This window comes from Danaus plexippus, chromosome 23 (genome assembly GCF_018135715.1).
Source record: "Danaus plexippus chromosome 23, MEX_DaPlex, whole genome shotgun sequence".
Taxonomy (NCBI): Eukaryota; Metazoa; Arthropoda; class Insecta; order Lepidoptera; family Nymphalidae; genus Danaus; species Danaus plexippus.
Window position 1 is genome coordinate 4,307,415 of NC_083551.1, and position 71,859 is coordinate 4,379,273.

The 71,859-nt window shown below is 30.6% G+C and overlaps 3 protein-coding genes and 1 long non-coding RNA gene across 6 annotated transcripts; 2 read left to right on the forward strand and 2 right to left on the reverse strand.

The window, feature by feature from the left end:
• Positions 1–4,043: 4,043 nt before the first annotated feature.
• On the reverse strand, positions 4,044–22,278 carry LOC116774692 (inositol polyphosphate-5-phosphatase A). Of its 2 annotated transcripts, XM_032667416.2 has the most exons (13): positions 21,983–22,278; positions 19,173–19,403; positions 14,802–14,969; positions 14,350–14,475; positions 13,952–14,080; positions 13,099–13,254; positions 12,642–12,766; positions 12,258–12,347; positions 11,616–11,688; positions 11,141–11,265; positions 10,308–10,482; positions 10,027–10,063; positions 4,044–7,574 (listed from the first exon to the last, which is right to left on the reverse strand). In XM_032667416.2, the coding sequence occupies exons 1-13, from the start codon at positions 22,061–22,063 to the stop codon at positions 7,441–7,443; spliced, it is 1,650 nt and encodes a 549-aa protein (XP_032523307.2). In that variant the 5' UTR covers positions 22,064–22,278; the 3' UTR covers positions 4,044–7,440. The 2 variants fall into 2 exon arrangements, with proteins under 2 accessions (XP_032523307.2, XP_032523305.2); XM_032667414.2 differs by lacking the exon at positions 4,044–7,574 and having other exon boundaries at positions 8,158–10,063.
• On the forward strand, positions 17,239–18,728 carry LOC133319478 (uncharacterized). The gene is made up of 3 exons (XR_009753073.1): positions 17,239–17,339; positions 17,442–17,571; positions 17,711–18,728. It is a non-coding gene; the product is annotated as an uncharacterized LOC133319478 (long non-coding RNA).
• A 570-nt stretch (positions 22,279–22,848) lies between the features above and the next one.
• On the forward strand, positions 22,849–29,124 carry LOC116774750 (alpha-sarcoglycan). 2 transcript variants are annotated; one of them, XM_032667495.2, is made up of 10 exons: positions 22,849–22,986; positions 23,096–23,219; positions 23,779–23,921; positions 24,522–24,670; positions 24,932–25,063; positions 25,908–26,082; positions 26,537–26,775; positions 27,201–27,269; positions 27,629–27,730; positions 27,893–29,124. In XM_032667495.2, exons 1-10 carry the CDS (start codon positions 22,975–22,977, stop codon positions 28,242–28,244), a joined length of 1,497 nt encoding a protein of 498 aa, XP_032523386.2. In that variant the 5' UTR covers positions 22,849–22,974; the 3' UTR covers positions 28,245–29,124. The 2 variants fall into 2 exon arrangements, with proteins under 2 accessions (XP_032523386.2, XP_032523387.2); XM_032667496.2 differs by lacking the exon at positions 27,201–27,269.
• A 30-nt stretch (positions 29,125–29,154) lies between these two features.
• LOC116774655 (beta-alanyl-bioamine nonribosomal peptide synthetase ebony) lies at positions 29,155–58,713 on the reverse strand. The gene is made up of 17 exons (XM_032667361.2): positions 58,590–58,713; positions 41,035–41,159; positions 40,540–40,687; positions 40,047–40,180; positions 39,592–39,768; positions 35,502–35,728; positions 35,121–35,397; positions 34,459–34,617; positions 33,866–34,024; positions 33,260–33,399; positions 32,776–32,866; positions 32,256–32,468; positions 31,725–31,866; positions 31,247–31,389; positions 30,785–30,931; positions 30,410–30,567; positions 29,155–29,978 (listed from the first exon to the last, which is right to left on the reverse strand). Exons 2-17 carry the CDS (start codon positions 41,150–41,152, stop codon positions 29,838–29,840), a joined length of 2,574 nt encoding a protein of 857 aa, XP_032523252.2. The 5' UTR covers positions 41,153–41,159; positions 58,590–58,713; the 3' UTR covers positions 29,155–29,837.
• Positions 58,714–71,859: the final 13,146 nt, after the last annotated feature.

Genomic DNA, 71,859 nt, shown 5'->3' on the forward strand with positions numbered 1-71,859 from the left:
ATTTACTGTGTTTATAATTACGATATAATGCTTGTTAAAACAATACTCATTTACATTTATTCTTGCTCATTCAATACTTTATCTCGCGACAAATTTTTCATATATCATAAATAATGCAATTCGTATTTGTTCTTCACAGATTTAAATTTAATGTATCAAATATATATAAAAAAAATAATCAATCTAACAGACCTCACTTAAATATAATGATTTCAACGATCACATCAAATTGATCACATCAAAAAATCAAATCATGTAACTGACCACAGCTATAAAATAGGAAATCCACCGTACGTAGTGCTCTTTGATTTTGGACTATTATAATTTAAATAGGTATTCTGTCTATCTAGCACAATCATTCCACATCTACAAAGCTTGAGATAAATATGAAAAAGAATTATAAAAATAATGTAAAAAGAATTGCTTAAATCCAAAAATTCTGTCGAGAAGGGAGGAAGTATTCAATAGTGTGAGCAGAGGCGAAGTTAATTTGTATTTCGTTTTTATAATTCCACAATTTTATATACGTCAAATAAGGACATTCCGTGAGAAGATCCACATTTTTCGATTGCTAGAAGTAGATTTCAAATTGGAATAGATTAGAAGAATAAATAAGAACAAATCTATATTAACTTAAAGGATTTTTTTTATATTTTAAAAAAAACTGTTTTCTTCTGCTTATAAATGGCTTCTGCTTTGAGGTCTTATTAGATATTCATTATGTTATGATAAATTACAATGATCGAAACAATTCTTAATAGAGATCTTGTTTAACGTAGTTTTTGGGAACCAACAGAATGATATTTTGAGTTTTATGTATTCACAGATTTAAAGGAATAGCAAGAAGTATACTAATAAACTAAATAAAAATTGATGGAAGAATGCAGATAATTAAGTTTGTCGATTTGGGTCGAGCCCCAATGTTTAGAATCATAACTGTCAAAAATAAAATATATCCGGAAAAACTTTTCTTAAGTTTAGTTACTCTCAAAGATTTTGTTATGTTTACGCCAACTATGATATTAGAAATAAATTAATTGTGTATTCAATTTACTAATGATGATGATGATTTATGATAATTACAAAAGTAATTTGTTAGACTTCAAAAATTTTATCAGTATTTACGTAACTGATTTCTAAACGTATTGAATAAGTCATTTTGAACTTTTAAAAATATTTCTTGAAGTTTGAACAAACCTAGGAGTTAGTGATACTGTTCTTTCGTTTATTATATTTCTGTCTTTTATGTAGTTTATAAATGATAAGGACAATTTTATTTACACTAAACTCATCTAGTTTAATTTAAGAACTTAATGTGGTGCTAAGTGAATATATGAAGCAGTATTAATAATGTCTGTTATCACATCACAACCACTGCCAAACAGTGATGATAATCTTCAACCTGAAGCATCACCTGAACAGATGACTGATGAAGAAGAAGAAGAGAGGAAAAAACAACGTCAGCGGGAAGATTGCTGTATGGACGCACTAGACTGCGAAGATTCGGACATATTTTTCCTCTGCCACTGTATAGCTTGGTGTTTTCGTGGTATCGGTAACTGCACGGAATCCAGTTTCGACGATTGTGGGGACTGTATCAGTAATTGTTGTGAATCCAGCAACGATACCACAGATGCTGATAGCTGTACAGATTGCATGGACTGTTGCAGCAACTAATTTTTCCAGGCTCTTTTTAAGAAGTGATATTTTTAATACAATAATCATGGAAATCATGGTGCTATGATAAATACAATTGTTTTATATATAAATAATAATTTTATAAAATAAGTTCTCAAGTCAAAACTGTATATTATATTACTTCTGACTAAGTATTTTTAGTCATAATTATAACAAATGACTCTTAGACCATAATGTACTAAATGATATTTATTAAGACTAATAACTTTTTATTGAAATCAAAACACCTCTTTTTAATGTTAAATATAAATGACACTGCCATAAACATTTTATTTTAATTAATATTTTTTGGAGACCATATTTAAACAGGTTGTTAAAATAACTTTGTTTGTATATTTTATAGTTTAAAGAATGTGCCATTCAAATTTATAGTTATAAAATCAAATTTTGTCTATATATATATATATGAAAATATATATATAAAAATATGGAATATTGATAACAATGTTTACTTTTATATCTGATTGTTCAAATAAAATTTTAAAATGTAACTCTCAGTTTTATTAATAAATAGGAATGTTTATTTTCCTCATGCTCGGTACATTAATAGACATATTATACAATGCATAATTTGCAGCACAAGCATAGCTGGGGTATGACAGTAGTACATCAGTGGTGTTAAGTACCAAATGTTGTTTCTGAGCCATCGGTGGGAAAAGGAAATTGTATACAACACCGTTCACCTCGCTCCATCAAGGGAATCGGAGATAGCTTTTGTCATATATACAGTCTAAAGTCTATTGCTGACTTACAGACACCTCTTTAGAAAATAGTTACTTAATCGTGACTTGAATATAGATTACGTTTATCTGATTTTTATTTCATTCTTCGCTGCTAACATATATGTTTTATTTACTTTTAAGTTATTTTCATATACCAGAATTAATATTTAATTGATTCGATTCCAAATAACATTTTAGTGATTTTAAATTATCTTCTCTTACTAAGGAATATATTTTTAATCTGTAAATAAAAAAAATAATTTTGCTTTTAAGAGTCTGCGCTCTGTAGTATTTATGTTTTGTCACAGTTAACATAATAAACAGAAAAAAAATTGTTTTACAGTTATGGACTTAAATTTGATAAATAAAAATATGAATCCTTTAAACTGCGTGTTACGTACGCGCTACATATTATAAAATAAATGAACATCGCCGGGGCAACATCGTTTTATGGGTAAAATATCATATAACGAGTGACGCCGCTGACTCCGCGGAACGAACGCCAAGCCGTGTGAACCAGAAGATTCCTGATACCACACAAGCTATGGAATGGGATTGCTATTCTAACATCGGGGCAATCATGTAGTCTTAGGTATAGGTTATAAGTTTTAATACGTAATTTTTATTATAATATACACATAAGTAAGTTTCGTAGTTTTCTTGGAAACTCCGGTTGCCGCCTTATATTATTTGCGGGTAAATAGAGAATTCATAGTGCTGTTTGTTTAATTATTATTTGTCATCAGAAATTTCAGCCCTGATCACCACACTACAGAATTAAAGATGTTCTTGATTAGATGAATACTTCGTCTACTTATATAATAAACTAACTGTTGCCCGCAGCTCCATCCGCGTGTTGGTCGCTTTTCGCCTAACCATATATATATATAATTTAAAATAATAACATACAGAAAAGAGGTGATAACAAATGATAGACAACCAACAAACAAATGACACGATCACATCCAACAAACGACAATGAACTCTCGAACCGCATGGTAATCATTACACAACGAAGAATCTTAACACCGCGATCTAGGTCGATGACGTATTTTATCAACGCCATCTATTGAGCACAGTGTTCAACACTTCAAGCGCGCCCGCGCGCACTGCGTTTTTTGTTATTTTTGTTACCTCTCACAAGTTTTAATATTAAGATTAACATATATTAGAACATATTTTTTTAGTAACTAATATAAATAATTAGCTATTAACTAATATATAGTATACTCGTATAACTAATCAATATTAAGTTGTAGTGTTTAAAAGTTTTGAAGCAGTGCTTGAAGTAAATTTTCAATTGACCATAACTTCTTTTTCCCTTAACCGATTTTGACGAAACAAAGTTTTGACAATGCTCCTAATTATATGTAATCCAACTGTGAAAACCGCGTTCAAATCCGTTGAGTAGTTTTGAAGTTATAACGTACCAGACAGACAGACAGACAGACAAAAATTCCAAAAATTGTTTGATTTGGTTTCTATGACTCTTCTTTAATTGCCTCCTAACAGTTTTTTGGAAAAATATTTAATGTACAGACAATAGATTTTTACTGTCTCCTTATATGTATAAATATTCTCTTGTTGAGTTACCAAAATTTAACAAGCAATTAAACAAAACAATATTTTCAACATTTTATTTATAACTAGACATCAATAACAATTTTCATCGAATAAAATAACATGCAGTGAGAATCATTTCACAATATGAGATACTTAAATGCAATTTTCTTGGTGTTGTACCACGAAAATCTGATACACAGATTCCTTGAAGCGGTAACTAATATTGGAATTAGGACTGTCGTGAAGCAAATCTTACTAACTTATACCGTTTAGGGTTTAGGATACGATGTCGAAGTATTTTATTGGAACTTATCTTTTATTGTTTGTCGATGGAATATAGCCACGGCATATTTTATGTATGAGGTACTTATTTAAGTGTAACCTTAAGTACTGACGATTTAATTGTCTTGATTCATAGAACATCTTAGAAAATATTGTTTAGAACTGCGATCATTTAGTAACGGGTTTATTACTGTATGCATGTGTTTTCTAAGTTTTGGATTGTCACAATAAACTGAGCGTTCACATTTTTACGTTCATAAATATTTGTACATTATTGTATGAATGTAGGTTATTGAAAGATTATCAGGAACAAGACAAACAAGATAATACAAACTCGTGTTAAGTATATTGCAGTACTGCGTTTTTTGCACGCTGGAATCTGAATATTTTTTTTTGTATACTCGTATGTAGGTAGGTGTTAAAAAATTTGTGGTTCAGTGTCATGGATCTGTCATTATCATATATTTTAATCTATAGCTATAGAGTTGATGACATAAGTTATATAAACATGTAATAAATATTAATAAAACTAACATAAGTTATTCCATACTTAAATATCTATAAGGTATTATTAAATTACAAAATGTATAGATAAATTTCTCTAAACATTATTACATCTGTGTTTAAGCTATGAACGTGAATATTTCTGTGAAAGATATCGTTTATAAGGCGGTTCTGGGCAAATAATATTTAAATCTTATATATTAAGTACACAGTTTTTCTACGGCATTTCAATATTTAGTATTGTTTAATCAACAGGAACTTTCTTTGTAATAAGAACCGATTTTCAAGTAAGGTATTTATCAAACTGTCACGAGTTTTATGATCCTTAGATTTGAATACTTTTTTTTTGGTTTATGGCTTCTTAGTTAAGTTATTTAATTTCGAGACTAACTTCCAATAAAAATGAGAATGATTCGTATAAAACTAGTTATGTTTTCTACTTAACATGAAAGTCAGCTGTTTTTTGGCTGAACGAATTCCAACTGTAATCAATAACATTAAAAAAAAATTTAAAGTTTTTTTTTATAAAATTCAAAACTGCTAGGAATCTCTTTACTATTGTTTTCTGCATAGTATTCAAAATCATAAAAACGTCGACATTGCTAAAATATGTCACAATTTCAGTGCGAATGAAGCCATAGATAAAAAAAATATTGTCTTAATATATCTAGATATGAGATTAGATTTAGATTTTTCCTTTAAAATACGTGTTTATTATGGTTCATCGAGTATTATATTAAAATGTCATTTTCACTAAATTCATATAACGTTGCTTATCAAACTAAGAGTATTTAATGTATATTACGTGAGAATAGCATTTAATCCTAGGATTTTATTTAAATAATAATATTCATAAATAGTCAATAAAATTATTCGGTGGATGGATTCTATATACTATTGGTATTAGTTAACTATTTTGATATATTTATACAGTTATGCATAGTAAAAAATATATGTTGGTAAATGTTTTCATATAAATAACAATGTATTTACGGATGTAACAAAGGCATTGTATGTATTTTTGATTATGAACTTAATCTTTACAGTAAATTCATGTTTAGAAACAACGCCTAACGCAAAATTGACAATGTTACCTGAAAATATATTGTTATTTAATGTCTTACTCATTTCTAAACATATTTTTTTTATTAATAAAGCTAGAGTAACATTATTAATATACAATATTATAAGTGCTTAATATTCATGACAATTACACGAGAACTCATCAATTTTTTTATAAAATATCTGGCACGTTAAAAGACGATACGATACAAAGAAAAAATATAGAAGTAATTACCGTGTTCTTTAAATTTTAGCAAATACTTTTAAGAATTTTATTATTCAAATATTTAAGTATAACTTAAATTTTTTTTTTATGTAATCCTGTTTTTTTATCTGGTAACATTACCGCAAATATTTAATTATTCGATTTCACGTGCATATTTTATTAGAACTATAATGTACTAGGGAGATATATTATTTAAAGATTTAAGTAAAATTTTAGACTAGAGAGAGATACGCAAGACTAGAAAGTTTAAATGATATGGACACTTTCGACTATCATCTAAAAAATATTATTTAAAAAAGTACTATTTAATAGCGGTCAAAGGACTTTCATGAACGATCTTAAGTACACTATATATATTTTATAATCATATTAAAAACAAAGAATATTAATTTTAAATAATATTAAACTAATTTAACTACATTCACTAGAAGTATTGGATATCAATTTTTTTTTTTTAATTTAAGTAATGTTTGAATTTAAAATCTATGATTTATATAATAAGAGTTTTAATAATCATTTATGAATTAATCTAAAAAGGAGATTTAATCTACGTAGCTAAATTTTATTTATAGAAAATTCTCTTTTAAGATGTTCATGTAATTTTAAGTTCACGCATATAATAATGAATATGATAAAGACGAGGCTAAAAAATTTTTGGCGGGAAAACATTTTAAGTATACATTTTTCATACATATATATTCTTAAAGATTTTTTTACATCTCGTTTGAAAACCGTAATTTAACGTCAAGTTAAATATAAACTTATGCTTATATTTTATAAAAAAGAATAAAAAAATCTTTATATATTAAATCCGTTTACTGGAATTATAATACTTTTATATGTATTATTATACTTTTTTTATCCTGAATACGAGGATGAAATGCTACCTTAATTCGAGGATTTATTTATCTTTAGTTTATATATAGACGATGCAAGCCCATTGATTATTTTAATTACATAAACTGTAATACGTTATTCATAGAATTTGTATATTTTGACGTATGTCACAATAAAGTGACGTAATATGTCAATGTCATGTAATAAAAAAATTATTATTTAAATTAATTGCCTTCGGACTCGCCTAAAGGTAAAGTAAGGTAATCCTTATGTACAATATGTTGAAAAATTATGATTTGTTGAATTATTAGCACTTAGAGCGAGACATCAAAATTAATTCTAATATTTTGAACAGCAAATACTTTTTTCTTATAAGCAGTTCTTTTGATGTAGACACTGTCTAATTAAACGATTCCTTTTAAAAAATTGTCACTCATGTAAATTTTTATGATTTGTATTTTGGCGCCAATCAATGAAAACTTTTATAATTAGCTTTTTAATAATGAACCTTATTTAAGGCTGCCAACAGACTAATGTCATAATCCTTTATATATCCGTTTCCTTAAATATATTATACGCGTCGAACTGTATGTAACGAGAGCTGGTTTCCATTTCCTGATCCGACTCGTCCAGAGCGTGTCGCGGAGAAGTCTCCGAGTGATACTCGTGACGGAAGTTACCTGGACGGAGAGAATACACCAGGAGAGATTTAGGGCTGTCACAGAATATAACATCAATAACATTAAACATTTTTACAACATTTAATTCACATCAAGAATCGAGATTATGTTATATAAGAAACATGACAATTGAGAATTAAACAAAATATTTTCGCAGTAAATATAATAGTTAATGTAATTGCGTCAAATTAAAAATCATACTTACAAGCAAGCGTCAGGAAACAGCGGTCTGGAAGAGATACATCTACAACGAAGCGTTTACTACATTCAACTATTTGTGCTCACAGTTAGAATAACTTTTATTTCTTTTAACTTACACACACAGACACAAATACTCACACATCCACATACTAAGGAGCTCACAAGCAAATACACACACATGAACATAAAACAACAAGAACATGCACTCACAGACATTCAAATAATTCTGTGTTACCACTATATATCGCTTAATTTTTGTAAACAAATCTTTTCTTATTTTTTTATACTGGCAATTCCGCAGATACGAAATCTGCTCAGCGTAATCAGTAATCGAGAAATTAATAAGTAAATTTTACCAACATTACTGAAAATAAAATGAATATAAAAATCCAGTAAGGAATGTTTATTTCTGTAGCACCGGCGAGGTTTTGTACATATTTTTAATACAAGCTTTATACGGACTTCGATACATGATATATCAAATAATCGAAAATACAATTTCAAATAATTTAAGTACTGAAATAATAAACCAATCATTGTTTTTTTTTAAATGCAAACCAGTCTTAATATAAACGATAGTTTCCAATTGACAATTTCTGTTAAAATAATGGTAACATTGTGGTATTTACAAACAAAAATATATCTTATGCATTAAAGAATTGAGTATATATTTGGTTAAAAAGCACGCGTCACAATAAATACTCGAACGTTAAAAAAGTGTTTTAACTTTAGTATATTCAAAGGTCCACTTGAGCAGATCTAGACTAGATTATTAAGACCATTTGGTATCAATCACTTTAAGATAAAAGTTATAAGAGCTTAAAATTATATTATGTACGTCAATTGCATTTACAAGGGAGCGTGTTTGGCGCGTGGATGTTAAAGGAGGTCGTTAGCTAAGGCTATTGCATATTTGATTTATACTATCAACTGTCAGATTCAATACTTGGCTGTATGATGATGGGTCTTTGTCAATAAAATAAAAAAAAACGCCAATATCAGACACCCCCTTTGCCATTAAGTTCTCAGGCGTCGTTATGACTAGTTACAATAAGTCATATTGTATTATTTACATTAAAAAAAAATTAAAACTTACATCTAAACTAATATTGCAACATTAAAATGCATGCGTTACAATTAATACTATTTAAAACACTCATGCGTAGACACTACGAGTAAGCTTCAAAACGGTTCAACCACAGAGGTTGATTATTCCATATATACGGCTAAAGTTAATATTAGAAATACTAAACGTGGCATGAGCCACAAGGTCAACATATTCGTTCGAAATTCAAATTTTGACTGTTACTTTGCCGACGTCACAAAGCAAACCAAGTTTTGACAGCAACAATTATTCTAAATGCAAATGACACTCATTTTAAAATGTCATAAAGCAACTTAAGTCGTGACAGCATCAGTGCTATTCCAAATTCAAAATTTGGCGTTTATTAAGCGACACCGTCATGAAACAACTGTTTCGTCACAAATATTCCAAAATTAAATTTCGACAGCCACTTCTATAGGAACGGATCGAACGTCGCCGTAACAATTCTAATTTTAAATTCTAGCCAGGGGATACGTCAGTGACGTCATGAGGTGCAACATTTCAAGCCACTACAGTTGACTTTGCGCGCCTTACGCCTACAGAACCCGTAGCACTTCAGCGCCAGACAGCACAATCCCTTGCCGCCGTCCGACTTACACGACTCATTGCTGTTCCGCCTCTGTATCTCCGGCGTGCTATCGTTGCTTTGTTTCTCCTTATCGCTCAGGAGCCGGTCTAAGCGGGACTTCAGCTGCGTCGGGGAGACGCTCCTGTCGTGACTGTATTTCGGTTTGTCGACAGCGTCTATGACGTCACGGTCGTCCGAACCGTTGGACACGTCAGCGGTGGGCGTGTGAGAGTCCACGCTCTCCGGGGTGTACGGACCCAGACATCGGCTCGGACTCAATAACGAACTATCGATGTCGTTGACAAAGATGCCGTTGTAAATGGAGTCAGCGCAGGTTATCTTAACGTTCGGTATACGAAATATTTTGTCATTGAGCGAGCCGGTTCTGGTGCGTCTAAGTCTCTGTTCGTCGGACAGCGTCTCCGGGTGGCTGCTCGAGTGATCGTAACTCTGTATAGTTTTTTTAGCATATAGATCGGGGTCTGTAGGTAGGCGGGGCAGTTTTTGGGGTTTTTTGGTGTAATTGAGTGCGCACACGCATAAGGCACAAGGCAGGTGGTCACAACACTGTACGATACCTCGGTCACACTGCAGCATCACGCGGAGGTATATCGGCTGTGGATAGAAATAGATTCTTTGACAGTCGGAAAAATATTAATATAAACGGCTCTAAGCATTTACACAGCGCTATAGATACGTGACTAACTATTCGAAGTTTGTGTACTTCAGATTTTTTATACATAAATAATATTCGCATGCAGTGTCCGTAGAAATAGATTCGTATAAAAATATTAATGAAATAAAATATAACGTAGTAGAAAATGGTAGAAATTTATCAATTTTAGTAGAATTTTTTTACCTTATGGTCACCCATGCAAGTGGTGTCTCCTATGACTCCGTATTCGCTCCGTCTTCGCGCCGGTGCGTCGACTAATCTTCTCAACTCGGCTGAAGTTTCACCACTTTTGGGCGAGCCCTCCGATTGATTCCTCACCAATTTACGACGACCTGGTGACGCTTCAGAGTCGGATACCCTGTTATGATAACAAATATATATATAAACTATATTATTAATGTAATTATTAGTTGTAAATAGAAATTTTGGGACATTCATGGTAGAAAACATTAATGCTGTGAAACATTTAAGTGGGGGAATGTGCTGGTATTGTCACTATTGGTACGTAGACACAACAACTATATATATATATTTTAAATACACTTGTGATCACTTCCACAACAGTTACATCTCACTTACTGCTTCCGTTTACCGAAATACGCGACTTTAACCCTGCAACAGTTTTTAATTCAGACACATATGCCAATCATTATTAATACTTTGATTTTATTTTTAAGGAATAACATTATAAATAACTAATATGAAATAACAACAAGTCAGGTCTAGTAAAAATGTGTGAGTTAACTTAATCATTACAGTTATCCAAATCAAATATGGAATTAAGAAAAACTATAACTACCTTCAATTTCCTTCGAATAACACATGACAAAATTATAATAATTAATGTCTTATTAAAGTGGAAGAAGTTTTTCTGGCTGTCTCTTTCCCTTTTTCGACCATATATCTATCTCTTTCACGCTTAGAAACTTAACTTTGTCCCCTCTTTCTTTTGATCAATATATTCATCACTCTCACACATGCATATAGTCACGTCTAGCTGTCTCTTTCCCTCTCACCTGGCGCTGATCGCCTGTTGTATGCCAGTGGGGTCTGCGATGCTCCTCCTGGCTCCGGTCATATGAGGCACCACCAGTCCATCCAACTCTGACGAGCTCGGCTTCTTCTCTAGTATCTTCGGAGACTATGGGAAATTATTTTAATGTTAATTCACTATTAATTTAAGTTTTAGTTTGACAGAAAAATTATCAGCAATACAAAGAATATAAATTTAGTTACAAACTTCTTATTAGTCAATACACCGGTTTTTGCTATGAGTTAAAAAAAAATCATCAGAGTATTGCTTAATGTGTTACATAAAAAATAAAACCTTTATAACAATGATATAGAATTGTATTAAATTTAGCTAATAAATAATAATAATAATTGCAGTAATTAAATAACTTATTTATTAATAAGCCCTAACTATATGTCAGTAAGCAAAAACTATTCCTGGAGGGTCAAAAGAGGATAATTTCCGATTATAATCCCTACCTGGGATCCAGATCGTCCCGGGCTACTATCAGATGAAGACACTCTTCCACTATCAGAATCAGCTACCGACTTCCTAAAAAATATTACACTTCAATAAATTCAACAAGCTTTTAAGAAGACAATTAAATATATCATGTCCATGACAGAATACACAAAAAAAAAAACATTAATTAAAAAAAAATATAAGAAATAAATATATGCTCAATGAGAACTACTATCTTATAAACAACCTCTTTAAAAAAAACTCATTACAGCATAACCTGTATCTGTATAATACAATTCGATTGCAACTATTTCTGTCATTCATGGTGTTTTATAACAGAAATACTTTAACGGAAATGTTATAAGTATCAGTTAAATATATGAAATTTTTATAAATGAAAATTGATTTAATTAAGACTATTTGTAACAGGGTCATCTTTAGACGAAACCTCTCATCATTCCATGGATTCACCGTGCGGGTGTCGGGTCCATCGTTGCAGGGAGAGGAGCTTCAACAGTGCCTGGGACTTGCGACCCAGGTGTAGGTTTAAGGTGCCCTGTCTAACGCGTTAAACGCTCACCTCCACCGTTCAAGCTCCTCTCTCTAGCTAACCAAATTTCTACATATCTACATATAGTCTCTGAATATTCAATAAACACCTGGAAGTGTGCAGGTGTTTGTCTCTATCGTGCTGCACCAGAACTCTGGCGGACGGAGACAGCAGTACACGATCACACCACGAAGGACATCTGGTATATAACAAATATTATATATATATACTACAGCCATTATATTTTAGACTAGCGAAAAAAACAATATATATATATATATATATAGATTAACTTTTATTCACTATAGAGATGTAGTAGAACGTCCAACCAAACAAAATAATTTTCGTAAACACTATCATTACTCATGTTATAAAATGTTGTGTTCCTTTGTAATAAAAATTATACGTATATATAATTTTCTAACTATGTAATATTTCTTAAAAACTATATAGTAAAGTATGGAAACTTATATAATAACATTAAATTTATTACCTCGTTTTCATGTAATGCGTTGGCAAATGTATATCTTCCTCGAAGGGATAGCTCGGCGGGAATTTTACGGGGAACTCGAACAGATGGGGACGTAGCGCTTCCAACTCGCGATCGTATTTCTGTAACTGAAAAACAAATTTACGTATTGAGCTGTATTTTAAAATACTATATCATTAAATAATACATTTATTCAACGATAGATGGCGCTGATCATAAATAATAATATATATTCGAAATAACTAGTAATTGAATTTTATCAAACAGTGTAAAATAATCATGTATATTAGGATACGAGATTATGGCTCATTGTTTTTTAATATAACAGAGACATCCGAGTAAAATACAAATTCTATTAAAATGTCTTCAACGTATAGCCTCATCGAGATTAAAGGCAAAAATTATTCTTTAAGCCCTAGCTAGTTATGTATTCGTTTAGTTTCTCGAAGCCCTGACTCACCCAGGGCTCCCTGAACACCTTCTGATGGTCTACATGAGCGAACTCCTTCTTCCCAACGGTAAGCACCACGCGATCTTCCTTCAGGTACTGCAGCTTGGACGACTCCACGTTGTTAGAATTCTGGAGACGGCAGGCGTGCAAATCTTCCGTTACTTTCTGGATATAGAGAAGAATATTAATAAATAAACCGCTTATATATGTCATCATCATCATCATTATCAACAGCCTATCGGAGCCCACTACCAAGCAAAGACCTCTTCTCACATGGAGAAGGTTAGAGTATTAATCACCACGCTCGCTCAAGACGGGTTGGCGATTTCAAGCTTATAAATTGAAATTATAAGACCAGGCTTCCTTCACCGTCCGTCAGTGGTGTCTGAATACTCTTAGAAGGTACATATGACTCGGAAAAGATCACTTTGGTGCTTGCCAAGTTTCGAACCCGCGCCCTCACGTATGAGAGGCGGGCCTATAACCTCCAGGCCACCACGACTTACGTTATATATGTAATAAAACTAAAATTTTCATTTATGAAGATGAAATGCTATATGAATTTTCATCTCGCCCGCCCGTGATTTGCTGTGAAGGGACCGAAACGTCGGGATCATGTAGATATAAAATAACAAAAAATTAACAGTATCCGAATTATTTAGTTTCATATAAACGCGTACACACGAAAATCCTGGCAAACACGAGCTTATGTAATACGTAATTAAATATTATATAAAAATCAAAAGAGGATTTATTATTCAATAGTCACAAATAAGTTTAGTATGTATTAAATTAGCAAGATAAACAAAGAAGAGCGAAAAATGTTAACATTATTATCTCTAAGGTACAAACTTCACTTCACCTTCACAACTCCGCCGGTGTCTGTTCTGAAGTTGAAGTCACCGAAAATGAAGTACGGCGCCGCGTTCACGTCAGAGTGGAGGTGACGGAGGGTGTGGCGGAGGGCGCGACGACGACTGCGACAATACACCTGAGGGTACAAGGAAGATGTCATAGCCAACGAAACAAGATAGATTTGGTAAATAACACTCGTTTATACAAAAAATAAAAGTTTCTATGTTTAATTAATAATTATTGAATTAATGTATACTCACTATGAATGAGCAAAACTGTATATAAATTGATTTATTCGACTTAGTGTTTTATTTACATTTTTTATCTCGTTTCGTTGGCTTCAGCACGATTGTTTCTTATATATGTGATAAAATATTAGTTGATATAATAATTAAATTTACTCACAGATGGAAACGGCTCCATGGCGAGTAAGTTGGATGCGTCGTGGAATAAGTGAATGTTGATAAATTCGACGGCTGTTCCTCGTATGGACCAACGAGTCCTGAGGAATCCCTTGCGAGACCACTTACACTGGAATTATATGGAATTGGAATGTAATCGTGAGATAGGACTCACGCTGGAATTGCAATTATGAGATTTTGATAATAGCCCAGATCTAAAAATTGATTTTTTTAAATATGATGTAGAAATCTTATTGTACAACTAAGGCCAATATATGCGATAATCATTTTTGTATACACGTATATATGAAATTAATACTTTATAATTATAATATAAATAAATTTTGAGGCTGTAACACGAATCATATTGCCATTGTTACAAATTTACCCTCCCTTTAAAAATTCATAGTTTTATGTCTATATCTTAATATCCTACACGGGCGTCAGTCAACCTACCTCAGGGAAAAATTGCTGGGGAAACTTTGCCTTCTCTTTGGTGGGTACTTTCTCTATGTTACCGTTGTAGACCTCTTTGCCGACAACATCAACGTACGCCTTCAATTCGAAGTCCCACATCTTGAGGTCGGTTAATGTGGTATGAGCAAAGTACATATTGCCCAGGGCCTGGTAAAATTTGTTTGCGGTTAGATATTAAATACGTTTCAAAATTATTTTATATGAAATCCACGCGCAAACTGTAAAACGGGACCATATTACTAGGACTCCATCTATCCGTTTGTATACCCGGCTGTATCACCTGAACTGTGGTAGTAAGACAGTAGAAATTTTCATTCATATTGTATTTCGTTGCAGCTAAAACAACAAATACCAAAACAGAATAATATATACATATTTTTATAGGAAGCTTTCGTACGACGGATATTATTTTGATGTTTTTATAGTTAATGGTACAAAACTCTATATCCGCTAATCAAACTCGTAGCTGACCGGCTTATATTTCTGATCTGAGAATCACTTGGCATTTGCTTTATTGTTATATTACGTGATTGTACTATTGATATGCATTGTTTATTACAAAATAATATAAAAAAATTTACAGTATTTAATTTACAGAACAAATTTGATAACGAACCCAATAGATGAAGCATCCGTTAAATAGTAATTTCACGAATATACAGATTATATGTTTGATTTTAAAAAGACAATAATTTAAAATAATCCAAACGGCGCGTTTCTAATGTAAGCAACATCTTCTATTTTGGAGAGTGCTTTTAAATAAATTCTCTATATTTGGCGTCGAGAAGAAAACAATACACCGTGATTATTCGAATTGTATCCAACGAAGCTGTAGAGGACTGGCGTCGGATTCAACCAGAGAAACATCCATCCCATTCGCCGAAAGGAACGACACCAAAATCATTACGTGGCGGGAAAAAGTTGCATGAAAATCGATCAAACAATTAATTTTCCATAAACATTACCGCAATGCATCCATGATACAACCTGCGTCACGTAATAAGCCGTAAATTCAAGAGGCTATTATTATATCGTTACCCGTTATCTCTTGTATGGCTCGCGATAACTTATTAATATCGCCTAATGAGCCAGTTTAAATATTAAACTCGTGTTGCATATATTATTGGGATATTTACTTTTCCTGTCGCTGAACAACTAATTATTTGTAATGGTAAATGTTTTAAATGTGTGTTTTTGCTACATTTGTTATAAAATTTCAAACGAGATTCCCTGAAGTCTAAATAAATTTTGTTATTCTGAGGTTTATTTTTATTAGAAGGGTAGCTTAAGGGTTAAGTAATTAAAATAAGAAAGCCGAAGGTATTAGTACAATGACCTATTGTAATTTTTTTTTTACTGTGAATAGACAACACTATATTCAATGCATGTAAAATAATTTGATCAAAGCGATCTCACGTTATATTTTTTCGGAACTACCTTCAAAAAATTCGCTGAAATTACGTTCAGTCGTTTTGAATTACTTAGTGAACAAGTGCTTGAACGACAAAATTGAATTTCCGAATTTCTCCTTTTAAGCGAGTTATTGTATTTTCTATCGGAAACAAATCCCTCTTAACTGAAAGTTTTTGGGCATCTTCTGTGAAGTTTATAGTATTCAGAGATAACACTAAGGGCTTCAGTGTATTGAATGTAGTTTACATTTTTATTAGAATTAACTATGGGATAGAAATTTCTTCCTATACATATTTAATAATAAATAATTTAATACATATTTCTTAAAAAAATAGTATGAAAGTTTCTTATATTTCAAATGAAAGTTGAGTGTACTTTTAAACAATGTTTCTCAATTTCTATATAAATATTGGATAAACTATAAGGCGATCATTTTAACATAGCTTAAATACAACTAATATATTTTTATTCAAAAATTCCCTAAATATGAGAAGTATTAATACGAATTATTAATACAACCTTCTTGTATTCTGTACGTCTATCATTAAAATAATACTGGTGTGTTGGATATTTTGTAATGAGTACTAGCAAAAAAAAAAAAAAATTGAATCTCTCCAATAAATACAAGGTTATAACGAAACAACAATATTCACAATTATTCCGTGTATAGAGATGTTGTCTTACACAAAAAATTTCATCAAAACAAAGGACAAAGTCGCGGTATTTTTATAACAAAACTGGTTTAATTAAAACTCTATTCCGTTTAATTCATATATAAAATGAAATTACGTGCGAGTTCCTTGATAGCATCATTATCAATTACCATTCACAAGTAATGTGGCTTGAAATAAAAAAAAAAATGTATATAAAATGAAAACGTGCCTTAATTATACAGATATAAGGTTCCTTTTGTGAACTAACACAATAATATAAGTCGCTGTTATAATTAACACAAATCCTTTTAAGGCTGGACGTCTGTATTGATTTACGTCACTTCGCCATATCTGTCTTCTGGCCGAACTATACATTTCCACATTCCACGAAACGCGTAGTACGGGAAAACTTGATTTGTAATAAAAATTTTATATATTAACCGTAGCCAAGGTAAAGTAAAAATTCAATAAGAGTTTTAGGTACAGTATACTAATAATGTACACTAGTTTTTAACCGCGACTTCGTCCGCATGACCAACTTACGTGGTTTCAGAGAGCAAATTGTGAGGCGTGTTAAGCAAGATATATGGTAACCACCCGACTAGACCTCTATAGTGTCTCACCACTTCATATACGATACACATGTTATGCCCTGATGTCTACTCAAACTATACAGAATGGAGGTATAAATTATAGCCTACATCTCGTTCTGATATCCAAGCCACCTTACTCGTAAATTTGATTAAAATCCGTTGAGTAGTTTTTTCGGAACAGAGAAACAAACATCCTCACAAACTTTCGCATTTTTTTTTTTATTTATAGGATCGTAGAAATCGATTTTTCACTACGCTGCAATACGTGCGGAACTCTGTCATGGAAATGCTATTAACATCATAAAGGCTTGCAAAATACGTTAGTGACGTCATCGAACGAGGGCAGCCTCATGCGGGATGACGTCACGCATGTCGCATTACATCACAAATCATGCATGTATTTTATTTTATGTCGTACGTTAGCTTTTGTTTGAAATGTATGTCACTTGCGTTGGTTTTATAATTGTAAAGGCAGGTTCTAGGTTCTACCTTATAATAAGAAAATATCTTTAAAGATAGATACAATCTTTAAGATTACGTTATATATTTATTTTTTAATAAGGATTGACTTAATGTATAGTATTACTATAATAATTTATTAATATAATAAAGCTAAGTTCGTACCACGGACATAAATACTGTCTATGGTTAGAGAAAATAAACGCTTTCTTACAGAAAATCATAACATCAATACTCTGAACACCTACACTTTACTCTTTCACCAGTTAATGTACTATAATAGGACTTGTAATATAAATGTAATTTTCTATTTAAAATAGGCCATATGCAACTACGTAACGCAGAATTCACTTTGTTAACGTTGCGTTAAAAATTAAAAATGATTTAGGGTTATCCAAAAAAACGATCACTGATTACACACGAGTTTGTCTTAAAACATTAATATATTTACAGTTAAGTTTATATCACAGCATAAATAACTACGATAAGTCGTTGCTTAGTCACGTTAAATTTAAAATATAACACGCAACTATAATCGTAATAGGAATACAGAAAATTAATTTTTCAACAGAACGAAAAAAATGTTTTAAATTAAGATGTTTCGTTGTGAAGACGAACAGTCTACCAGCAGATTATTAAAATAGACGAATGCCAATGACCATGGGTATGTAAAAATATATTGTATTTAGCCGTCAACGATATGTAACATTATTGGGAAACAAAATTTAAAAACTAACACAACAACCATCACAGATAACAAATAGTTACATTCATTCAATTTAAAATGAATAAATTATTATAATCTATTTCCGAATTAATTTAAATTCGATTATTTCATTCCATTCTATTCTATATTTGAACTATTATTATTAAATAGCAGAAATATTGTTATGGCAATATATTAACAAACTATGTATACGATTTATTATGTAGGTCTTATAAAAATTCCTGGTCAAGTGCGAGCCGTTGTCACCCAAGAGGTCCATTAGATGTAAAAACTAGCAAAAAAAACATATCCATTGTATGGGAGAAGTTATTAATATGAATTTTATTTTGTTACTGTTTATTTTTACAGCGGCCAAATAAATAAGATAGTAATATATTCAATTTTCTAACTATCGTTCTTGATATGCATTCTGGAAGTTGGCGGACGGACAGCGGTGTCGTAATATTAAGGTACGGTTTTCTTTTTTTGGTACGGAACCTTAAAAACATATTTCTAAATAACCTACCGTAAATTTTTCTGAGGAACTGAAGTCTTCGTCCAAATACATCCTGATCTTATCAAACAGTCTCAACTCGGGACAGTCACACAGCCTCTGTACGAAATCCTTAACGTATTGCATTGATTTCTCGTAAGTTTTTCCGCCGACTTCTTGAAGATGAAGAGCTATAAACTTTGGATCCATTCTGGACACAGCTTGCAGAAACTCTGACGTCCATATTGGAAGCATCACCGATGGCTGTAAAAAAGCGTTCAAGCTATTGAAATGATAGCTGTTTTTCTGCCTTCAACTTGAATTCTACTGCTTCTTGGAAATATTATCTCTATTAATGTATCAAGAAATTTATTTATTGAACCCTTTACGTAAAAATATATTTAGATTATATTATTAGTCTAAATGCAGGACTTCCTTCCTTTATTTGAAACACTATTTAAGTGTTTGTGCTATATAAATTAAAAATAAATCTTTACTATAGACAGCGAAAAATGAAAACAAATTTTTAACAACGAAATAGTTGATTTAAAGATATTTAGTTTCAGGTGAAGGTTTTTCCGTAGTTTTTATGGGAAGGCTGAATGAAAATCATAAGAATATATATAAATTATACACGAAAACCATAAGAACATTATATTATTTTTATGAAAAAACATAAGGTTATTAAATGTATTGGATTTAATAAATGTCCGTTGGAATTAAGAAAATCACACTTACAATTAGTTTCGCTTAAAATATTTGGACGGTATTTGAGGTCATTTGTGATCTAAAGCATTTTTATGTTTTCGCAAGTACTTAAACGGATTTCCGGTTTTCCCTACATTCTGCTAATTCCATTAATTGGTACCAATCCATTAATTCCGCGAAGTATTGACCGCATTTGTTGGAAACCAAAACGGAATTCACTGATTACAATTTATACGGAAAAACACAACATTTGCGGCCGGTACGAAATTAGCTTAAACATCATGAGATGGTTCTAATATTATATAAATAAATACGATAGGTTTGATGTCCGTTAATAAAAATAAGCATGCGCTTCTCTAAACCAGACGTAAACATTCTTATAAGAAAATTATTCCATACCAAGTATGCAACTAACTGGCCTGAAGATTAAATGCCCGCGTCTCATACGTGAGGGCGCGGGTTAGAAACCTGGCAAGTACCAATGTGATCTTTTCCGAGTCATGTGTACTTTCTAACAGTATTTAGACACCACTTGCTAGAACAGGCTACAGCAAACCTTGGGGTCTAGCCCCAAAAAAGTACTGGTGCAGAAGACAAGGGGAAACCCATGCAACTATCTTCCCAAGAAAGTCATCATGTATCACGGATCACTGATACGTGATGACCACGACGAGTCTGCAAAGACTCTTGCGACTAACATACTCAGTCTAATACAACTATATCTTAATATTAAACCAATGGATTTATATAGAAAATATAGAATTTAAAATTCATGAACACTATCGGGATTTGAATCTGCTATATCTGGAATAGGGCATACAAATTTTTTTTTATTGATTGGCCGGAATCTATGAAATGGGTGTACAATATTTTAAGCCTTAATTCGGTGCAGAAGTACCATCTGTTTAGTTCTTAAAAAAATCAATATCATCTAACTTACTTAAGAAACGTTTAAAAAAATTCCACCGACCATAAATAAGAATTACCAATAATATAACAGTTGTATATATAGATAATATTATTTAAACTCTGTATATAATTTGTTAATAATAAAGAAGCTTTTCGATTTAATATACATTGTTGAATGTTTGATAGCATATAAACAGGAAATTTCCTACTATAGTTTAAGTTTGTCATTGAAATGTTGTGTTAAATAAATATTACATACTAATGCAATTTATTCGACAATTATTTATAAGAAAAAATCTCACACATACCAACAAAAAAACAACTTATATTCATAAATAAATTAGTGTGTTAGTAAACAGCCGTTAAATATCTTGGATAAAATTTGATTCATTACAACGAAAATTTAATTATTCCTTTCACACATATAAAGGTATTTTTATATTATAGTCTATTACAAAGTTTGAATTAATAAATAACAGGTAAATCATGCATTATATACACAATTTTTTATTCTCTGTCAATTATGTACGAGTCATTTTCCTGTTTTTGTGATTTATATCAGCATACCAGATTCTGCGGGTCATAATGATTTCCGCATTCAATAGTAACTACTATTAAATTATAAAAAAAAAAATGACAATAAAATTATCTTAATTTGTAAACAGATTAAAAAAACTACAGAATAATATGTGAAGTTTAAAAATAGAAGAACTCTTAGCCCAATTTACATTAATTTATTTTGAAAATAAGTTGATTATTAAATATAATTAAAGCGTAATTACATTATTGTAATTAACTTTAGAATAGCAAACTAATGACTATAATATTCTTTATTGCAAAACAGAAATGTTTAGAGCTCCTAAATAATAGGAATTGTTAATGAAAACTGTGCTGTTGGGTAACGTTGATACATTTTTATTATTTAATTAGAATTAGACAATATTTTAATTATTCAATGTAATACATGTTCAATTAATTTATGGTTCTGATAAATTAAAATTTCAAAAACTTATCCAGGAACTTGTACCAACATGTTTAATTAAAATATTAATTCTTCAATTGAGTGTGACTAATGGCAATCTGCGTCCACTGACATGTAAAACACTTGTTTCAAAATTAGAACAGTGTGACATGCGCAACAAATTAATTAAAAAGATGTAGATTGACACTCATTATGCCAACTTAAAATCTTATTAGCTAATATTATGGCACAACAAAGTACTCACGTCCTCAAACACTGATCCGACGTTCGCAGTCACCAATAACAACGGCACTTTATCGGAACCCATTTTTTTGAATTTCAACATCCCGAAAACGTAGTGAAAACAATATCGCTTAAACAAAAAAGATTAAAAAGCTGTTTTATATTCGTAAAACTGGGCGGATTCGGCGTGCGTACGCCCTATCACGAAGCACCACTGATAACATTATTGTGGTTACAATAATTATATATTAAAACAATTTTATGCGATATCGCAAAATCGCCCTCCTCGCCCTTTCAGCATCTGACATATTTTGTAAATGAATGAATGACGTTATGTTTTATGTACGTGCCGTAAACTACACGTTCCTTCTTGAATCATTTAAAAAAGATTATTTAATTTTGATGTCTCTTATTTTACATAAATACATTATATGTTAAAGATTTTAATTAAAGTATAAGTGTTTTATTTCAGCTCCAGCTATTTGTTCTCATTATAAAGCAAAAATTTATTAAAGTTTTAATTTATTTTTGTGAAACGAAACGTAATTTTCGATAAAGCGGACTCTGTAGTTACCCAATGACGTCGATCGTCAGTTTACGTCACGCCCTGTTTTCAGGGACGTACTTGCTTATTTATATCTAAGACGTAAATAAGTAGGAAGTAAAAATATAAATACTCAATTACGCGCGTAAATAACGACTTTTGTAATTCAAGTTTGTCTCGTTTACGTAATTTTATAGCTTTATTTTGAAATTTCCATTCACATTACTGTAATTCATTTTGGTAATTTTATATATTATAAAAGTAAATTGATGTGTTCGTGTCCGTTAAATTATTTTAATGTTTTAATGATTGACTTTAATATATATAAAATAAATAATTTTCCGGTCAATACTCAATACATCCCTGTGGGGCGTGCCGGAATATCTTTTGCACATGTGCACAGTATTTTGAAAGGAACCATTTGGTGTATACTGGTTTAGAATGGAAATCGATTGAAAAACTTCGGGGAAATGAATAAAATGGTGAATAAGTATATTCATATATGCGAATTTTATATATAAACAACTTATTATATTAAAGCCATATAATGTTTATGATTTTAAATATTTCATTCTATTTTTAATTATACAGATGCGACAACCGTTGCTTTGGTTGATATTTATGAGAGCGGTTGTATGTCATGTTTATAATGCTGTCGAAACTGAAATGTTCTCTATACCCATCAGTCCTAACTTATTCAACTGGACTTATCAAGGTAAGATTTTGTTATAATTATAAATTATTATCTTACCGCTTTACTCTGAGGCCAATAGTTATAAATAATACGCGATATTGTTTTGACAATAAGAATAGGATATTTTATGCATTATTTATATAAGTTTTTATAACCTATTTGACAATTAAAAAATAGAGTACTCATGTATAGTGTATTGTTTTTTTTTTAAATGCGTGTAATAATGATGATTATTTAATGTATACTAAGTACGTAAATATAATTAATGGTGCATTGATTTAATTAATTTTCTAATAGAGATTTGAATACGATATGTTGATGATATTTTTTATTATATTTTCTTTTAACAATCTTCATTTAGTTAATTTATAGATCTAAACTAAAAAATATATATATTTTTTATTAATTATATAATAGCTAGCCCCCCGCAATATAACATTATTTTCTGCAAATGAAATAGCATATCGATATGAGCATAAACTATCGAACGAATTCTCAACGAAAATTTTATATATAGTATTCTAATGAAATAAAACTTATTTAATGGCGGAATATTAATTTAAATCTATTTTCGTTATAGAATTTGATCAGCAGTACCGTTTCCACGCGTCCTTGATCGGTAAACCTGAATTGCCGATATGGCTTCGTTACATCTACAGCGGGCGACATCACTCGGGATTCATTTTTGGCACGCCGCCCCGAAATACTGAATCTCCTATTACGGTAATTTTAGTAAAAATTATGTTATAGTCTATGGTTCAACATTTTTTTTAATATTGTTTATGGTAGCTTGTATACAGGGTGTATATGTTAGGAAAATAATCTATCTGAATGATAGATATTACTTTATAAAAATACCAATTGTGTGTGTTCTACAACTAATTATAGTGTTTTATAATATTTTATGAATATATTTGTAATTTAACTTATTTCTAACCATATATTTTTCACCTAAAGTTTTCTGTTACTTAACAACAGCTTATTAAATATGAGACATGAGGATGTATGTCCTAATGTTATCAAGATTATCGCGTGTACACATTTAATTGAAAATATTTTTTTGATACTACGCGTTTAAATGGAACTAATATATTCGGTTCACTACGCGTTTGTTTTATTATTTTTTAAACTACATAATCCCGACGTTTCGTTTACTTTGCAGCAACCGTCCGTGCTCACGGTTGCTGCAAAGTAACCGAAACGTCGGGATTATGAAGACATATAATAACTAACTCGTAGTATCCCAAACACTTAGTTTCCTCTAAAATATCTCCTTTCGTAAAGTTACCTTTCTATTTTATGATTTTTCATTTCCGTTTCCAGTTAGAGGTGATAGGGTTGAACCGTCAGGACTATGAAACCCGCCGGGTGCTGTTAACCCTGAAGGTTCTTCCCAAGGAGAAGATGGCTCGCCACGAGGTCGAGTTCAAGATAGACAATCTTAATGTTGAAGATCTTCTCGATGAGCATAGGTACATTTTGTTATGTAGCTTTTCCTTTGCCAAATGTACCGCCCGTTTAATTAGTTACTTTATATATAACATATGTCATATATTTTTCTGCATACTTATCTGTTTCTATGCTAAATTTAATTCCTATTGATCCAGCTGTTTTGCTGTTAAAATGTAACAAACAGATTCAATGTCACATATAATTAGTCATGGGTCAAAATTCATCCACAAGAATATCATTAATATCATTGATATACAAGAATCATATCAAACGATTCCCAGAATGAGCCGTCTGAAGGACATACTCCGTACTAAACTATGGTTTGAGAGCAGCGAGGATCTGTATCCGACGTTCCTTGCATCAGCTATAGACTTGGGAGCCAGGCTACCGTTGAAGCCCAGCGATGGAGAAGGGTCAGTATGGGAATAGGGAATTAAGTAAATAAACACTATAACAGACAGGAATTAAGAGTTCCTGTGTAAGAAATATGTATTGGTGCAAGTTCCATATACATATGTTGATTTTTTTGAATTCCATCTTCATCTGTGTCCCATTGACAAGACACACATGAGATAACTGACAACATGTATCTTCAGATAACTTATCTATTTTAAATTATAATACTTATATATATATAAGCTTAAAAATATTATATAAACATTAGGAATACCAATACCAGATATGAACACTTGTCAATCTTTTTTTTTTCATATCATGTGTATATTCCATTCTGTTCCGATCGCTTTGTCATGAAAAAAAAAGTAAATAGTAAATAATTTTCTTTTTTTTTCGCGGTATCTCCGGAACAATCTTAGGATATTTATATCTTGTGCGTTAGGTACAAGATGACCCTTAAGATTCAATCATCCATGAGGAATAGATCGCAAACTGAAAGAGATAGACGTGTGTAATGTACTTTGACCGTACAGTGACTGGCATCACCACAAGGGATGTATACAAGTGGCGCCATCTGTGTCGTACTAATAATAATATACTATAATCCTTAGAATTATTTTTATGACTGATTATAATTAATTATAACACTGAGCCATTGTCATTTTGTAATGGCGACATTTAAGTATCGACTTGTATTTGAAAACTATGAAAACTGGTTTCTCCATTTTGTTAGACATAATTGGAAGTATCGCTTAACATTTAAAACCAAGACCGAAAATGTACTTTGAACACTACGTAAGATATTTTTATGAAAGGAAATCATAATTAAATATTTTCCTAACATAGTATATTATATTCCAGTCTGGTGATACGTCTGGGTAGTTCTCACCCGTTCTCGTCGGAGATGAAACGTCTCAGAGAGGAGGTACGCCCTCTCAGCAGACTACCCAGCTGTCCGAGGGAATACAAGAGAACAACCGTCGAGAGACTGTTCAGAGACGCCGGCTTCACACTGGACTGGTGTAACTTTGAGCTGGTTTGTTCATATGAATAATGTCATAGTGAAGGTAGACGGAGAATTTGTGCTGCCATATATTGTCATATAAGGGGCCATCCATAATGTACGTCACACGAATTTTAGTACTTTTGAGCCACCCCTGTCCTTGACATATTCTTAGCCCCCCCCCCCTGATGTGACGTCACAACACTATTTAACCCTCATGCCCCTTGCCACACTTCGATGAAACCCTCCCTGCCATTAACTCCCCAGTGACACACTTTATGGATGGCCCCTAATGTAAATAGTGTTGCCATATGTAAAATCAATTTATCTACAACAGTATAAAGGCCATGAGGAATATGATTCGTTAAGTACATGTAGATGTCATCTTAATTGTCAATTGTTTAAATTAATTTTTAAATTATGCATATGTAGTCCTTGCAGAAACTATGTTAGTGTATTTATAACATATATATATACTATATTGCAGTACAATACAATATACGGTCCACGGACCACGGATCACTTGGAATACTTAACAGAGATTCCTTCACCCATAAATCGCGTCCGATCTGAAAGTCGCGAAGTGTGGACGGCGCCTAACAAGCAATCCTTGCCGACGAGGAGTTACGCGAAACAATTGACAGCAGCAATAGTGGGACCATTGATTTTGCTGTTGCTATCGGTAGCAGCACTAACCGGTGTGCTGTGCTTCCATTATGCTGCTATGTAAGTATTAAAAAAATTATCGATTCATAAACTAATATTATATACGTTGAAATTTTAGGATATTTTTTTCATATAGCAACACCAAGAAATATTCTCATCAACAATACTGGTATTCGTTTAACGCCTTATTGTCTAAGCATAATATTTACCACAACTCTTTAATTTTTTTCCTTTATACTTCCACTTTTAAGACGTGCTATTTCATGTTTGATTTGAACATGAACATGCAACTACCCTAATATCTCTTTATAAATATGTCACCAGTATGTTTGTTGTGAAAATAAAATAAAAGAAAAAAAAAACTGCCTGAAAAACATAAAAAAACATGAAAAAGTATAAAACCTTTTTAGTCTCTTTTTTTTTTTTTTGGATAATGTTAATCTCATTTTATGTTAGCGCTAAATTTAAATTTTGAACGGTTCCAGAAGAGATCCCGAGTCAGACGTTTTCTTAGACGGCATTTACCATATATGCGAAGATTACAGAAACCGAAGGTTAAATTTGATATGCGAACTAAAATATTTAATAACTAATAATGAAATTCGTTCAAAAACATTTTTAACATAAAATAATTGTCAAGCTAATATGTAGGTTAAAAGTTAAATTTGAAAATATAGGTGTAGTCACGGTAACGCGTTAGTCATTCTATATTTTCTTATTTTAATTTAATTATGAATATTTTAATAACAACTCACATGCGTATAAAAGTCTAACCCTCGCTTTAGGAATTAAAACTTAAAAACCAAGTTGTGATTTGTGTTGTTAATATAACGATTTATGCATGATGCTTGTATTGAAAAACTTTTTATTAAATTAATATTTGTAAATATATATATATTTTATTTTTGTCTAGAGCGCACAAATCATCTAACGTTGAAATATGCAAATATGGTACTAGCAACACAGAGCAAACTCAATTAGCTGACAACACCAGCACTAAAAGTTTAGGAATCAGGTAAATAAATTATATAAGTAAATATATAATTTGTATCTTTGTAAGAAAAGTTGGATATATGTGGTTTAATCATTAGAAATAATATTGAGTTCTCATAAACATACACTGATATGATTAATCTTCGCCTTTATGTCTTACTAAGTATTCTATAAATATTTCTAGTCCAAGCAGCAGTCTAGCGCGGCCCTACAGTCCTAAATCGACGACAAACTTAGCCGGCAGCTACAACCGACCTCAACCACCGCCATACGGGACCCTCCATCATAGGAAACTGGACAAAACACCCGACAAAAGGTCGCGTTCACTGGAAGAATCATTAAAATTATTAAACGAAGCCAACATAGCTACGGAGTACGAGAGGAATCCGATCATAGACTACGCCGACAGCACGGACGACTACATATCAATAAAACCTGACACTGATTACATTATTAATAAAATGCAAAACGATTTGGACGACATAGTGGTTCCTGAACTCGCTAAATACGGCATATCCGGCATAGGACCGATTTGACAGGAACTGTCAGACGGTAATCCACATGAACCGCCCGTCAAAACATGGTTCTGTTGAATTATAACAAACATAGTTACAGTTTATGTCTCCTATGTTTGCATCTGATTGTGACTTCAGTCGAGAATTAAATTTTATTTCATACAAAAGTCAATCCCGGATCGCGCATCCATTCTACACGGCACTGGCAGAATATACTGTGCACGTCTTTGCCCGGATGAAGGCCATATTATAAAAAAAAAAAAACAAACAGTTTAATATATATGAAAATGTTATATTTGACTGTGTAGTGTTAACATTAACAAAAAAAAAACTTGCTTGTTACTACTCAATAGACAAGGTGTGTTTTAAATCTCATTTTATATGAGCTAGAAATATAAATGCTTGTTTGTGGTAAATTTGTGGTGAAAAATGTCCAAATAGTATATTAATTTATCAATCGTATAGTTAGTCATCTTTCACTTAAGGTAAATACTTAACAACATATAAAAATTACTTTAATCAGGTGTTGTTACAAATTATAAACTAATCAACTGACTATTAACGTCTCCACTATCTCATTAATTTAACTACTGAAGAAATGAAAGCACTAGTTAATTTTAGTTTCTGATGTACTATTTGAAACTTGCACTATAGTCCGCAATATAGCTTTAACATACTTCATATACACAACATATATAGTCCATAATCTATATTAGTCCTAAAATGTTGAATTTCTTATAAAATTAAGACAAATAACATATTCTAGTCTTTCCAATAGGTTTTTTTTTTTAATAATTATTTAATTGTAACGATCATAGTCTATTCAGCCAATTTAAAGTAGTTTTAGTTTAGGAATATGTATATCAATGTTTTCTAGTCGAAATAAAGTTATTTAAAAATACTATTAGTGTTTTTGTAAATTAAAACAAAATTACCTAAAAAACATTATTTATTATAATAATATAATAATCTATGCTTATAATCTATTTAACACTATACATTCAATATAAATATCACATATGCGAACAGAGATCACTTCTAAAGATGAGAAGTATGTAGTCTGCAAATTTTTTTTATATAAAACATTTAATTTATTAAATATATAAAACAATAGATTTTCACAACTAGGAATAAGTCTAATATTTTAGATACACACTATGGACCGGTTATTTTGGGGGTAGGTCTGGATTTATGTGGATTTTGCTTTTTTATAAATATGAGAAATCTATTGAGGTTATATATATATAACCTCCATATATATAAAGTCGTTCTTCCCTATCACATATCACATGTTAGTTTGACTAACCTAGTTTGTACTGTATATAAAAAAATTAAAATCTCTAATTCACATCATATTGAGAGTATATCGTTTCGCTGTTAACAATCTGTTCAGATCGTACTTATATTAGATTTCAATACTCTGAAAAGCCTGTGGATTTACAGCTATTTCCTAAGAATATACAACAACATAATCAACAATTAATGTCTATTACAAATCCTTATAACACTAACTTCAACTACATCAAACGTCAAAAGTGAGTGTTGTACAAAAAATGTATGTGACATCGATAATATTTTTTTTTTTATCGATAATTGGTTATTTTTTTACATATTTCAATCTACTGGTTTCCAACAAACGATAGCCCTCATGTCGTCGGGCGCTCGGCCGAAGATTCTGTCGCCGTTGGGGTCGATGTACTGATTTATTTGGTAGTCCAGGAGTGTCTGGAAACCAAGCACGTCTCTTCCGAGTTGCTGAAAACATATTCATTTTTCCTTTATATTATTTTAAACTTTGGTTCGGTGGAGAGAGGAGCTTGGACGGCGGAGGTGAGCGTTTATCGCGTTAGATAGAGGCCCCTTAAACCTACACCTGGGTCGCAAGTCCCAGGCATTGTTGAAGCTCCTCTTCCTGCAACGATGGACCCGGCTGCTGGCACCAGCACGGTGAATCCATGGAATGATGAGAGGTTTCGTCTAATTCATTTTTTAAAACAATCACCTCGTCAACTTATGGCTGTCATCCCTAATCCTCCACAGTGATTACAGTACTTATTGGAAATGATATTCAGAAATCGTCTTCAGCTTCCACACTAGAGCTGAATCCAGTAATATGAATGACACCAAACATCGATATCAATAGTAAGTAGGATCTAATGTCAGCAATAATCTAGTTTCCTACGCACCTGTGTCAAGGGACTGGTGTTAGTTGTGAATATTCCCCTGAACCTCCTCTCTCTCGCTATTTTCTCGGTGCCAAACTCCAACAAGCGGATGGCTTCCACATTCTCTCGCGCCGTTAAGTTTGAGTCCGTCGCCATCATGAATGAATGAAGAATCGCACCTGTCAGTACAATCAAGACTTCGTTAGACATTATAATCAGACACTGAAACACAAGCAATCCTTCCTACATTATTTAGGTTTTTTTTTTATAAGAATCGAAATGTATATAAATTTTAATAATAAATAATTATCGTTGAGATTTTTGACACAAGCTGAAAACACAATTCTGAATGTTATATGGTCTAAATAAGATAAAAGAATGTGAAATATATTTTACCTTTTCCCTCCGGCAGCATGGTATCCCGCACGGAACCTTCAACGTACTCGAGGAATGTCATGATTTTGGCCAAACCCCCGCCCATTTCTATTTCAGGTTCGTCGCGGGCGTCGAAATTTAAAGCAACAGCGATGGGTGTACCGCTTTCTATTAAACAATTTTTTTTTTGATTGCGTTAGTCAGACTCATTAGACTTAAAACATTAGTATGAAAGCCGTCTCTAGGGAGTTTAGATTGTGTAATATAATCAAAAAATAAAAATCAACTCGCCCATTCCATACTTGGGGTACGAAAAAAGGCTTTCAAAATCGCATTTACAAAGAAACGTTGGAAGATCCAGAAAATATAAGACAAAGTCAGTGAAACTGACACACACTCAACTGAATAATCAGTGGCATTCTGTCAGAAAGACGTCATCAATTAAATAAGAGTAATGTATCTATAGGAGGTGAAAGAACTCACTGTCTTCAAGCACCACACTGAGAGCGGCGGCCCTAAGAGCGTGCCAGCACGCCGTGATACAAAGAGCGTAGTCCCTCGGCGCGATCTGGTCACGCACGAACTGCTCCAGCTCCGCCTTCTCGTAGAATGATGATACTATCATCCTGGAAGACAATATCTTCACATTACAGCCTTGCACCGATTGTCGTACCTGGTGACGGCGACAATAACCCAACAACTAATGGGCAGCAGATAACATTACTTGGTGATGATTATTTTTTTTAGTCTGTGGAGAGGTGCTTCTTTTGTTCACAATATACGTGTCCCCTGCAATTGTTCACGTATATATTTGTAATACTGACGTAAAATTCTCATTATCCCTGAATCCGTACCTCAAGTTTGCATCGTTACACGTAATACGGAGCGTTAACAGTTATTCATAAAACTCGCGCTATCTAGTATGATGACTTATATATTTACATATATAAGTGTAACTCACTCAATCACGTGGTCCTTGTGCTCGTCCCTCATTGGCTGGATCGAATATTTCGTGTGTTCTGAATCATCCGACGCGTCTGGCGACGTGTTCAGATGTGAGAGAACCTCTCTGAGGTTAGCTGCTCCCAGGAAGTCACTGATTTCTATAAAAAAACAAACTGTTTAGAGTGCACGGAATTACTGATAATATTTACAATTGAAGAAAGGTCATGGTTTGGTTGAAGAAATAAACACGTACACACACACACACACACACACACACACACACACACACACACACACACACACACACACACACACACACACACACACACACACACACACACACACACACATATATGTATATATTTTATTTATGGATGAAGTTTGTCCATTTATCAGTAAACTCTAGATGACTGAACCGAACTTTGTTGGATTATTTTTTCATACTTTTTTTTTTAGTATTCAAGCAATAAAAGATTCCTCCTAATCATTTAATAGCGATCTTGATAGCTCTAAGGTAAACGTAAAAATCATATCTAATCAAACGTACCAATGTAGTATCCCTTATCCCTCAACCTGGTGATGGTGTAGATGGAGTTAAGTGAATTTCCCCCAAGTTCGTAGAAATTGGCTCTGAGCGACAGAGTCCCTCGGGCGGACCTGCCCAGGACTTCGCCAACCGTTTCAAAGAGGACCCTCGCTGCTTCCAGGTCTTGAGGGCTGACACCGGAGTAATCTATATCCAATGGTATTTCAGCGTCGTCTAAAATAATAAATTAAATATTACTCATTTTTCAGACGGTGTAATACATTTTGTTCTTCAGAAAAAAAAAAAACAATTATTGTTTAAATTTTTTCTACGATTGTCTGAAGCCAAAGTTTTCCGACTGTAAACTACAAATTAATCCCTATGAAGAAAATTAAATAGGAAGTAGTAAGTTCTAGGATATATAAAAATAAAATAGCAAATCTGCATTAAACGAAAAGCCTTCTAAGTTATGGCCTCTGATTACGTTAATAATGAGCAGAGGTTAACGTCGAGGTTAGTTTAAATCGTTTGATTAACTTACCGTTATTGTTCGTGTTTTCATACATTTTCAATAAGCCCTGTCTGTCAACTTTTCCGTTCACGAGCAACGGTATCGTATCGATTATGATGACCTGCAACGTATTCATTACGAAAATATTCATTTAAAAGAAATATATATTTTTTTTAAAAATTTACTTAACACTATAAAATTATTCGCAGACTTGTGGTTATATTTCAGTTCTTTTACAAACATTATTTAATTCGTAAAACAAATTTAATTCTATGTGATGTGAAAGACATGACGTATACATGTCGCTGGCAATTTGTGTGATACGACCTTTTTTTACAAACGGCTTCGGTTAGTTTAAAAAAAGAACTATAACAGCCGTTTGTAAACCGACATATTGCCTCCGACATATATATATATATATATAATAAAATAATACATTTAAGTACAGACCATAAATAGGGTATTAAATTATCATGAAAATAAGTAACACAAGTAAATTGATAGCTAAACTCACCTGCGGTATCATATAGCTGGTAAGGGCACTCTGGAGAGCAGTCTCGATGTGGTGATTGGAGAGTCTCGCATCCGGCTTTATTGTGACGAAGGCTAAAATCTCTGGATTTCCACTAGCCAGGCCGTAGCAGAGTACGACCCCTGACACAATAATTAATACCATTCATTACGTGACGGTTGCTTCAAAGTAACCGAAACGTCGGTAATGTGTAGTTTAAAATAATAAAAAACGCCCAGTATGTCTTATAATATTAGTCTTATTTAAATGAATACTCGTAAGTCCTAAGATTTTAGATCTCATTACCATATGTCATTTTAAACTACTGTGAAATAAAATAGAATTTTGTTCTTTAGCAAAACACTTGTATTATTTAGGTAAATAAGAGTCTGATTACATATTTTTTTTCAAGTATATGATTGAATAGAATTAAGTTGTTAGGGTATGCTAAAAAGAAGAGTATATATATATATATATAATTATTGTCAGTTTGCACTAACAAAAAAATATGTTTTAACGGAGGGAATGTGAGTATTAACATAAAAAAACGTGACAGTACCTAAGTTAAGTTAAACAGAATATGTTTTTTAATATTTATAACGAGCTAACCTTTCTCGATTCCCTGTACAGCTGTCACAGCTCTCTCGACCTCCTGCAGGTCCACTCTGTGTCCTCTTATCTTGACCTGGGAATCCGTTCTGCCGCTGTACAATATAACTCCTTTGTGAAGATATCCGAAGTCACCCGTCCGGTAAATACGGGCGAATTCTGTTTAATATTTACTGAGATTAATTTGTGATTGAAAATGTGTATTAAAATTGCATTCATATATTTTTTTGTTTTCAATAAAAAGTTGTGGAACTCAACTTAAATGCAGATAATTAATAAATGATTACATATGTTAACAGGCTAGACAGTTTAATATTTTAAAAAAAGAATAGAACACTTTTTTCTTACAGGACTAAAGCAAGAGAGAGAGAGAGAGAGAGAGGGAAAGAGAGAGAGAGAGATAGTGAAATATGGTCAAGAAAAAAGGTTTTCTAACAAAATGTTAACAAAATAAGCCGATGGAAAACCACACGACTGATTATATTTAAGAAAATTCTACCTAATTTTATAAGCATCCATCTTCTCAAGATTCCTTATACTATATTCTTTAATCTTCTGAAGGGAGATAGGAAATATCTACGAGAACAATTTACCAGGATGAGCTGCGTGAGGGTTATCTTCGAAGCGCGTGTCCTGAGCTACACCGACGTATCCAGCTGCCAGGTTTCTACCAGCGACCCACATTTCACCGGACTCGGCTGGACTACGATGTTCGTCCAGGATATACACCCGACAGTTGTCTAAAGGAGAACCTGGAAATAAAACTTATTAACTGAGAAACAGACAATAAAGGCATTCTTAATGTATTAATTTACATACATAGTCATTATAATGTGACAAATCGATATAGATATAATCTGTGGTGTGTTCGGGAATTTGTTATCTTTATATCTGTTAATATGGGATTTCGGATGGTAACAGCTGGAAAAGTGGCATAAAAACTACTTCATCCATCATTTATAAGTTTATATAAAGCTAAATTTTTTTCGTTCTTCATTTAGTCACTTTGATAGCTTACTTTTCACCAATATAGTGGACATGCTTAACTAGTTATCCCCTTAATGATAAGTTAAACATCTTGCGATATTTTTTTTGTAGGCAAATAAAAAGTAAGCAAATAAATTTACTGAAAAATAATTTTTATCTCACGGATATATTTAGAGCATTATAATGATTTGATCTTTATACATTTTGATACAAGAAAGATATATACTTTATTATTTTTCTCGTATAGCAAGAAACAATCGATTCTTACCTATCGGTATAGAAGGGAACATGTTCACTTGAGAAGATTGCTCCAAAACATAGTACGTGACATCACCCATAACCTCCGTACTTCCGTAGAAATTGGCTAATTTATAGCCATTCTCGTCTCCGAAAGATTGAAAGAACTGAGTGGCCAGCTCCTTGCTCAGGGTCTCACCGGAACAGACCCACAGCTTCAGATGCTGCAACAACCTCTCCGATGGGTTCAGAGATACGTACAGTAGAATTGATCGGAGTAGCGTCGGAACGAGTACCAGCCGTTTTACCTAAAAAAAGACACGAAAGATATAGTTATAGAAAAAAATTAATAGGAAATTTAAAGGACAGATAGAATTTAAAAGATTTTTTAAAAGACATAACTCATTCATACCTGGTACTCGGTAAGAACCCGAACCAATTTCTGCGGGTCTCTGGTCGTCTCCTTCGACAGTATCAGCAGTGTTCTCCCGTGTAACAGAGGACCCCAAATCTCGCAGACAGAGTCTACAAATGTTAGAGCCGTCTTCCAAACACAGGTGACCTCATCATCAGCGAATGGAAACGTGCGGAACTGCCACCACAGACGGTTGCATATAGCAGAATAAGGAAGGCGTACTCCTAGAATTTTAATTAAAAATATTCCATAACTATTTCTACTTAGAATTACTAGCAGACCTTGACTGATGCATGCAAACTTTTTGGAGGGTAAACTTATAAGGTTGAACTTGGAACATTGCTATGAAAAATTATTATAAAATCTCGATAATCGTTTGACAGGAATTAATTATTAAATTGTTAAATATGAAATTGTAATTCCGTCCCTACATTAAGCATAGATTCAACGGTGACAAAAAAAATCGATTAAATAATTTAACCTATTGCATAAGGAATACATCGTGAGGAAACCTGGTCTTATAATTTCTAATTATAAGATTGAAATCGCCAACCCGTCTTGAGCAAGCGTGGCGATTAATGCTCTAACCCTTTCCATGTGAGAAGAGGCCTTTGCTCAGCAGTGCGCTTCGATAGGCTGATGATGATGATGATGATAATGATGATTGCATAAGATATCACAATGTATTTCTTACTGACCATACAGCAATTTTTATTATTATCAACAAATTGAGTTTCACAGTGCTATTAACAGAAAATGTATAATATAATTGCTTTTAAAATTGAACAATAAAAAGTCAAACGATCTTTATTAACAAATGAAATCCTTGAGACGGGGAATTGTGCTTGACGCACGACTGCATTCATTTTATAAGTATGTTATATAAATTATATATTTAATTGAAATAATATAAGACGTGGATTAAATGATATATATAAGTATATGTATATATATTTATATATACTTATTGTATATAAAGAGTCAATTTGTTCTTAAAATCGCCCGTTTTTCATAGTAATTGAATTTTGAATACCAGCTACTGGCTTTATACTATTCATTAATGTCGTTTGCAATATTCATGTCAGAAGTTTACTACTATTTACTACCTACTTTATTTATGTACCGAAAGCTCTTTCTTATGTTCCCATGGATCGCAGTTTTCGCAGATCAAACCGCGTAATACAAATTACATATTTAAATGAACAGTGCGTAATTTCTTCTACATTGATATATTTTAAATGAAACTAATATTTTTCCGATTACTACTTTAAAGACTACATACTCCCGAAGTTTCGGTTACTTTGCATCAACCGTGATCACGGGCAGACGAGATGTTAATTGCAGATTTTTAAAAGACAGAACTCGTTGAAATTAAGTTCGCTTTGAAAGTCCAAGGGATTTTTAACATGTAGCACTATCGAAACTTTTATATATTTTTATACCTAATGAAATTATAAGTAAATAATAATTAAGAATTTGATATAATTTTGTTTCAATCAATCAACTTTTTGTTTAATGTATGTGTAAACTCTTGCACACTGGGTTACAGCCTTGTATACAATATTTTTTTTATTTTAAAATTCTGAACGAAATGATTCTAGCAAGACATGAGTTAGGAAACTTCAAAGGTTTAACTTAAGTCACTAGATCTACTAACAAAGTTCCTAATTGTGACTTCAGTCAAGGCTGTTAAATTTTATTGCATTCATAAGTTAATCCCGGATCGTGTCTCCTCCATTCTACACGACACTGGCAGAATATATGCACGTCTTTGCACGGAACAAGGCCATATATAAAACAACCTAACCTTAACTTAAGTCACTGTCATCTGTAATAATACAGATGATAATCAAAATAAATAATGCAATCGTAAAATACTTAATGTTTCCTCATTGGATGATTCATTCAAATCTGATTGAAGTATTAATAGTGATATGACAATTTACTCTAAATTACAGACTGTTGTTATAAACGAGCTTAAGCATCAACTTCGCTTACATAGAACTGAATGATATCTGTTCAGTCTAAATTAGTAACGACTTTTAGATGCAGTACGTTATTGTTAGTGTTAATAACGATAAATATCAGGTAAAAGTATCTTTTTTTTTCGAATTGATAGTAGCTGTTAGCCCTATTGGCTTTTACAGCGTCACCGGGAGGGGTGGGCGGCCCGATGGGACCCACCCGTTTAATTCGGGCCCGAAGGGCTCGACAGAGGGATAAGGGTGCCTCTAAGAGGCCGGACCTCGGCTTAGGACGTCGTTGTAGTGGACGATGGTATCGGAAGATGGGTAAAAGTATCGGTTTACGTAGCTTCATATGAAGCTTTCATAAAGGATGTTTTTTCTGTTTAGCTCCTATTCGTTGCATTATGACGCTGTATACGGCCTACTTTGTCAAATAGGCTGTATACAGTAAAAGAATTTAATTATAATCAAAAAAAAATAATATATTCATCTTAATTAACCTTATTTATAACATACCATGTTTGTCATACTCACGAAACTATCAAATCGATTTCGTTGCAATATATATAAATAAATAGTGATTTAATAGCATGAAGGTAACTCGTAATAAAATATATTAATTAATCTCACTACGTCAAGGTCATTGCTCTTATAAACTTAAATTATTATAAACCTATGTTAGAAATGACATTGTTTTCGTTTTATTATATGAGTATGTGTACTGTATACGGAACAAGCTAATGTTCGAGCTATGGCCTGGTCTGTAATTGGGTTCTGAAAGCCCTTAAAATGTTACAGATATAACAGCGCCTTTGGACTTTTTTCAACAAAATTGCCAGAACCTCAGTAAACCCATTTATAGCTGCAACGTATTTTATAATTCTAACTTATAAATATTTTGCACATATATGCACAGCCAAATATTACTTTGTTAGTTTTTAAACGTCTTATTGAGGTTAAAATCAAGATTTTTGTGTAACAAGAATATCAACTGGTAATAAATCTGATATATCGCTTGAACATTAAGGATTCTGGAAAATTAAGGAATATAGTGCCTATATCAAAGAGACCCTAGAGTGAAAAAAAAAACATGTGGCCTTAGACTTTAATTGAAATCAGATATTTCTAGACAAGTGCTAGTCATTTTGATAAGAATAATATAGAGTTAATAGTGATTGCATAAGGTACCGTTAAAGAAAAAGGTTTTAAGCGAATATGCAAACTTAATAGGTTAGGTCCTACAACATCAAAATTATAGCAAAAATCTGTTTTTGCTTTCTGTAATTCTGATATGGTCTTAAATTTTCATTTAATTAAATCATAATTATGTGTGCTAAAAATATTATTAGATTTATTTATTACATAGTTTCTGTATAAGCTTTCTATTATTATTTTTAAAATTCTTTATTGTAGTTTGTCGTTAATTTTATTATTTCAGTTCGCAGGACGAACAAGTTCCTTTAAAACGTCATAGTCGAGACGTATTCGACTATGTGCTATATGATTTGAACGATTCCTTGCACAAAAAAATAATGGTTCCTTTCAGTTTCCTCAGCGAAATACAAAAAATAAAAAACAAAAAAAAATTAATGAAAATTCTTTCGGTCAGAGACTGTAAAAGTTAGCCATTCGAACCGAGATATTTTAGACGTCTGTTAGAATCTGTGTGGTATTAGGGACATCGAGGTGATTGCATCCAACCTTGAGGCTTGAACTATCAAAATACTATTCAACGTACAAGCCGTAATCGTTTAATATGACATGTCCATTAATTTAATGTCCCTTGTAACGTGTACAAAGTATCCTCTTAAGTCAATCAAACGAGAGTATTACTATGGAGCAGTTCATTATGACATTTAGTTATATAGCTTGATGCACTTATAAATGAAACTAGTATTATTCGGATTTACTACGCGGATTTTATTATTTAAAAACTACATAATCCCGTGATCACGGTTGCTGCAAAGTAACCGAAACGTCGGGCCTCGGGAGTATGTACTTAAAGTAAATAAAAACGCGTAGTGAATCCGAATAATACTAGTTTCATTTAAATGAATACTCGCGAAAATCTTAGATCTCATTGATGCACTTATATCATTGTCCCCGAGGTTTTTGCTTACCTTTCGGTATCCCAGTGCTTCCGGACGTGTATAATATGATGGCGGTGGAAGCAGCGTCTGTTTCGATCAACATTTCTTGTTCTGTTGGCCGATGCGTGGCCAACACGCTGGCTTCCAGCGCTAACTCCTCGAACGAAACGGATGGAACTCCCGAACTTGAGAACATCGATGGATTCGCTGATGATGAGAATAGATTTTAATATTTAATGGTAGCTTTAATGCTGTTCTAGCAAGCTAGGATTTTTAAATGTACTTCTAACGACATTATTGTAAAAATTGTGTTAGATGTGTGAGCCTTTGTAATTTTTTTAATAGGGAGTATTTTTTATTGCGTTGACATGGTTTTCTTTACTTGACTAACTTCAATCTTCGAATTTAATGGTTGTGGAATTCTTTGGGACTGCTATGACACAAAATTATTCGACGGTTACTTGATATTATTGTTGTGAACTTACCGGTGTGGTCGTATATGACGAGTGAAGGTTCGGAATCCTTCAGGATGTGTGATATCCGTCCTTGAGGGAAGCTTGGTTCGATTGGCAAGTAAGCGGCTCCCGCTTTCCACGTTGATAGCAGTGCCATAATAGTTCTGATAAATTTTATTATAAAAATAAATCCCTATTTCGTTTAATTATTATTTAGTGAAGTGAAATAGAAGTAGTATATAGTAGTTTAATAATGTACTTATATTATGGTTAAAAGATTGTGTATGTACACTATCACATAGCCTATAAATTTCTTGTCAATAATTTCGTTAGAAACAGAAAATATATAAATACATATAATTTTTGATATGATTTTAGTGAACAGGAAACTTCTGGCAATCTTACCAAAATTTTTCAGTATAGATCTTAAAGTAAAATGCCCCAAGTATATAACGATCAGTCTATTTGGTAAATTATTTATTTTTCAACAGGGGCCAAGTTAAATTTATCAAAATATGCATACTTGTGTGTAGGTTGCATGCACACGGCGATCACAAAGTCATTATCTCTGTTAGCTCCTCTGGGTCGAGCGTGTGCAGTCAGGGCACGAGATATAGCATTGGTCTTTGCTTCTAACTCCGCATAAGTTATCTGCTTTCGGCAGGTTTCATCTGGATGGAGGGAGTGAATATATAAGTAATTGGCTCAAAACATTATGAAAGTCTTTGACTATTTATAAATCCTTGCTGCAAGATTTTTTTCAGACACTCAGATAAAATAATGAATGGGTAATGAAACTATGGGTAGGAAATATTATTAAAAAACTATGTTTTTCGGATACTATGCGTTTTTTATTATTTTATATCTGCACGATTCCAACGTTTCCTTAACAGCTACCGTGATAACGGGCAGATGAGATGAAAATAAGTTTCTGAAAAGTCTTCTTCTACAAAGTTGATGTTAGACGGCTATGGTAGCCGATATGGTTGGTAAATTTGGGCAAATTATTAATACTGACCAGAGTAAATAAGCGCTATTCTGTCACTATCCATCTGCTGCATGTGTTTGATGAGGGGCGCCGCTGGGACCGAGGTCCGAGCCCCAGACACAACCGATTCCGGGGGAAGTGAACCCATTGTTTATCTGTAAAAAGAATCATGATTTAAATTAAACTTGATAATAATCACTAAAGTGTCACTATGACAAAAAAAGGAGTAGTAAGTGACCTTAAACATGCTTTTAGGTACAAAATCAACCATCACAGTTCTCATCACATCCCGACACAAATAAGGGGTGTAATAAATTTGAAGTTGTGTTTGTGTGTGTTTGTTATCCAAATAGTTCTCATACGGCTAAACCGATTTCGATGTGGTCTTGTTCTTTTGAAGTCCAGTTTGCATCAAGTGTATTTTAAGCTATGTTTGGTTATATAAGAGTTGGTATAAGACATTTTTCCAAAATTATGTGAGGCATTCATGGCGTGTGATTACTGAATTATGTGCCTCGAAAGTATAGTCATAAGGTGACAATTAATGCTCCGGGTAATTGTAATTTAAGTTAGTAAGTAAGTAAGTCGTGGTGGCCTGGAGGTTAAAGGCCCGCCTCTCATACGTAAGGACGCGGGTTCGAAGCCTGGCAAGTACCAATGTGATCTTTTCCGAGTCATATGTACTTTCTAAGATTATTTAGACGCCATTGACGGACGGTGAAGGAAAACATCGTGAGGAAGCCTGGTCTTATAATTTCAATTTATAAGCTTGAAATCGCCAACCCGTCTTGAACAAGCGTGGTGATTAATGCTCTAACCTTCTCCATGTGAGAAGAGGCCTTTGCTCAGCAGTGGACTCCGATAGGCTGATGATGACTTGTAATTTATTTTGTATTTATTAGGTGAATTATTATCAAATCAAAATGACATTTTAAAAGAAGTTTCTGCTATATTATCAAAAAATATTATTACTATTTAAATACACACAACTAATTACAGTTATTTTTGAACCTAAAAATAATATTAACATTTTTATACGAAACACATACTTTTATATTGGTATTATTAAAAGTAAAATATATCAAATATAAGATATATGTATAGTTGTCTTGTATCGTTGGAGGATATTTAGTGCGGGGTATTTGTGGACGTGGTCGGTGAACACAGGATGCCAATTGTCTTGATTGACCCTCAATGCAACTCCTGCGTCCCATACAATTGAGAGTCGGTGTGTGGTAACGTAGTGAATAAGGCATTTAAATTCACTATTAACCAATAGTACTTGATCAATGTATAGTAAGGTTATCGTTAATTTTGAAGCTCTGTTTGAAAATTATGAATGATTTTCTACTCCTACTCTCTCTCTCTCTCTCTCTCTCTCTATCTATCTATCTCTCTCTTTGTGTGTATGTGTGTGTGTGTATGCGTGTGTGTATTTATACCTAATGTTTATAATTTCTTGTTATTTGATTTAAATGAAATTAAAGTGAGACAAATGCTTTAGTTACGTATTCATTTTAAGTAAAAATTTAGTTTGTTCTAAGTTCCTTTCGCTGTAAATATTCCTTTCTACTTAATACACTTTTATAATAGTTTGTTTTATTGAGTTTACTCATTAATTTATTAAATAAAGACATTAGTTTTTATATGACACTTGCATTGTATTGACAGAATTTTTACTTTTTTTCGTAGTTTCAGTTCTTTTCCAAACATTTAAATGAAGAAGTCGTATTTAAAAAAATACTTCTAATAATATTATAAATAATAAAAATAACACTGTCTGTCCGTCTGTCTGTCTGTTACGTTTTCACACCTGAACCCCTGAACCGATTTTGTTGAATTTTGCTAAAGAGATAGATGTGACCATACCTTTTGTTTAGATCCCGTATCCCGACCCGCGGGCAAAAGCTTGTCCAGTATAAATAAATCATTATATTGTATATATTATAGAAGTGACAGATTATTAGATGAAGAAATAACTCTTTAGCGTGCTATGCGGAAATTTTATATTTTAGATTAATTTGTTCTAACGTTCTGAAAGGTTTAATGCGATAACAAATGAGGATTAAGCAGAAACTTAAGGTCAGATATTTTATAATTTACAATAAATAAAACTAGTATATGGAGATTTTAAATGTTTACTCTGATGTAATCAGATAGATATCATTTTTAACCGACTAAGTCATTACAAAGGTGCAGTTGTTTCAGAGTTTCTTACTGAATAGTACGATATTTTTTCAGGTAGATAAGAGATCGCCTGTGAAGGAAAAGTCTGAGTTGATTACTTAGTGCTTATGAGTTAGGACTTTGAGTGTTCCGTGTCGAAAACTGAGGTCAAATGTTACCCTTAAGGGCATACATATGTATGAGAAAGCTTCGACATTTTTTTGATAAATAGCAGTTGTAATGGAATTAATTTTCATTCATAACTATGAAAAATATGTTGAATATTTTATTAAATCCATCTAGTCTTGAGATTAAGACTATAATCCTGACAGGAATGCAGCCAATTTAACTAAAACAATGAATGCTTGTTACTAAGATATATTTTATATTACTATTCATAGGCCAATAGTTATTATTGTCAGAATGGGATAATCTGATGCAATCCACTGGTTTTTCTAATCATTCTATCCGTAGATAGGCTTTATACATTTATGATATGTTCATAATCGCGGTACAAAAAGTATAATATGTCATTACACTTGACGTTTATGTTTTTTTTTTTTTATATCACATTGATTGATCAAAGTTTTTATCGATTATGACATATATTACAAAAAAAAGGTTTTATTCGTTTATGCTTTTCGAATCTTCACGTCTGGATTATCAGAAGCTGTTGGGTCATGTTATATATGACGGATTCAGTAACAATCGATTTGAAAATTTATATCTAGGGAATTAATCTAATTGAAATGAACATATAAACATGTAGATTGAATATTATCTCAAATTAAATGTCATATTTTTTGCGCTGAGGTTAAATTCAGTAAATCGCTGACTAAAACAAGATTATCAGGACGATGCGTTGATGAACTAAGACAGGTGCCTGTTTATTTACGTACATCTGGGTTAATATATGAGAAAAATATATATAACTTTATATTTTTTTAAAGTAAAATACAAATAAAAATAATGCGTGCATGTTAAATAATTAAACAAACATATATGAACGACCTAAAAGACATAAAGTATTGAGTATATGGGTCGTCCTGATTGTAAAACTTGCAATTATAATCGTATTGTTTTTCCGATTTTAGTTATGTGTATACATGTTAATTTATTTTCTTATATATAAAAGGATCTTTAAAAGTGTTTATTTTTGAGGATTATTGAATTTGTTCGTATCATAAAATTATATACGAAGCGTTGACTGCCTCTCATAAAATAACCTTCCTTAATACTATGTGAGAAGATTTGCGAAAGAAAAACTGTTACCGCTCCGTATATATTAAATCCTAAAGCTTTCTTCCTTCAATGACATTTAGCCTGGACTCATAGAGGCTTCTTGAACCGGTCGTGTACCTCGGATCCTTGAGGTTCGTAATTCGAGGGTACATTGACGCTGGCAGAGCCAATAGTAATGCCAATCATGCCAATGAGCCAATACATATTGTGCTGTATATATTGTGACGCAAACTTAAATAGGCTTAATGATTATTATTATTGTAATTTATAACTTATATTGTCATATTCTTTAACGCGTTCATTTTAAGAAAATGCAGCCAACGGCATAAAAAGCACGTAAAATTTTTTGAAAAAAAAACCATCATTTTTGAAATTATTTTCTATAATAACAATCGTAATATAAACAACATTTTTGTATTATATTATTATTATTCTTACATTGCTACAGTTATTTATTTTTTAATTTCACCTTCATAAAAATCGCTTCTATCACAACGAGCTTTTAAAATCGGAATAAAGAAAGCAGAATTGATGACTGAAAATTATAAATCGGTGTCAAAAAAAAAAAAAAAATTTGACATTATCTGAACCTCCGCATATATTTTTGTCATATTTAGAGACGAAACTTCTCAGCGCCATGTCCACTGTGCGGGTGCCAGCAGCCGGGTCCATCGTTGCAGGGAGAGCTTCAACAATACCATATAACATACCAAAAAGTTCCAGTTAAAATATGAAAAGAGTTCTTAGTTCATTGATAATATTATATAAATTATATTATTGCATATTAACTGGCACAAACGTTTTCACAAAGCTCTTTACATCCTTGTTGAATATTCATTCAAACGTTAATTGAATGGCGGAGCTGTAATTTGTTTTGTTTGTGTACAAGCTTATATTCAGGTTATTATTGTACAATAATAATTGTCTATTATGGTTTGTATTGAGTTAAATTCAATTGAGGTAAACGTGAGTATTGTTGACTACAAGTCCTTTTTTTTGTTCAATGACGGTAAACATTTGTCAAAGTATAGGATTAATCTAAGTATAAGTTCGTTTTGCTGACGCGATACTGAAAGTTTTATCTCATTCGAGTCATCTTATCATTAATGTACTATCTGTTTTGGGTGTAGTTTTCTTGATTATTGTAAAATTTCTTGTAATTAGTCGTGAATGTTGAAAGTAATTAATATTATTTATTCATGATTACTGTTAGTATCGAAGTATTTTTTTTCATTAAAACCTACATATTATAATATATAAATATATATATCTATATATATGTGCGTGAGCGTGTATTGTAAGCAATTAAAATCTTATATATAAACTCGTGAACAAAAGATACGGGCGATGTCAAAGTAATATATATGTATGTATAATATTCTTCACACGAGAATATGTTGTATTACTCTTTATTATTATTCTTCATATATAACATATGAATATATTACAGGGAATCATTTGCCAGTCAAATTTTACAGCCAAAGTAGAGTTATATATATTTAATTAATATACAAGACAAGAACGAGAGACAAACTGAAGGAAACGGCTATAATATATACATATATATATATATATACATATATATGTATATATATATATTCTTTATTTAAATTTAAATAATGAGCAATTTCTTAACTTTTTTTTTTGTCTATTTCTGCCTGTGACTCTATGTCTTGTGTCATATTATTCGAATTTGGAACATAATTAGACATTTGCGTTGTACTAACCGTGTCTTTATAGGTTTTATATCCTTGGGAGCTCAAAAATAAATCGTGACGAGGCACGGCTCTTGTTCAATAAATCACTGGCAGCATTAAATGCCATTAATTCTTTACGATATTTATTAATGATCGGTTCTTATTAACAGTCGATTAAAATTTGTCGTTATAAAGAATAACATTAATTTATTCCTGATACAAAATTTTAATATATAAGTATTTCATATAATTCCCGCCATTTGTAATTATTAAAATAATTCGTATTCTCGATATTAATCGCTTTTTTATTATTATCGGAAGCAAAATTAGGACTTATTAATTGTGTGTAATTTTATATTATATATTTTATGTTGATTTTATTTTATTGATATAGATTTATATAAAAATTCATAGCAATTTTGTTTGACTACCTGAAATTAGGAAAAGTTACTTGTGCTAACTTCATTCAAGTTGACGTAAATGTTAGAAAAAAAAGAGATCGTAAGACTTTATACACCTATTTATTTTAATTTCTTTTGTCTGTCAAATTTAAGCTCTAACAGACTATTTCTTAAAAAAAAAAAATCTGGTTTCATAAAAACAATCAGTCCGGTAACTCTGACGTTACAGTTGACATAACAGATAACGAAAATGATCGTTTAGAAATATTCTATGAAAAATATTTACTATATTACCTAATATTAATTGTCAATAGTCTGTGCATATGTTACGTACGCGCAGCATATTAAAAAATAAATTAACATCGCCGGGGAACCATCGTTGTACGGATAAAATATCATATAACTAGTGACACCGCTGACTCCGCGGAACGAACACCAAGCCGTGTGAACCAGGAGATTCCTGATACCACACAAGCAATGGAATGGGATTGCTATCCTAACATCGGGGCAATCATGTAGTCTTAGGTATAGGTTATAAGTTATAATATGTAATTCTTATTATAATATACATATAAGTAAGTTTCTTAGTCTTCCTGGAACCTCCGGTTGCCATCCTTTCATTTAATAGTCCAAGTCTCCATTGTCACACTACATACTATTGGTTTCCCGTCTCTCACTAATAAAATACTGTAAACGCTCCGTCCGTAGTGCGATTCAAACTTAGACTAAACAAATATTTTTATTTTTATAGTATTTGTCGCGTACGTAAAAAGGTTAACGGTCTCGACGGACAACCAACAAAATTTAATTATTTCATTTCTAACATTATCATAATGTTTGATTGCATTTCTTTTTTTATCAAAATATAATTATTTTATAAGTAACAAAACCTCCATTATTGACAGGATACTAAAATCCTCACACAGCGGTTGCCGGTTAGTGACCCGCTGTAAGCCGACTTCATCTTTACGTAATTATGTTAATTTCATCATTATTATTCATACTATATTTAAAATATTCCTTATATATGTTGAATATTCATATATTTGTTTGAACTGAACTTATTGTCTATATTTTTTCATTATTTATATTATTATACGTAATTGTTGTAACATACCGTAACTGGTAATCGTGTCACAGAGTTCGGACATTCGATTTAGGGTTCCGTTGGAGATGATGAAAACCAATACATATATTATATATATAATACATAGGATTATTATAACAAGAATTCATAAAAAAAGAATAATTAACCTAATTTAAAATTAATTTTGTACACGTAAAATATTATATATTGTTTGTTAGAACTACGTAACGTTAACGTTGTATTAAAGGTGTAGATATTAAAAAATACCGAAGCCTTTTTATTTCCATAATAATTATATTTATAATCTAGTTGTCGTAGAATAAAATAATGGAATAATATAAAAAGAAAAAGCTGACTGTCATTTGAAATTATAAACTAAACTTAGATTGAACTTTTAATTAGAAACACAAAATGCAATTATTTTGCTAACTGACTGCATTTTTATTATTTTATTACATATAAAAAGAGCAATATCAATTCTCTTTTATTAAAAAAGTACAATGGTATACATACAGATTCTTTACCTGTCATACAAACGATATATTTGTCAGGTTTATATATATTTTTCTAGAATAATCAGCCTAATCATTATATGTATTTGAATTAAATTACTCATAGATACTCGATATTTCTATTATAATAAAACATAAATTCTTGAGATGCATTTATAATAATCCTTTAAAAAAAAAAAACTTGACAGTTGCTTGTCAAACGTCAGACTGACTTTGATTGGTTATATACTAGCTAGCGAATATTTCACACTCTGTTTTCATAAAACAAGATCGCGATTACAGATTAGAAAAAAAAATGTCATCCGTCATGCTTTTGTAATTAATAAAACATTATAATTTCAATACAAAAGATGGCGTGCAATAACATATTTAGAGATTAAATCAAAACAAAATTATTTACACCTGGGAAAACATCGAAAATACTTATTCCCATGTCCGTGACCGGTAACAACTCATTTTATTCTGCGTGGCTTCAGATACGTGAGGTTGTGAAGAAATAATTGGCTGATAATAAAAATAACCGAATAAGTTTAAAATTAAATTAATTTACTTATTAAACTTAGGTTACTTTTATTATTCCTTTCTCTTTACCGCCTAATGGTTTTTTAGGACTGTTATACTTTAAGGTTGACAGAGAGAATGCTTTTAGCATTAAGCCCGAGTTTTATTCATATTTTGGACGGTACTATATCAAAACTAACGGACATTTTGATATCTTCGTGATCAGGATCGTTCATAGTGATTATAATTAAAACTAAGAAATGTAACTATAAGCGAATCCATTTAAAGTAAGTGTTATTTAAAAAACTTTATAATTTTTGCCTATTATATACATATATAAAAATATACGGAACTCTGAAACCTATCGCGGAGATAATATTTTTTATATGATACTTTATAGGCGAAGGCTGTATCAGTTAAATGAGCGTGTCGGTAAGTTTGATATCACGTAATTGATAAAATCAAAATTATTCGCTAATTTTTCAATTATAGATTTTTAAATCTATTCTATGACGTCTATCGTAATCGACCATTCTCGAAATTTATGACACCAAAAGTATTATATCATTTATTATTGAATTAATTAAAATTCGCAACGGCTTGCATGATAAACTTTACTAAACCAAAATATGAGGGAATTAGAATTGATAATTATTTCTATTTCAAATTATCTATGAAGAAACAAAGAATAAATTCTTTTGACATATTTGTATTGACACAGTTCACAGTTGACGTTAAAGAAGTAATTAATACGAGTCAATAGAGCTTCTCCAAACAGACTGTAATAAAAAAAGAAGATATAAATATTAAGTTATAAAAAAAATATACATATAATCGTATATCATTAATAATTATTAGAATTTTTCTAATCTACGATAGATTATTGGTTATATTTAATTTATCATAAACATACGGAAGCTAATTAAAATAGGACTTAAAATAACATCAAATACCAAATGTCACAGAGCTAACCTTGGCGGCAAGTTGAATGTGTTTCACGTTAAGCACATAACATCTCATGTTCTGGTACATTCTTGGCAGCTATTTATTTGTAACTAGTATTAACTCTATGAGATTTTAGAATTTACATCATCTAACAGTATGACAAGTAAATGAGATATGGATTTGATTCGTTTTAGTACTTTCAATATGTCGGAATATTTGAAGTGACAGTGCATTATGATGATTTACATAAAACGATTTTTGAAGTGAAACTTTTTATGCGACTTCCAACAAGGTTGCGTTAAATATTCAACGCTCCTGGAGGAATAAAAAGAGACCAGAGTGAGAGGGAATGCGTGGCAATTAATTGTGTAAGTTATATTAATAAAGTTTGTCTCAAAGAAAATTTCTACATCTTCCTGTTTTCATTCCAACATTACGAACTTTCACTTCTTCGGCGCGGAGGGATTCCACGCACGATAATTAATTTTATTATAATATATATATATATATAATAATATGAATATTGTTACGGCCATTTTGTTTTTAATTTCTTTTGCGGATATCAAAGTGTGTAGAACGTAAATAATAGTAGAAAGCTGTCAGTCGCTAAATGTATTTTTATTTGTTTTATATCTTAGATGATAGTTTTAATTTGAAATAAAGTTTTCCTTTTATCTTTCAATTAATATATTTAAGATGTATTTTATTACATAAATGTCGATTCGTACATTACACAAAGCGACCGCAGGATATTAAATATTCAATTATGCAATAATTATTGTAATTCGATTATAAACTTTTGTAATCTGTTTGTAATAAGTGAATTGTTTAATGAAATCAGTATGTTTACCCCAAGTTTGCATCGAACTAAATACGGAGCCTTAACAGTTTTTCATTCACAAATTGTAGTAGTAACGTCGGTTACTGAACGAAAGGCGGAAGACGCTTCCTATATAGTGTAATCATGCGAACTTGTGCTAACCTTATAAATTTTATATCGTTTTAACTTTCATTGGTAAAGAAATTGTTGGCGTCTTTTTTTGTGAAATTAAACAAAAATACCTCCATAATTATAATTATTTACTTGATTCGTATTTAAATTTCGTCATTAGTTGTCACCGAGATCCAATATCGTCACGTTATTATGATTCAATGACACGTAAAGAAATGAAAATCACTTTCGAAAAGAAAATCCTATTTAAGTAGCGAATTGAATTATCCAAATAACATAGTTCTGAAAATAAACACATCTAATGACCGTCCGAAACCCTCGTAGTTACATATTTCGCAAGAGCTCATTAAATTCATAAAACGCAGCGGCCGACCTTGTGTTACCCAACTCGCTGCAACCGCCTCAGTCATCATTGTTCACGTATGTAGCGAATGTCAAGTTTTAATTCAGAAGCTCAATGAATTTATATGTAGAATTTAAATTATAATTTTTTTTAAGTCCTAAAACAAAGTTCCATATTCTTATTATTATTAAAAATCTATCGTGACTTATTGCAGTTGCTTTTCAATTTATCTTATTCCCCTCTGACACGTAATGGTATATGGCTAAAAGGCTGTACTGAGCATGAAGGTCGTTTGCCTCGAATTAAATTCTCATAATTAAGTTTTTATATTAGAAATTTGGTAAAGTAAATTATTGATACTTTCTATTTGAAATATTTTCTATTTATTAAATATAAAAATTAATGGATTCGTCATCGGAGCTATTAAATCAATAATTTTGAATTACCTTAAAAGATTTTATATAGTCCTTTGATTGACGATAGTTAAAAAAAAATACTATTCTGAACGCAACTATCTAGTTTTCGTTATGATTTTGATTTTTGACAAATAGCTGAAGACGCGAGGTATTGAAAACTGAAGTCGCCTCTGTGCCGTAGTAATATCTAAAAAATATATATATATCTGTTTTAACAAACTAAATTTATATCGTAGAGTTTGATTAGTGATGAGTTATGTTAATTCAACATGAATCAAGTAATAATAAATAAATTTACGAAAATATAATATACCATCATATACGTAATGGTATTTAATATGCCATTTGTAACAAAATTGAGATTAATGACATTAAACAATGGAAGCATAATGTAGATAAAGTTTAAAAATAATTTGGCTCATTACAAAAAATACCAAGAAGGTTATAAAAGGAACAAAACATCTTCAAATCTGTGCCTTGGCTTGTCGGAAGTGAACGTATATCAAGGTCGAAGATTTGGGTCAGTAGCCGTGGATTCAATGAGTACCCTTCCCTATGCCCCTATAGTAAACGACTCCCCATTATCGTATAGTCGTATTGTTGTTTTTACTGTTTGTTTCATACTTGTCAAAATTTGGCGGTTTTCTGAACTGTCAAAATTAAATTCAAAGTCATCTATCAAAGTTGTCTAATTCGCGCACCGTGGTTATTTAATAGCTACAAACGTATAGTGAATGTCCTCGTGTTTAAATTCACTAACATTTGCAAACTATCCCATAGATAAGTACGCGAAATGTTTAATAATATAAACCTTGAGATGTTTCGTTGTCTGCAAAAACAACCAAAAGCCTATTTATTATATAATACCAAAAAAGAAAAACAAAACGCTTTTGACTGAACGCAGATAATAATATACATTTCTACAATCATAGATTATAAAATAAGAAATATACGATTCTATTCAGCTTTAATTAAATTTAAATTAATATAACGAAAATTATGTGTTTAGAAAAAAAGCAAATATTATTTAAACAGGCACTTTGTTTTAAGTTAAGTTCGCATGTCATATTAAATGGATCTGACAGTGAAAACGAAATTACTTTTTATTATAAAATTCCGCATCTGAAGTAGTTAAACTCGTTTGAATGGCAGGTGAAGGTAGGTCAGGTACAGTTCTTGTTCATGACGCATCTTGTTTATGGTATCCGTTATCACACGGTTTAATAACCTCGTGATAAACAAAATAAAATAAATTAATAATTCCAAAATAATCGATGATTATTATAATTTAAGCATAGATTCAATATTCATAGGCCGATTATACAAAAAAAATAAATACAATCGTTTACTAGAAATATTCCGATTTTGCGTTTTGTTTCACCACTGTTAAATAATAATTACAATGATTAATTTTTTAATAATAAAAAACGCAGTGTGTTTTTTTTTTTTAATTATACGACGACTGTATTCGACTTGTACGTGAGAATAACGGTCTTTGAATTGGAGTGACTACTTGAAATCAGTGAACCTCAAAAAAGATATAAACTAGAAGTCAATAGAAATAATGATCATTGTCGTGTCATTGGCCGAGTTACAAACTAGTTTTAAATAAGAATTTGTAGCTCATTCGTGATGTTTTAAAATGTAATTATTCTTTTCCGTCTGACAAATGACGACAATAACCGCAAATATTTACGCTTTTTATGTATTAAAAATGCATTTGTGTGGGCTTGTAAGCATTTAATCTCAGGGCCGAAAGGCCGTAATATCAAACTGAGAACGGAAAATATTATGTAAATTTAAAATAATTTTACTAAATGTATAAACCCGCCTTAACGATTTTTTAATCAGCGTTTCACGTCAATATCAATGTTTTAAATATTACGTCAAAAAACGTTATAATGTTTTTTTCTTAATAAATTCTATTATTATTGATTTTCATAAAAAAAGCTTTTCCCAACAGTCGCCTTCAGTATCCTGACCACAACACTGGCACATCCGAGTTTTTTATTCATAAATCATCGCACATATAAATACCAATGTAGCTAAGGAAAAACTTGAAACTTTAAGTTTGAAGTTTGACATACAAACTAGTGGTTTACTGGTGGTTCAATATTTCGAAACACATCGAAACTATCCATAATAAGTTAACAAAGAAAACTCATATAAAACAAAGTTTTCTTTGGTATTATTAACATTCAATTAGAAAAATAAGATACAATCCCATTATCGGATATGTAATCACAGATTATATAATCAAAATTTGAATTTACCGCAGCTTTTAATTCAATATACAAATTAAAAAAAAATACATTAATAAAAAAAGTAACAGTTGTAAATATAATTAAAATTACTACATTATAATTTGCTCTTATTAATTTAATCTTCATATGACAAAAGAATTATAACATGGCGCACAATATAAGTGTCAATGTCATAATACAGATAAGAAATTCATGGTGGACATATCCTTCGAGCGAGGCGGAAGGGATAGGCGTAGAAGTGTTTCCGAATTATATTTTCATTCTTCCGCATACACATAGAATTCTAAGTACATTATAATAAATAATATTTACTTTACCATATATATGTTTTAATAAATATTATCCTGGATTAAATTTGACAATGTCAGTATTAAATTTATTTGAAGTTTTATAACACATTATCTATGAACTAAATTATTGATTGCATTCAAGTTATAATTATAATATTATCGTTAAAAATATATTACAACGTAGTTCAACTTGAGTACATAATTCTATGAATAAACCTCTTAAAATTTGCACCATTAGAAGGTTGCGAGTTTCTATTTTGGAAATGGCTATTAATTCTATTTTTAGTAGTCACAAAAATAGTTTCAATATCAACATGATTTCGGATTAATCAATTAAATTTTTTAATCTATATTAAAATTTAAGACTTTCAAAATTATTTTATGATCAATTCTTACAAATAATATTATTTATAAGAAACTAAATGAATAACGATTTTAATATAAAATGCATTCAATTAATCGAAAAGGCTCTAACAATGAAGACCTTTGCATTTCCTGTATTAAATAGTAATCGTTATATCACGATTGTAATAATATTAATATTACTTAAATTATAGAAATACGTCACAATAAAAAATTTCCTTGCATCCACAGGAACTAATTTAAATACTTTAAAATACACCTTGAGTTAAAAATATTACGATATATAATTTATATGACAGATATTAGTTTATGGATTATAAAAATGATGTAAGGAAAAAAATATAGTTGTCAGTTTTAAATGGCGGGGTCAAGTGACAATTGATCTTCTCGATATTTCGAACATCGTTTATTGAAAAAATTGTAAGACATCACGTAGTGATGTAGTTTAGTGTGTAGAGTATAATTCAATGCTCGCAATGAAATAATATTCTTATTTAGTTACATTATTGTAATAAAAAAATCATTGATGTATTAAACCTCTTTTGTTAAAAAAAAAAAATACATATTCAAACGATTTTAGAATTTCGATTATCTTAATTTTTTTTCTGTTCCATTAAAAGCGTTCGTACTATGGAATCAAGTTCGTGTATTATGCCACTGATATTATGCTACTGCCAAATTATTTAAAATAAGACATGAAGCTAAATAACTTATCTATACTTCCTACTAAAATATATATTTTGTTTTAAAAACGAATTCAACTTTCTTCTGTTTCAATGAAACAAATACATAATAAATTTGTTCTTGACAAATTCTATTCGTCCTGAATCTCAATTGCCATTAGTTATAATGATAAAAACGGGCAATCTAAATCGAAAATTACTTAAATACTAACACGCAGCCTTCGACAAACATACCCAAACCATACAATTACATCCCGTCACTTGGCAAACATTTTAAACCTATAATAAAAATTAAAGTTCTTCATCACAGACCGTTTATTATTTAATATAAATGTTCTTTAAACTATATAATAAAAAATATTTAATACAAATTCAGCGAACTGTTAAAAAGTATTGCTATAATTGTGCAACAGATTATTGACATTTTTTTTTGCGTGACATAGACAATATTTTTTTTTAATTCGTAAGTGACACGAGGTTAAAGTTGGAATGACCTCAACTATCAACAAACAATGTTTTAACAGAACGCAGAGCAAAACTTATGTAACGGAATAAATTATAATATTAATATGAATGTTAAATTTGTATAACACTAGTTATTGACTATATTAATGTATGTTTTTAAATGATCATTCCATCTCTTTTATAATTTTGATCGATTTTAATGTACTTTTTTTTACATTATCTGTCAAATGTAATTAACAGAATGTTTGAAAACGATATTTTCGCGTATTAATTTCTTTGAGATTTTTTTTTATTTTTATTGTATTATGGTAAACATAGAGCGTAATAAACTGATATTAAACAAACGAAAACTAACATTACTGAATTCAAAGGATTCAATTTATATACTTGACAGATAAAAAAAAAAAACATTACATTGAGTAAAGCTTTTGATTGTTCCAACACTTTGTAGTATCTGTGTTTGTACGATGATATTAAGTGTAAAAAAAAATATGTGATAATAAGAAGTGAATATAATAAAAAATAATTTTTTTATTTATTATCATAAATATATATCATAAGTAACCTACGAATATTTTGAATAAAATTACATCGATACACTATTATAATATCCCAATTCCATTATAAATAACTTAAGTATGCTTTCAGTGATGTTTTTTTGTTATAAAATATTTAAGTATCAAGCACTATTTACGCGTTTTAAAGCGCTTCATTTGCTCGTTTATATATAGTAACAAAAAGTTATTTAATAATGTTGTGCGGGCGTCATAAGTTTTATGTCACAGTCGCTTGAAACTGAATCTATGAATAAATGATTCATGATAAGGAAAATTTCATTGCAATTGTCGTTTGTAAGCAAAAAGGGTTCTAAATTGTGATTATCGTATGGGATTTCCGAACGTACATATGTATTTACAATAAATCGATTTTTTTTTCTATATATTTTAATATTTACCTCGTTAATGTTATTACACTGAACGATTATTTTTTTTCCTTTCGTTTTTTTACATTCTATAAAGTAATTCCTGATACATGTTAGAGGAATTTTGATAAAAAAATGATTTAAATACATTTTTGTGTAATTGAATTTTAATAATATATATATATATTTATAATAGTTGTATAGAACCTTCAATCCGGCGTGGTCAGGCATCAAACCAGCGACCCGTGTTAATTGTGTCCCGACCTCGTGGCCGTTGCTTTTTTGTGGATTTTTTTTTAAACAATAGACATTACAGCTCCCTGTTTATTTATGTAATAAAATATTACGAGACTTTAAGAATGTTTTTATTATAAACACATTTAAAATGCAATTATAGTATATAATATTTTATCGTCTATAAAGATGTTTTTCTATATTTAATCGATATATTTTTTTTAAATTATATAAAAATATAGTGAAGTATATTTACTAGCTACTTTAATTATTTGTATTTTTTTTTATTATTTCTGAACTTGTTAATAATGCTTTTATAAATTTAAATATATTTTTTATTTGAAAATAAATCCTTATTTTGCAAGCGCGTTAGAAAAAGATAAATTGATTTTCAGAGAAAGGGTTGCTAGAATACTAAAGTAGATATTGTCTGTTGCCATTATAAAAAAAAAATTAGGTCAGAGTATTTATTGACTTTTAAAAATGTAAGTATATATAAATTTAAACCTATCAAAAGATTTAGTAGGTTTAATTTTTTTAGCTAACTTAGTCTTCTATAAATTTAGGAGGAAGACATATTTTTTTTATATCATATAATTATGTTTGTTGGATTAATTCCTTTTCAAGACATTTCAAGACCTAATTCTTTTAAAAAATTATTATTTTTTATATATACAAATATAATGTCGTATAGTGTATATGTGTACGCTATACATAATTTATTATCTTTTATGAAGCCGAGAGAACATCGAGATTCTTTATGGAGAGCTCTCGAGAATCCGCTGATTCGACTCAACGGAAAATATGGAGAACTACTCTCATACTGATTGCTTTTAAACTGACGTATAAATTTTATTATATAACGTAAAAATATTTAATTTTTGTCACAATATGACATGAATTTATTTATATATATATATTATAAAATAAAATTACAAAGTAATTGATATTAATAAAATAGTAAGTAAAAATAATAATTTTAAATTAATTATTTTCATGGTCTCTAACGGGCCTGTTTAAAATTAATAATAATGGCATTCAATGGTAAATTTTTTTTTCAAATGTACATATATTTTCTCTTAATATTAAATTAAGGCAAAGGCACAAAACAATGCGGATATAAAATTTAATTTGAATTTATAACTTTAGTAATCTCTGAAACTACGTGTCGGTAATTTAAATTACTAAAAACTTCACAAAACTAAATATTATTTATTAAAAGCAATCACGATTCACAAACTGTTAAATAATGAAGAACTTTCAACAATAATTTTGAATATTTTACTTTTGCTAGGCTCAGAAACTTGCTGAGAATTTGCAGAAAATATATATTCATTCATTCATTCATAATTAACATTTCACTGTTTTATATATAAAAATATATTATGTTATAGTGTTTAAATATATGCTATTATCGATATTTAATACTTTTTACAATAATTTTTTTGCCATCCAACCTTTTTAGTTAAAATTTAAAATAATATTTCGTACATTTTTTATATTATTTCATGTTCACTGTTAATATTAATAACAATATTTTCGAAATATTATATCGAATACTTTTATTGATATCTGATATGAAATCAATATACTTTTAAAAAATTCATACAATATAACCTTTTTGGTCAAAATACAATGTTGTTCTTTTTTTAAACGTATTTTTTTTCGTAATCATTTAATTTGCAGTCGCTGTTAACTAAAGTTACTGGATCTATAAAATGATATGATAATAAAATATATTTTTAAATCTTTCAACCTTAAACATAGTTGAGAGCCACTTTAAAATACTTTCGTTTATTAAAAAATAATAAGGAAATCATATAATTATTACAATATGTCCTTATGATGTTAAAATACAAACATAACAGTTACAACGTAATCATTCCTCGTCACTTTTCCATTTTGGTAAAAATTTATGTTGAAAAATAATTAATGTTTATTTTATTTTATAATGCCAAATAAATAAAAATATTTTTTAGACCCAATTCAAGATCAATTGGAAGAATTGAATTCTATAATCGATAAAAAAAATGAAAACCGAAAAACGAGATCCTATTAAAAAAAAAAGCAAAATTCAAAATTAGAACAAACAAGATGCTTACCGAATGTAATCAAATTATCACAGTAACAAATCGATCACAATCACTTTCCCGTTGCAAGTCGTTGCAGCCAAGGTATAGTACGAGAACTGACCGTTATTCAACACCCGTACATTTATATAGCCGTTGTCTGATGACAGAACATTCACAGATCCTCTCTGGCCTTTATATATATATTTTACTATTAATTAGATCAAAATTATATTAATTTTATTTCAGCGCATTGAAAATGATTCAACACTGGCAGAATAGAAAAAGGTGTATGGTTTTTTTTTTTTTTTTTCTCTTGACAGCCGATGACATTTTTATTATAAAGCATCTTATAAAATTTATACAAGAAGAAACATTCATACTAAAATATTTACAATATATATTAGGTACATATCTTATAAGCTATATAGAAAAAATATATATGCGTAGATAAAAATAGCCTTCGAGTCAGGAATAAGATTGCTATAAATAGCCAATTCTATTTATAGTCTATTTTATAATAGAAATATAAAAAAATATATATACAAATTTAACTAATTGCAGGAAATTGCAGCCTGTAGTAGTTTGTTATGAGATTTTATCTTATTTTTTTTAAAAGATATTCACGTTACACAATCGGATGCAAATATTATAAAAAAAATTAAATTCATAGCAATAGAAGGCTGCGATCATTCAATGGAAAAACTTAAATTACAATAGTGATATTAACAACTGTTTTTATATTATTAAGTTTTAAGCGACGTCTTTATATTTTCATTAGAAAGGAAAACTTAATTTTTTAGTTTTTTAAAATGGCGGCTATTGCAAATCAGTTTGTTGCATGATATATATAACTTACATATACTTATCTTTTACTATTTAAATTTGTTATAGTATATAGAATGTTCTAGTACCATACGACTACGTAAAATACTGTAGAGTGTTAAATTATCCAATAATTAATGTCACACAAACATACGGATCACATTAGTGAAGACTCAAAAGAAAATTTTACATGTATATTGAAAGTAAAAAAGTAACTAAAATTCTAATCACGACTGATAGATGTAAGCTTAGTGTTTATCAAGGATTCTCTGGTTCCATCTGAATAGCAATCCACTTGAATACTTTACATGAATAAAAAAAAAACAACATATACAACCTTCTTTAACAACGTATAACGAGAAAAATAAAATCACAGGACCTATCACTTCATCCATTATACTCGTAAATATTTCTACATATATATTATATATCTCAGTTTATAAAAAACATTAAATAAGTGCTTTCCTTAAATTGTGTTCAAGTTTATAATCTGTGGAGTTAATTTACTTTTAACTGATCAAAATCTAATATTATTTTCATTCAGTATGACAAACTTCTTATTTCTTACTCTATATATTTTATTATCTGTGGTCCATTAAACAGATGTCATACGTAAATGATTTCGTTAGTCAATATTATTAAGTAGTATATGTTTTTCATTAAAATAATCTTAAACTAATAATAATAACAAACATTATTACGAATGATCTCATTTCTAATATTATCTGTATTTAGTAAGTAAGTAAAACACACTACATACGGACAGTTTTAAGTATTTCATTCATAAATCTTAACGTGGGTTATTCAATGAGAGACGAGAGACGCTCCGTGTGTAGTCAGTAGTGTGATGCAAATCTGGCTTAAACTTTTGTAAAAAAAAATGCCATGAAGACATCTCAATAGAAAGAAAAAGAAGTTTTAAATCGAAAAAGGTATTGTTTTGGATTTAAAACTTTAGTTTTATATATGTTACTGTAATAAATTAACAAAACAACCGTATATTCAATAGGTTACGGGTTTAAATAATTTTTATCCTGTGTTTTCCATTTATTATATATTTTTCTTAAACATTATAACACAGCAGTAAACGAGAATATTTCTTAAATATAATTAAATTCCGTAAATACATTTTATAATACAGACACATCGGTTGAACATTAAATCGTAATTTTTAAAGTTAGAATTATATAAAAACTTCATCGCCGATTGTTAAACGAGTTAAATGTTAATGAAAAATTAAATTTTCAAGCAAACATTGTGTTTATGAGAATCAAATTAACACAAACACAGGGTGCACTATTAATATCACCTTATCATTTTTTAATTTCCATAAAACATTATTAGTATAGTTCTTAACGCGAAACGTTATCAATGTTTCAATGTAATTATTTCATACTAGTTTTTGCACGCGACTTCGTCCCCTTGACCTTAGGAATTGGATTCAGAAGGAAATATATAACGTGTGTTAAAACTATATATATATTTATATATGTGTGTGTGTGGTTCAACTATCAGCGATATGCTTAGTAGGTGTCACGGGATTTCATACAAATACTAGTGTAATGCCGTGGTCCAGGGGAATAACAATTTCAGCCTACATTCTATTCTCTCGTCTGAGCTGCATCACTGTAAAGCTTCATCAAAATCGTCAAAGTATTTTGTTAGAACGAGCAACATACAGCCATAGCTCCTCACAAACTTTCCCGTTTAAACTCAGTGGGGTTTATCTGACATGTAATTCATTCTCCTTGTATGTAATTATCCTCCTTAAAGTTAATGTTAGTTACTAATAAAATATATCTACTCCACTTTCTGCCCGCGAATATGTCTGTATGTACTTCAGAATTCAGTTTAAACACAGTCACCTTTAACATAAAAAAAGAGAAAAATATCACACTGTCATATATACAAGACTTTAAAAGAATTCATACAATATAAAACTGTATTTTTACTACGTGTTCTCTCGAAACACTACGTAAGAAAAGTATGCAGTTTTTCATTGATGACATCACGTGTTCCGGCCAAAACTACACAGTATTTCAATATGCATTGGAGACGAAACATCTCATCATTCCATGTATTCACCGTGCGGGTAGAGGCTCCATCGCGGTGAAGGGAGAGGAGCTTCAACAGTGCCTGGGACTTGCGACCCAGGTGTCAGTTTAAGGGGGCCATATTTATCTATTTATTGTATAGTAAGGTTTGATTAAATTATGTAGTTTTTGAGTTACATATTAAAAAACAACAAACATACGTTCTTTACCGTTAACATTATCATTATACTTAAGGAGAGTTCGTTAACAATTTATTCAGTACATTAATTTTAAACATTCAATAGGCATGCTTCACAGTAATGAATAATTTAAGTCACAATGAACACTCATTGTAACAGATTTCATCACGACTAAACCAAGTAAAGATATTTACATGAAAATTTAATTAGTAAGGATTAATAATTACATTATTAGTCGGTAAACTAATTAAACTGTTCTTAGTCCGAGTTTATATTGTCCAACTAAATACTAACACTATCGAGTTTCAATTCAAATATCTTTTAACATGATATTATTATAATTATTTTTCCTTTCATAAAACTGGTAATGTCTCTGTAGAGTTTGACCGAGTAAATTTACGGTAAAAATACCATAAACTTAACGATAGGAATTAATGATGCTTAGTATGTGTAAACTTGTAACACTACATACGGAGCGTTAGCAGTTTTTTATTCATAAATCTCTTCACATAATACTATTAACGTAGGCTATGGAATGAAAAACGAAAACGTTCCGTGTGTAGTGTGACAAACTTCTAAGTACAAAGGGATCTTCATAACTCTGTATTTCAAAATTGTATCACAAAATTTTTACCTACCATAAAATCTAAGAGAAGTCAATAATAATATACGTACAAGATATACATACTTCCAGGATGGCTGTTAAAATTAAATTTTATGTCTATCGGTTATGTAAGTTTTATATAATTAAAAAAAAAGATCGCCATCCAAAAAAAAGTACTTTCTAGAAAAAACAAAACTAAAATATCGTTCTTATTCTAAATAGTTGAAATCTCAAATGAATCTGTATCTATTTTAGAAGGATTGTGCCTTAGATAGATAAATAAATTTAATAGATAAAACTTAAATTGTTATGTAATAACCTGCAGCCGTCGCACCGGAACCAACAATAATATTATAAAACAAAAATTCTTTACAATTTCCGTAATACAGCATCGACAAATCAAGGACACTTGCACACACCAAACTGCCAAAAATTAATAAAACCTTCTTTGTATATAACACACACAAATAAACACAATATGAATTGGACACACCCACATGCAAATGTCATTATATATTCATATTGCATACTTACATAATGCTAAATAATTAATAAAAATGGTTATGAATTCCAATTCAGATCTTTGCAATTTACAGTATTAAATATAAATTAGAACCAAAAATTCGTTAAAATTAAAAAAAATAAAAATAAAACAACTGTCACTGTGATTCTCTTATTTATAAAACAAATATAGCTGTCTTGATCTCTTTAGTTGAATAAAAACATCACATAACAAAGTTCTTCGTTACAAACTGACAGATAATATAATTCTACATTTAATATAAAGATTGTATCAATAGAAAATTGTTAATACTAAAACGTGTGAGGATTTATGAATGCAAACTATTAACGCTCCGCATATGGTGTGGTGTGTTGCTATATAAAAAAAATATGTACATTCACAAAGACAACCCTTCCATACGAACTCAATAAAACCTAAAGTAAAACTGCATAATATTCTCCAAAAATATCATTTAACAAATATAAAAAAAAAATATATAATAATTTGTTTATTTCAGACAATTTACAGTCCATTTCTTAGTTACAAAAAAAGGAACCCTTACTTAATGTTAGTATAATAAATAATGATAATAAGACAAAAAAATTAACATATAAAAGAAAAATTTAAGAAGATCTTAAGAAAAAATATCTTATTTAAAACTATGCATGTGATATATCTTAGGTGTGGTCATTGTGTTAAACTGACCCGGGATAGGTACACATGATCGACGTTAAGTAAAAATATTAATTCATTTTCCGTTTATAGTTTAAAAGTAATTGTGTGGTATTAACTTGTTGCGTACGTAAAGTAAGGTCAGTAGGAAATAATAGTAAATCATATAACCAATTATTTAAAAATCTGTAATTTAATTATTTGTGTTCATATAAAATATAAGACATTCGTCTCCGTTAGTCGATATTTTCAGGTTAGTACGCATTAACCTAACTTAATATGAGAACACTGTGATTCATAAATAGTTTAAATCTAACTAATATTTATTAAACATATGTTATATTTTATCTTACTTTTAAAGTAAGGATATACAAAAGATAATAAATTGTGAAGAAACAGCCAAATTCTGATGATATAATCTGTGTACTTTAACAATTCGGGAACTTTATCCGTATCGCTAATGTCTTTATAAAAGTTTTTTCTTTCAGTGTTTTAATGTACTAAATCCTTAACAAAAGCTTACAACGCCACACTACACACGGAGCGTCTCTCGTATCTCATCCAATAACTTACGCTATAATGTGTTGAGATTGATGAGTGAAATACTTTAAACGCTCCGTATGCAGTGTGATGGAAACTCGTATTAAGGATACTGGACTTATAATGATCTTAATTCTCATCACACGTTAAAACAATCTGAAAAATTATGATATATAATTGATCTTATTTATTATTTAATTCCCAACTCCACGTCGTAGTTATAAACGACACTAAATAGTTAAATAGTGGTAATTATTACATAATGTCAAGTTAAATGTATTAAAGTTTAACTTTTAATTATATTTTATATGTAATATTTTTTTTACATGCAAATTATTGTTTGATATACATAATAAATTACTAAAAAAATACATTGAAGTTTTTATCATTTGCGGTTGAGAAAGCCGCGGATCTGAAACGGTCGGAGCTTAGATACGGGAAAATTTATCAAAAATAAGTACGCAGTTTACACGATGCACTACACACTTTATACTACACACTATACAGTATGCAGTTTACACTATATAATATACATTATATGCTATATGGAATGCTGAGAGGTTTCCTCTCAGTATATTATAGAGTCAAAGTAGGTTTGTGAATGAAAAACTTAAAAATATCACTAAAAAGTTAATCGATGAAAAATTTTTCGCAAAATATATGTATGCTATGCATTTGGATGGTAGAGCCTAGCTGTGCTCAAATTATCTCAAACATGGGCTGGCTCTACCGGGGAAGTGTCACCCTCTCGCAGAAGATCCGTTAAAGTAGCCTTTAATGGCTGCTTTTCGTCCGATGAATGAGAGCGCCCGTTGCCCTTTCCCTTTCCCTTTTCCCAACCTTTCCTTTCCCTTTTCCCCAATCAAGGCTGGCAACAAATCCCCAAAACTATAATGCCGATTTCATGGGCCATTGTAACTACCTTCATCAGATAGGCCGTCTGTTCGTTTACTCCCTTTAGCATAAAAAAAATGTTTGAAGCTAGGAGAATAATTCAATAAGGATCTTCTCGTAGCTCAAAATAGATCAAAATTAGAATTATCTAAATAAATACGTTCACATAAAACCAAATGACATTGAAAATACGTTTCTGAAATATTTTTTTGATATATTTATTACTCTTATTAAGATCTATAAATAGAATGCTATAAATAGTGTCGAGAACCTTGGAACCGTATAGTAAGTATATTTTCAAAAATATATTTACTTAATTATTTGCAAGGAAAGTTTAATTTGAATTTTTAAATTCAATGCCGACTTGATCGCTGACATTGAATCAAAATAAACACGAGTATCTCGAAAGAATCTACAGATATGTAAATAATATTAAAAAAATAACTAATTGTTTAAGTTTCAAACTATAAATCAATGGTTCTTATTAAAAAGAGGTGAAACTTCTCAGCATTCCATGGATTCACCGTGCTGGTGCCAGCAGCCGGGTCCATCGTTGCAGGGAGATGAGCTTCAACAGTGCCTGGGACTAGCGTAAGGTGTAGCTTTAAGGCCATATTATATATTCTGTGATATTTTCACTGTAATAACTTTTATAATTGTTAAGTATTACGTTAATACTTACATACCACTATGGATTACTATTAACCTCACACTACACACGGGACGTTAACAGTTTGCACTCATAAATCACAGTAAAGAATTAACGTAGGTATTGTATGAGGAACGAAAGGCCATGGAAACTTGGAGTATGCATCCTGATGCAATATTATGTAATTTTTTTTAAATATATGGAGCCAGTTTTTTTATTCTCTTTGATTTTATTGATTTTATTAACAATACGCATAATTTATTATAATTATTGATTCGTTTTAGTCTTGTATTTAATGCTATTTCAATTTAGGTTAAATCATGTTTATAGTCTCATTTTTAAAGTCCCTGTCTGGCAATAACGCTCCTGGAAACCGAAAAATTTTTTTACCATGAAACGGAAAGTCTGCACGTTTTCATTTACTTTCGTTTTCGTATTGCGTGTTACTAAAAAAAATCCTTCGAGATCGGTGAAATAAATAGTTTATTGCCATTTTGGAGGATAAATATGGTAATTTTTACCAAATTTAAATTACTAATACAGGGTGTCCGCTGGCAGATTTAAAAAACAAAAATATAAAGAAAGATAGAGTTATTTAGGTATTTGTCATCATACAAAATAAAATACTCCACTCAAAAACCTTTCTTCTCGTTGCAATTTTTTTTTCATGTTGCCGAAAACTCTTGCGAATCTAGACATTAGTCGTTTTATTCTCTAACCCGATGTGCCACTCCTATTGAATTGAGATAAACGAAATTTTACATACAATAAATCAAACGTCCCACACACGATTTAGACAAATTATAGGACTTCATCTCAATGGAAAAAAAATGCAGAGTTATTTAAAACTCCTTAATTTTATCATTGATCCCTCGTTGATCCATTGACTCCTTATCGGCCTTCACGTCCTTACCTTATCAAATTTACGCTATCAAGGAACTACTGAACACAAGAATCATGTTTTCCTTATCTACAAAATATGTGACATATATAAGGATATTTTTACTTTTATCTTCAAATTATTAAACTACGTATATTATGGGAAAAGTATACAGAGTATAATTAAAGAATAGTTATTTATGGAGAAAACATTCCAACGAAATTGATTACTCAAGTATATTTTTATATTATCACCTTTAATTCCATAAATAATCTACTATCGCCTGGATTTTTGGAAGAGCTAATTACGTTTGGTGACAGCGAAGGATGCAGAAAAATAAGTTTTACGTATAAAACTATATTCAATTAACAATCAAGACTTATATCTAACTACTTAAGAGGTATCTTTAAGTCAACGGTGGACTCCAGACTGAGGATATGTTGACACCTATTCTGAATTCCCACCGATGGCTCAGAGTCAGCATTTGGTACTTCGCACCATTTTTGTACTATAAACTTATCCCCCGGTTACGATTGCGTAACAAATTAATTTTAATTGATATAATTAATAAAAACAACTGAATTAAACAGAATTACGGAGCGTGCATAACATAATGTTACTCGCAACTATATCATGTTATATATGAAAGTTAATATTTTTTATACAAAAAACGACGTATTTTTTTTTTAATGTATCCGAAGTTTCCTTCAGTTTAATAAAACAAAATAAATGTTTATAAAAAGTTTCCATCGTCGCACAACATAAGAAGCGTTTCCTTATTCTTATTAAATAAAATAACATTATTATATAAGGTTTTGTGGATAAAAAACTTTAAGTTCAATATTTAGTGCGAGGAAATATGTTCGTGGTAAGCTTACTACGCTATTTGTCATAAAAGATACATTTACAATAGTTTCAATGATTAATTTCTAATAATAATGTGATATCAACAAAAATATTATTTTTTTTTATTACGTATTAATATTTTTTTAATTAAAATATATGAATTGACACGTCATGTCAGTACAGTTTATATTATTGTAATAGAAATTTACGATAATATTAAGAATACCAACCATAGATATATTAATGTATTGTTTAAAACTCACTATTTAGTCATAAAACTTACGTATACAAAATTATATATTTACCTCGTTGATGAAAAATCATTTACCTCGATTTTTTGTTTTTAAGTCCTTCCATTCACACACATGGGACAAAGATTATATCAAAAATATTTTTTTCAGTGAAATGCATAGACATATTTTTATATATTTTTTCCTCTTCGTACATTAAATATAACCACTGTGGGATGTAGAGGTAATTGAACCCCGTTCGCCATATGTGTGTAGTGAAAATATTACGATGGGGAACTCCCAGACGACTTGAAGATGTGTCATAGCCAACAACTTGCATGAATGCTTTTGTGATGATTCGTTTATAATGTGCCCTATCTTGTAATGTATTAAGTTTGTCAGGGGAAATACTGGGATTGTCCTTATAAATAGGGACTCTTTGGTTTCCCAGTGCCCTTTAGAATATTTCTGTTATTACAGTAACTTTTTTTACGATATGGCTTCATTCGCAATTTCAGTATGCTAATGTCAACTTTTTTATTTGTTTGGTTAATCTTGATTGCCGTACAATAAATAACATTATAATAATTAAGATGGCGCCAAACTATATTCATCAATGGAGATTTCAAACGTCAATTACAAATGACATTTCAACTTTCACATTAACTTCGTTGTATTGATCACTATATTTAAAAGGACATTGGCATAATATTCCACGATTCCAGTATGAATGAAATCATAGCTTAAAATTAAAAAAATATATAATTTTTTTTTAAATTATTATAAGATCCATTGTTCAAATGGCATTATTTTTTTTTCATGGTTCCCTATCACGTGTGGGGTACACCATGAAAAAAAAGAATAAACATTGCTTACGGTTAATATTTATACAAAAAAAAAACATTAATATATATAATGCTGGAATTATATTTTTAATTATATATGTTGTTATCGTCTGTCGATTTTTAGAAGTTGACTCAACTTTATATCGTCACATGTACAATGACTTACGTTAATACTAAAAGCAAGCATACTTTTTACATAATTTATCGAATTAAAACATCGACTCGATAAAAAAAAAAAACAAAAATACATCCGTGCAAATTAAGATACACATAGTTTTTTTATATGGATGTAGTAAAAAAATTATTTCAATGCATTTATATGTAGGAAGGACTAGACACAGTTAGTTAGTTAATGAGTAATCACCTAACTTACTTCCTGAACCACTCCTAAACAAACTTCAAATGAACAAATGAATGAAAGTCCGAGCGAATAAGGCCGAATAAAGGAGCTAACGTATAATGAGCAAGAATGTTAAATATGTCCTACTGTAAAAGACAGTACTTAGTTAAGTTAATACATATACTTTTTATTATATATTTAACTAGCTACCAGCCCCGGCTTCGCACAGGCTCTTTACAAAAAATATAAAATAGCCTTTTTAATTTTGAAAATTATTAAATTTATATTATGATAACTTCCAAATGGTACGCCCGATTTAAATGATTTAAAAAGTAATTTACAGATACTGATGTAGGCTTTAAAACGAAGTAATTTATTTTGATAAGAGTTAATACCCTATTTATGTTTATAGCTTTCCATTAAACGCTTTAGAAATGCCAATTTTTAAAAGTTGTAACATGGATGGATACATATACTACCGCGGACTTTTCTGTAGACCTATATAAGATATGTACACAATTCCACCATATATTATTTTGTTATATCTCAAAGACTTTAGGCAGCGTTTTCGTTAAAAGCTCTCAGACGGCTCATGTTTTCCCAACATCTTCAACAAATATCGTTAATGTACACTCAAGTAAATACAAAAACTTTACAAATTATATACTAAAACCTCCCTCGATAATCACTCTATCGAGTGCTGATAACTGTTTGATAATCGGTGCAGTAGATTGTCCGTTTATCGCGAACAGACAGACAGACGCGGCGAGGGACTTTGTTTTATAATATGTATTGAAGTAGATTTCATATCTAATTTAGTCTGTAGTACGTTATGTAGTGCTTGGTGTTAAGTATTGAACAAACAGCTTACACTACACTCGGCGTGTTTATTTCCAACATGTAGAAAACTTTACTTGTATTGGGTATTTTCATGAATTAGTTCAGAATAGTTTAGATTCACTTTACATAGAAATAATGCTACCATAAGATAGCCTTCGTTCATTCATTCGTTGCATTTGTAAGGAAACTCGATGCTCCCTACCTCCTTGGTACGAAGATTTGATTTACTTGTGATAATTGTACTGTTCTATGGAATTTTTGGACGTCCAAATAGAAATTTCTTAAAATAAAGTTTGTGTATTGTATATATATGTGTGTGTCATGTGTGTTTAACGAGTCTATTGATCGTTGTGTGATTTATTTGGATATTTTGTATTTGTGCTTGCGTGAATGTGTGAGTAAGCGCGCGCCTGTGTGTGTGTGTGTGAGATTTAACAAAAAATAATGATGTCGTATTCTAAAGCCATTTTTATTCGTTCATTCATATTAAATAAGTCTAAGTGTGAAAATTTACATTTATTTTTTTCGATATATTTTTTAAGATACATCTCCTGTATTCTGGGCATGACTTTGCATTTCTTCTGTCAGCTTACAAGCTATGTTCACTTTGACGATGCGGACCAGTAATGGTAATACTGATGGGGTGAATGAAATTATTGAGAATTTTTGTTACCACTGGTTCTCATTCTTTAAAATAAATAGATTAAAAAGCGATTGTTTTAATAACGTATCTATTTAAATTTGGCCTTGTAACTATTAGATGTAAGAGAGTTAGTTAAAATGTTATTCTATTAAACAGACCTAAGTGTTTGGAGGTTGTGTACGAATTAGAGCGCGTCCGTGGATAATGGTATTGACTTAACGAGTTATTGAAGGGTCATTATGTTTGTGGGAAGAAGGATAGTTTTAGCGAATCACACATAAGCAAGGTCAAACAGGAGAAGCAAGGTCAAGCAGGTTAAGTTAGGGAATAAGAAAGGGATTTTCAAAGACTTATCCTTATTATTGATCGTGAGAATAGTTTAAAGTACATTTCTTTACAATAATCAAATATTAAAATGAATTTTCATAAAACGTAAACATTATTGTACCCTTTAAACTCTTCGTTTTCCATTTAACTAATATATTATACAATCCTTCTGTCCGTTCTCTTTGAAGAAATTTTCTTTGTGTGTCTGTTGTTTATTACACAATAACTATTGACTATCTGAATGTTAGTTTAGTATTTTAGCAGTGAATCTATAATAATGTTTATTATATCCGTGGAAAAGGTTTCTGCCGTTCATCTCTTAACTAAAGTATAGCGTAAGGTAACTAACTGTAAGGCAAGTTTGTAGGTTAATACAAATTTTATTTTCGTCGCATTTCTTTTACTTATCTTTTTTTTATATTAATATAATACTGTAGTACTATCTACAAAGCCTTTCTTAAGTTTTTTAAGAAGACATTTAATTTTAAAATATTAATTATTATCACTGATACTTATAACTGACTGACTAACTTATAATGACACGTTAAGGGGAAGTTTATTATTTGCTCTCAATAAATTCGTTTAAATAGACATTATCAAAACAGATATTTTTTAATATGTGTGTTAGAGTTGAATTCCTCGAAAAATTACACGTTTTTCCAAACAGGAAGGATATCACTTAAATTTTGACGTATTAGAGCTTTAGATGTTGACTTATTCAAAAGTAAACATGATAAATTATGTGTAAAAATAAACAGCGTTCAGAAACGGGTGACGGTGACGAAATTAGTAAAATGCGGATACGGATACATTCGCGATACTTAGAAAACAAAACGGGGAAATACCGTTTTTGTAGTCAGAGACTGCAGTGTCACAATTCTGAAGAATTAGATCTATTTTCAGCACAAACTTTTTTTTTTCAGTTTAAATTAATTTGATGTCATTTTAAGGTTAAAATTTACTTTCCTTTCCTTCTTTGGTTATTTTAATTAATCATTAAGAACTATATTAAAATAGATTTGGCATTACGTAATCGTAATTGTTTTGTGGCTTATCCTTCAATAGAAGTATGTATCGCTCAGAATTTCTGATTCTGATAAGTTATGTAAGTCAACAGCTATCTAATGAAGTTCAAATATGATGATCTGTAATTTAAATGTAGGCAAAACAAAGCGACTCCTATTCACAAGTGATCAATCGAGTACATAAAAAATGTATTACTTTTTCGCTATTCTTCACAACATAATGGTAGTAAAACTAACAATATTTGCTCGTTCTGTTTAAAGAAAATACTTGGATTTAAATTTTCCTCCTCTCGTTTCAAATTAATCACAAAAAACAACGAAAAATCTTTCATTTATTTCACTATAGAACTCGTATTATAAATACTAATATAGGATGTTAGTGATGATGTCTGTTCTCTTTAATACAAA

Excerpts from the sequence above, each read along its gene's own strand:
- LOC116774692 (XM_032667414.2), bottom strand. The coding sequence starts at position 22,063 with ATGTTGAAATTCAAAAAAATGGGTTCCGATAAAGTGCCGTTGTTATTG. Across the intron at positions 19,404-21,982 it reads TCGGATCAGTGTTTGAGGAC|CCATCGGTGATGCTTCCAAT; the intron begins GTGAGTACTTTG and ends GCTTTTTTACAG. Across the intron at positions 11,266-11,615 it reads CGGGACGATCTGGATCCCAG|TCTCCGAAGATACTAGAGAA; the intron begins GTAGGGATTATA and ends AATTTCCCATAG.
- LOC116774750 (XM_032667495.2), top strand. Across the intron at positions 23,922-24,521 it reads ATACTGAATCTCCTATTACG|TTAGAGGTGATAGGGTTGAA; the intron begins GTAATTTTAGTA and ends TTCCGTTTCCAG. Across the intron at positions 24,671-24,931 it reads GATCTTCTCGATGAGCATAG|AATGAGCCGTCTGAAGGACA; the intron begins GTACATTTTGTT and ends AACGATTCCCAG.
- LOC116774655 (XM_032667361.2), bottom strand. The coding sequence starts at position 41,152 with ATGGGTTCACTTCCCCCGGAATCGGTTGTGTCTGGGGCTCGGACCTCG. Across the intron at positions 40,688-41,034 it reads AATAGCGCTTATTTACTCTG|ATGAAACCTGCCGAAAGCAG; the intron begins GTCAGTATTAAT and ends CCCTCCATCCAG. Across the intron at positions 31,867-32,255 it reads GGATAAGGGATACTACATTG|AAATCAGTGACTTCCTGGGA; the intron begins GTACGTTTGATT and ends GTTTTTTTATAG.